The 72089-nt window shown below is 40.0% G+C and overlaps 2 protein-coding genes across 2 annotated transcripts in view; one reads left to right on the top strand and one right to left on the bottom strand.

Moving 5' to 3' along the window:
* Nucleotides 1-8024, top strand: part of ammecr1.S (Alport syndrome, mental retardation, midface hypoplasia and elliptocytosis chromosomal region gene 1 S homeolog) — a 45813-nt gene extending 37789 nt beyond the window's left edge. Inside the window, exon 6 of the mRNA XM_018232974.2 lies at nucleotides 3613-8024. Within this exon, the coding sequence (XP_018088463.1) occupies nucleotides 3613-3727 (115 nt within the window). The 3' untranslated portion in view covers nucleotides 3728-8024. The remainder of the gene's footprint in view (nucleotides 1-3612) is intronic.
* Nucleotides 8025-12475: 4451 nt separating this feature from the next.
* On the bottom strand, nucleotides 12476-49213 carry tmem164.S (transmembrane protein 164 S homeolog). Its single transcript, XM_018232973.2, has 6 exons — nucleotides 48007-49213; nucleotides 27297-27346; nucleotides 25302-25368; nucleotides 20487-20565; nucleotides 17871-17971; nucleotides 12476-15548 (listed from the first exon to the last, which is right to left on the bottom strand). Exons 1-6 carry the CDS (start codon nucleotides 48403-48405, stop codon nucleotides 15342-15344), a joined length of 903 nt encoding a protein of 300 aa, XP_018088462.1. The 5' UTR covers nucleotides 48406-49213; the 3' UTR covers nucleotides 12476-15341.
* Nucleotides 49214-72089: the final 22876 nt, after the last annotated feature.

Genomic DNA, 72089 nt, shown 5'->3' with positions numbered 1-72089 from the left:
CCAAATCCAGCAGCTTATAAAGCTCATACATCTGACCTACATTATTGCGCTTTTCATCAATATATAGAAGATATGTATTTGTTTTCTGAGCAAAGAATGTGCGACTGGGGAATGGTAGCTTGGTGCTCTCAATCTCAGTGAACACCCCCGCTCCAGGTGCAAAACTTTAACCAAATAGTCAGATAACTGAGAGAAAGCAATCAGAGCAGAGCTTGCTGCTAAGTGTTCTTTATTAGACACAACATGTTTCGGGCAAGTGCCCTTTATCAAGTGTACAAATAGTAAGTGTTAACAAGCATTTAAAGGGTAAAACAGGAAGTGAGGTCACGTATCAAGGTAAGTGGATCAATAAAAAGGTGCAAGCATTAGGGGTAATTAGTGAGTCCTTTATGCATGAAGTCCTTGATTAATTCAATCCACAGTGTAACATTTTCTGGAAACATTTCCAAATAGTCTCTTCAAATAAGTGTAGAAAAAAATATAATACTCAAGGAACTGCCCATTTCTGGGCCTACCACAGAACATCCTGATAAATTACTCAATTAGTATGGAAGGAAATGATATGCCCATTATTCTTACCATTAGCCGTACATATAATGTAAATATCTTGGGCTCAAGTAACAAAAACTTTTTATACACTGTACAAGTAAAACGCAACATTGTCACAGTGTCAAAGGAAGCATTTCACACTCCAGCGGTCATTCATGCCTTTAGGGTACATTGTATCTAACTTCTTGATCCAGTATGCTTCTCTCTGTAGTATTTTCTTTTTAGGGTTCCCACCTCTCTGTAAGGGGCTAATCACTTCTAATATAGCCCATCTTAACTGTGACTGATTATGGTTAGCATCCTTAAAATGTCTGGACACTGTAGTGTCCGTGGCTGTTCCTTTCTTATAGTTTCGTATGTTTCCTTTGTGTTCTTTAATTTCGAGTTTTCACAGTTCTTATAGTCTGGCCAATGTAGGCCAGTCCGCATGGACATTTTAATATGTAAATCACATTGCTTGTATCACAGGTGGCATAGTGTTTTAGTTTTACTTGTGTGCCATTAGCAGGGTGTCTCAAGGTATCTCCTTTAATAATGGAGGAGCAACAGTTACAATTTAAACAGGCAAATGTGCCCATCTTAGGTTGGCCTAGGAACCTCGTGGCCCCTTTCAGTCGTGGGGGATTGATCTCTGAAGGGCATAATTTATCTCTGAGGCTTCTCCCTTTCTTGTAGCTGAATATTGGAGGTTTTGCTAAGGGACCTCTGAGTGTTTTTTCTTGTTGTAACAGTGGCCAAAATTTGTGAACAATCCGTTCAATTTGTTTACTCTGTGCATTATACTGGCTTACAAATGGGAAAATGTCCTTTCTTTCTTTGGGTTTGTATTTGAGTAACTCATTCCTTGGAATTGTACCAACCTCTTTGACACAGTTTTCAATATTCCTAGGTTTGTACCCTCTTTTAAGGAATCTATGTTTGAGGGTATCAACTGCCTTTATGTAGTGATCGTCTACAGACGTAATCCTACGTGCCCTTATGAACTGGCCCTTTGGGATTGCTCTAATTATTTTAGGGGCATGAAAACTGGATGCTAGCAAAATATAGTTTTTTTCGGTATTTTTACGGTAAAGGCTGGTACTAATGTTGCCATTGGCAATTGTTATTGTAACATCAAGGAAGCTAATACAATGGCCCCCTGTCTCCGTGGTAAATTTAATGGTGGGATGGGCTTTGTTAGCTTGAGTTATCATTTCCATGAAAGCTACTTCTGGGCCATCCCATAGGACGAGAATATCATCCACAAATCTGTAAAAGCCAGTTATGTACTGCGTAAAAGGTGCAGTTGTATTAACTTCCTTCCCAAAGGGCCAGTTCATATTAAAGGAGATACCTTGAGACACCCTGCTAATGGCACACCAGTAAAACTAAAACACTATGCCACCTGTGATACAAGCAATGTGATTTACATATTAAAATGTCCATGCGGACTGGCCTACATTGGCCAGACTATAAGAACTGTGAAAACTCGAATTAAAGAACACAAAGGAAACATACGAAACTATAAGAAAGGAACAGCCACGGACAGTGTCCAGACATTTTAAGGATGCTAACCATAATCAGTCACAGTTAAGATGGGCTATATTAGAAGTGATTAGCCCCTTACAGAGAAGTGGGAACCCTAAAAAGAAAATACTACAGAGGGAAGCATACTGGATCAAGAAGTTAGATACAATGTACCCTAAAGGCATGAATGACCGCTGGAGTGTGAAATGCTTCCTTTGACACTGTGACAATGTTGCGTTTTACTTGTACAGTGTATAAAAAGTTTTTGTTACTTTTTCTTGTTACTGATGCCTGATTTGTTTCTTTTTAAGATAATTGATTTCTGAGCCCAAGATATTTACATTATATGTACGGCTAATGGTAAGAATAATGGGCATATCTTTTCCTTCCATACTAATTGAGTAATTTATCAGGATGTTCTGTGGTAGGCCCAGAAATGGGCAGTTCCTTGAGTATTATATTTTTTTCTACACTTATTTGAAGAGACTATTTGGAAATGTTTCCAGAAAATGTTACACTGTGGACTGAATTAATCAAGGACTTCATGCATAAAGGACTCACTAATTACCCCTAATGCTTGCACCTTTTTATTGATCCACTTACCTTGATACGTGACCTCACTTCCTGTTTTACCCTTTAAATGCTTGTTAACACTTACTATTTGTACACTTGATAAAGGGCACTTGCCCGAAACATGTTGTGTCTAATAAAGAACACTTAGCAGCAAGCTCTGCTCTGATTGCTTTCTCTCAGTTATCTGACTATTTGGTTAATGTATTTGTTTTCTGTTCGTCCTGATAAAACCAGAATAGAGAATTATTACCATGAGCAAAAGTTCGCTACCTCTGATTTTAATGGCTCAAACATGTTTCATCTGCCCAATGTAGTCCTAGTGCTTTGTCTGTTTTTGTGATGTAACCCAGAATATCAACTGTGCTCCTATCTCCTCTCTACTTTGTGAATCAAAGAGCAGCTGTTGTGAGGGCACCATTCGAGCAGGTTCACCATTCTTCCTACTGTTTTGGGAGCTGCTGTTATGACTATACACAGGTCTGTTACAGCTGCCTGCCCAACTTCTTCAGACCCTCAACAGCTTGCAGGTCCATGTATGGGGCCCTTGCAACAGCCTCCCCAACCCATCAAATATTAGACAAATATCTATGGGTGTGTTTGAAAATCCTGTAGGGCAAGAAACATATCATGCTTGATGTAGTTCTTTCCTGAATAGTCTCCGTAAACCCCATTATGATCAGATTTGGTCCAGCGTGTTAGTGGCCAAGATCAACTTGTTTGGTGACCACACCAAAACTGTGGCTCTGCAAGTGTATGACCAACCGACACTGGTCTACATCTGATTGTTAGAAAAAGACCACCATACTTTTGCAGTGAGACAACAGAGCAAGGCATGAGTTAATGGTTTGTTAGGAGTGCATTGTATAAGCGTTTGAATGATGTATTATACAGCCTTGCAAATAATAAAGAAAATGATCTTCCTCATATGTTTCAATATATAGACCATAGCAGTATCCTGTATTTCTCTCTTTTTTTTTTTTGCAGATACCGTAGTGAGAAGATTACTATGAGTTATGCCGAATACCTTTCCCACCGTCAGCACCATCATTTTCAAAATGGCATCGGGCACCCTCTCCCACCGTACAACCATTATTCCTGACACTGAGCCGCATGACCAGTCACTAGACCTTTCCGCAGAACTCTTCCCAGGGGACCCGGCTCCCTCTTGGTCTAGCTATCTCTATTACTGTACCATTTTATGATGATTGTTTCCGTTGTCCTGTTCCAGCTTTGCCTCTTGTGGTGACGCTATTCAGGGCAACGGTTGGGAAGACTCTTTAATAAGTACCCAGAACACATTTTTAGTAGAATTATATTGAGCTACTGAGGTTTTTTTTTTTTGCAGCAGCATTTATGCTTTTTCCGTTTGACATGATGCTAACGTTATTTTGTATGGCCTTTTCTATAGTTGTGGATGGAAGGAAAGCATGCTTGACTAATGGCGGCTCTGCGATTGACACATAATTGAGAAGTCTCAGTCTGAGCTGCTGAGTGTCTTGTGCCCGTGAGAAGGTTGAGAGTTGCAGGCAATAGCATCAGATACATTGTACTGTAACATTCTCTGACAGTCCTAGTGTCCATGCATGTCCTACATTTGTCTCATCACTATGTCCCTTGGCATTTCCACAGATTTACCTACTTCAGCCAACAGTTTTTATGTAGTCCTTAAATGACTGGATACCAGCTGCCAATCTTGTGGGCATGTAGTCCAGATTTCATGTGCACACGTAACCAAAACCAACTTATATATCCATTTACAGCTGAAGATGTTAAGTCCCCAAATGAAATGTTACATCTATATATAGGGTGAATATTTTAACCACTACCTCATGATTAACTTGCAGTGTTAGCATTTGTTTACATTAAATACTTGCTACCAATGTTCTTTAGGTAGAGTGATATCTGCCTGGACCTCTGGTTTCCACCATATTCCATGTGTTGTCCCTTAGCCCTCATGGTCCTGTAGTACATCATCACCAATGGAGCAAGTGGAGCTCCTGGCTGGAGCTTCACCTAAGTATCCTCTGCTTGCCTAAAAGTGGCGGAATGTTGGCTTCCGCTGCCACTTTACATTTTCCCCATCAGGCTTTCTTTGATTTCGATCTTTGTAAATGCCATTGGATTGATGATACCCACCAATAGGTCTAGGCAGTTCTACAAATGCTACTGAACTTCTGGGGGCAGCTTTGGACAGTTGTCTGTTTTGTATTTGTGAAGAACATCAATCTCTGTCAGAGCAAGGTAACTGAAGCCAAAGATACCATGGCTAGACGATTACCTTCCATTAATTGTGTTTCAGTCTGTGTGTCACTGTTCCTGTGAGCATGATCCATAAATGATTTGGTGGTGAATGTCAGATGAATCCCCAGGGTAAGCCTAGTATCAACCATGGAGCAGTTAGGTTTCCATTGTTCAGGTAAAGGTCACTTGGTTTCATCCTCAAGTGCCATTATCCTTTTCATAGCTTTACCGATCTCTCAGGCATGGAAAGGCCAACTTCTGTTTTTCATTACCCATGGTGCTATTTAGTAGGTGTTTCAATGCCAGAGCATTTCAGGCCCCTTTGGGGTTGGGCAGGGGGCTGTTGCAGCTTAGGAAGGACAGTCACACACATTTCATTGATGGAACACCACCTTTGCATTGTGGAGTTGCTTGTTATCCATCATTCAGGAATCTCAGTGCTAGAATGAAGTTCATTGCAGTCACATGCCGGCTTGCTGTTCAAGCCATTGCAGCCTTAAAGGGCTCTTGGCACTTGTTTAGTTGCTATTCTTAGAGCAGTAAAATGGGGTTTGTTTGGTTTGTTCTTCTGTGCGGATGCCTTAATGAAACCTTTCATTGCTAGAATGGCTTGCGGTGGGGCCTATATATCTGAGCAAGGTCTCATTCTGTGCTACCAGCTCCCAGATGCATGTCGGCAGCCGTCACCCAAGCCCAGTGAGTGGCAATCGATGGCTTCACACCAGTGTGTTGTATTGCAGCCATCCTACAAAGTGAGCACAAGCAAATTCACGCTTTCTGCTGCTGCTGCAAAAAAGACTTTTATCAACACCAACACAAGGTTTTCAGCTTGCCCAGTTGTACTTGCTCGTCCGTCAGAACGAGCCTTTTATTTCAAACTCTATATATTTAAAGGTGCTAATGATTCTTGCACAAGGTCATGTGACTGGTCATGCCAACTCTAGATCATATCAGATTTTTACTAATCCTCGATATATGCAGATGTTCTACAGATGTTTCTTACCAGTGTAATGCGATACTGAGAATTCAATGCCAATCCTGCAGGTTTTGATAGCACAAGGTCAGCAATACTTCCCAGCATGGCATAGGGGAGAAAACAAAATACACAAAGGATTGTCTGTGTGTCCTTTTGTATCCAGCTTTGTGCATAACATTATTTGTCTTCTAGCAGCTGTGACTTGACAAAATAATGTAGTCTAAAGGCTGTTATACACGCACAAGAGGCGGCTCAGTTACCCCAGCCCAAAACTTGGGGGATTCTGGGACACGTTCTATACTTATAATGTGTCGGCTTTTAAGGGATTAATGTCTGAATTCCTTCATTGATTTTATTTTGGCAATAAAAAGCATTTTCTTTTATTTCATTTGTCCTGCTGCTTGTTGCTTCTTGGCACAGGCTCAATATTAACCATTGACTCCCCTGAGCGCTTGGGATTAGCCCAGTATTCTGGCAGCTAAAAGGCTAAAGCGTGAATTTGGATTTTATTTTTTCTCTTTGCTTTATTTTTTTTAAAGTCCTTTGTTTTATCTCACATAAAAAGCATTAACTATTCTTTCCCTCCCTGTTTTATTTATTTATTTGATTTTTAACTGCAGAGCCGGGCAGAGCTTTTATCCCAATAAAGAACTAAGTCAACTTGCTGCGGATTCCCAGGCTGTTTCATTAGAACCTTGCTGCAGGGGGATCTGCGTGTGTCTTACACTGTATTCTTGTTCATTTTTCCTTTATACTGAATAGGGTTCAGACATTCAATCCTTTTCAGCTGCTATGCAGGCAGACACACAGTCACAACTTGCCTGGCAGTAGACTGATACAAAGGGGAGTTCTCCTTATTCTCTATATAGGCCATCATTAAAACCACTGGTCCATTGCTCCCTACTGACCAGGCGGCAGAATCCTCCTGAATAACGCTGCCTATAGTCAGGCACCTCTTGTGTGTATAACATCATTCTTAGCACCCGTCTTCAAATGTGCAGGTTTCTTTAAATGAAATAGAAGAACAATCTGTCCAGAGATAGATTCCATCTATTGTATATGTTCGACCAAACCAAAGAAACCTCTGGCCATACTCTTAATGCTGCTCCTTAAAGCCTTCTCGTCCTATCAAAGCTCCCTGCAGGATTTCAAAGTATTGAAAAAAAAAAAAAAAACTTTTTAAATTTTTGTACAGTTTCTAATGGATTTTTTTCTAGTGATGTTTAATTGAAGTTTATTCGGGGAGCCTGGAAACCGCATCCTCCCATAGAAATAAACTTGATGCTTACATTTTTCTTTTCATTCTCATGACTTTTTTTGAAAAGGAACCCCGCCGTGTGCCTCTGAGACTTCAAGGGGTTCCGTGTTACATTCATTCTCAAGACCAGCAATTATTCTTTCTATACAATTTTTTTTTTTCTTCTTCTTTTTCTTTTCTTTTTTTATTACTGTTCCAGACAGAGACTTAAATATTGAAGAAAATCGAGAAAAAAAACAAAAACAAATATTGTGCTGGACCCAGTAACTAAGCTGGTTGCTAAACGCACTGAGAAAACAAACTTTTGTATAAAACATTAAATGACTGTTTTTGTATATCAAAGTTGATTTTTTTTTTTTCGGAAAGGAAACAAACAAAAAAAGACTTGGGATCTAGTTTCTCAGTTAGTGTTTTTATATGTTACAGAAACTGCTTTGTATCACCAGCCTGACTGCAATGAAATGGTGATTTTGCCCCTCTTCGGACCTCCAGATACCTGAATTGCGGTGCCGAGCATTGCATTGTGGGTCTCTTCAGCAAAGAAGGGTGTTCTATTAAAGAAGGGGAGCAACAGCTGCCTGGCGTGGCTGCCCTTCCCTCATTTCTTTCTTATTAACTTGATGGATTACAATTATTACATTACAAATAGCATAACCTCTCCCCCCCTTCCTTTTCATTAATACTAGATCCTTCCTTCCACATATAGTTTCTATTAGTGTGAAGAAACTGTTAAAGAAAAAAAAAAAACGGGCATTTTATTATGATAGGTAAGGCGAAAAAAGGTTAAAAAATGGAGAAAAGGCAAAAAAAAATCTCTAGGAGGTTATTTGTTTGTGAGATATGGCTGTGGAAAGATATTGTAGTAGTTTTAACACTATTGTTACCTTTTAAATTACCCAATAAAATATATGGAAAATCGGAGTCTGTTTGGTGAATTTGCCTACTGGTCCATTCCACAGGGTGCAGCAGTTTGGGGCTTCCCCGTGTTATGGCGGTGACCACGTTGGCGCGAGTTTAAATTTTCTAGGCACAATAATATCTGTAAAATGATGCAGTTCTGAATAGTTATATGGCATGTGGCAGCCAGTGCTTTACCACCCCTCCCCATGGAAATGTGCTGCTTGTGACACACGCTCCCCTTCATGCCCCTCTCCTAGAAACCCCACTGCCACTTTATTATATGGAGTATAAATTCTTGACTATAGGTATGCACCAAATCCAGGATTCTGTTCTGAATTCAGTTTTTTTCCAACAGGATTGGCTGAAACCAAGAGCCTGGCCAAACCAAATCCTACAAAAACATTTTTTTTTGTCACACAAACAAGGATGTAAATTCTTTTAGTTGCGTGTAGTTATCTTTAACCCTTTCTGGCCCTAATTTGCATATGCAAATTAGGGTTCCGATTTTGTTCGGCCACATTTTTCACAAAGGATTCCGTGCATCCCTACTTGACCCCAAAGTGCAGATTCTGGTGCATATACCATTTATTGAGTGGCACAAGAGCCATTCCATATGGAGTACATAGAAGTAGTGATGTGCACGTCAGAGATAAACTCAACCTGCATCTGACCCCAACCTACAAAATGTTTCTGCTCTGTACGCTGCTTGTGCCTTGGATTCCAAGACTGGATGGGAACAGAACATAACAAATCTGGCCCACACCCAACTAGCACATTACAGCATAAGAGACCAATGAGAAATATGACCTACAATGTCGTTTATTATAATCTATACAGTTTAAGGGATGATGAGAATTAGAATTATATACTCTTTCAGTAGTATTTGCCATTGGGTTATTATAAATAGGAAATTGCCACTTTAAAAAAATATGGCCCACCCCCTGGGATCCCATGATTCATGGTGCACACAAACAAATCATACATGTTATTTTAGAGAGTTTTGTCTTTTGCTTCCACACTTCTTCATTTTACAGTTATTTGTAGTATTTCTGGTCAGGTGATCTCTGAGGAAGCACAGAGAATATCATATAATGGGGGCTCAATGGAAAATATGTAAAACGGCAAGATTTACTTAAATATATATGCCAGTTTGGGAAAATTCTTTAGTATGCCATTTAATTTGATATAAACTATGTTGCTTAAAGTGATAATGACATCAGAAATAACCTTTTTTTTATAAATAGCATAACATCTTTGAATGTAATTTATAATGTTGCTATAAAATAATTTTCCTGATGCTTTTACATTACCTTTCTTACCAACGTGTTCCTTTATGAGGGGGCTGCCATATTTGTACAGCAGTAGTCCGTTTGCATTAGAAACTATAAAGGTGGCCATACACGGGCAAATTAAAGCTGCCAATATCGGTCCTTTAAGATGGCCATAGACGCAAAGATCTGATCTTACGAATCGAGGATTTGTACGATTTTCGGACTGTGTGTGGAGAGTCCTTTAGTCCTGCAGAGATCGGTTGAGTGTTCAATCGGACAGGTTAGAAGATTTCTGTCGGCTGCGGATAATATCTCTGCATGTATTGGCGATCGGACGATTTTCAGTGGGAGACTGTCACCAGCTTTTGTTGGACATAACTTTCGTACGATTGCTGTCAGGGATAGCACATCGGCTGATCTGTTCTTTTGTACTTTATTTGATGGAAGGGTTAGTGGCAGGTCGGGAGATGGGGAAGTCCGATCGTACGTTGATTCGTACGATCAGATCTTTGCGTCTATGGCCATCTTTTGACCAATTCGGCAGCTTATCTGCCCGTATATGGGGGCTTCCAAAAGTCTTCCTGATCTATACCTGACCCCGATATCGATCGGGAAGGTTTAATTAATTATGCGATCGACCCGTTGGAGACCATTGCTCCAGGGCCGAACGTTCGGAATATAGCCCTGCGTTGCCCCGGGGAAAGATCTGCTCGTTTGGCGATGTCACCAAACGAGCAGATCTTAGTGTATGGCCAGTTTAACTTCAGGTTGACAAAACAGTCAGGTTTAGGAACTTTAAGTAATAATTACTTAGGGTAGAACTAGACGTGTTTTCCACGCGATTGTGCCTGATCTGAAACGCTGTGCCAAAACGCAGTCGTCAAGTCGTATGGGACGGAAAAACAAGGTAAGAAATCAAATGTCGGATGGTGGCGCAGCGTTGATCCGATGCAACATGACCTATAGGTAACTTTTAATGCAGATTAATATTTTGAAAATAATTTTTTAGTGTCAGTATCATTTTAAGTATTCATTTTGGGGGTAAAGTTTTCTTTTAGGCCAACTGAACAGAAAGATGTCCGGCAAGACCACGCGAGCAGTGCCTGTAGTGTAGTATGCTAAAACGGAAAGCCATTTGCTAAATAGCAGAATGAAACACTTGATAGGAACTAGTTGTTAAAATGGACTCCAATTTCATAATCAGCTGCATGGATTCCACACAATCACTACTGTGGTTTGATAATGTCTAGTATATTGGAGTCTATTTGTAATTAAAACAAGTACTGGAGTGATCAGTCTGCTTTTTATCTTAAAGTACAAACAGTAGGCATATAATCCACTGAGTAGCTCCTCAAATGTAGCCCCACGGTCTGCTATTTATATGAATAGGATTTGGCTACTTATAGTCCCAATGGAGGAGCTACTGCTTGGGCATTGTGTTGGCCTGCTGGCTTTGCTTCACGTTGTGTTCAGCCTCTGCTGGCTGGAGCACTGTCCTGAGAAATAAAGGCTTTGCTGAATGAGGATACAAGTTCAGGTACAGCGCTGGGATCTGTTATCCAGAATGCTCAGAGTCTGGGGGTTTTTCCAGATAAGGGATCGTTCTGTAATTTGGGTCTTCATACCTCAAGTCTACTGAAAAACATCATGTAAAAATAAAAACCAATACGCTAGTTTTGTTATGTTTTATTATTACAGAGATAAAGGAAATCATTTAAAAAAATCATTAGTTTAAAATAAATTCTATGGTTTCCCATGATTTGCAGCTTTGTGATTAACCATACCTGTACAGTGAACAACCTGCTGTGCAGTCCGTTATATTCTCTGTGACCCAGCCAGCTGCCATGCACACGCAGAGAGCGAGGATGTGGGTGAATGCGAGTGGCAGAATGCGGAGGAGTGTGAGACTATACACAAATGGCTCCCTGGAGCTTTCAGCCATAGGTTAGAAGCAAAAAAGACACACCATTCATTTTCACAACGAGAATTTATTTTCAAATCCTAACAAAAGGCTAGTCACATCAAAAGGTCCATTAAAACACTGTTACAAATACTTATTGCACATGATACATTACAATACTGTACACACCCCTTCCAACTTACAGCAAAATAATTCCTAATTGGATTTGCAGGGAGAACACGGCATGGTATCAATGGAAGAAATTGTAACTTGCAGGAAGGATAAAGGACCTGTTCCAATTAGTGTGTAAGTGATCTCATGACTATAGCAACAGCTTTGTACCTGTCAAGTACCCTGTACTATCAGCCCAAAGACAAGTGCAAGATCATTAAATGAATAGTTCAGTGTAAAAATAGACTATGCAATATAAAAAAATGTTTAATATAGTATATACATAACAGAGCAAACCCCAGCTTCCTACTTTCTACCTCTCTAACTCTGAGTTAGTCAGCGACTTTAAGGGGGGCCACATGGGACATAACTGTTCAGGAATTGATCCTTCGCATTCAGCTCCGATTCAAAAGCAAGAGTTATGGCCCATGTGCCCCCCTCTCAAGTTACTGCTTGGTCACCAGGGTAACCAGTCAGTGGAAACCAAGAGCGCTTAAAAAAAAAGCAGGTGTTCTGGCTGTTATGGTAGACATCCAGTCACTCCAGCCTTTATACATTACATTTTTGGCTAACTAAATATATTAGAAACATTTTTTATTTTGCACAGCCTTTTTATTTATATATCCAGTTTTTGTTTGTATACTGAACTGTTCCTTTAAGGAGGTGCAAAATTGGGAGACTCCCTTACAAATTATATGGCTGCTTGCAATGGCGCCAAGTTCTGCTTATGGTGTAAAATATTTATATTAAAATTTAAAATATTTTACTATGTAGTAAAGACGTCTGCACTTTACACAGGTTCCTGCTCCAGAGGAGATTGCAATAGGATTCTATAGCTGCAGGCACACTAAGCTCAGGCCTGTATTTTATACACTGATCAGCCCATGCAGATGGATCAGAGTGGAAAGCACAGCCCTAGCAATGCAAAGCAGCATCACCATCACAGTAGATAGGGGCTTCTTGTATTTCGTCCCCCTGAAAGTGCTCAATTGTGACTGGCCTGGATACTACAGTGACACATTAACCTGTACCAAATGAGCTTTGTAACTGCAGTGTAGCAACGGATATAAATGGCAAACATTCTACATATTAACCAAACTGTGTCAGAGACTGAGCTCTGTTGAATATTGGGTGGGGGGGGGGGGTTAATCCACATGAAATATTTGTATATTATAGACTGGAACATCGGCCACTCCTTGTCTTCTCTGTGCCTGGTAAAATATGGGCTGTGTTAAAGCTCCAGCCTGACATTCACTGGCTGTAGAAAATGCAATGATTCAACCTTCCTCATTATATGTAACCTAGAACTGTGCCTCTAAGTCTGTATATAAACTAATATTGGGTGCAATGTTGTATTTTCACGAAAGATGGAGAAGGTAAGCTATTTGTTTACACGCAGCTTGTGCTACTCTGGCCCAATCTGAGCACATTTAGCAGGTTTCAATCCAATCACAGGAGTAAAGGGATTTGTATGTTGAAAACTCTCCCAGGCCCTTAACAGCTAAAGGATCTTGGAATCCTCCTGCCACAATACCATTATGAATTCAATGGCACCAACATGTTGCACAGTGAGCTACAGACAACATCAATCCCATCAGCACATCTCCCAATCATTTGCACAGTTTCCCTTTAAACAAAATATCACCATAAAAAGTAACAGGGAGGTTGAGAAAACTAAGCAAAAGGCAGAATCGCCATTCACTATACAGAGAATTAAAAGTACCTATTGTTGATTGTAGTTTGAACACTTGTCAGGGCCAATTCATGTAGGTGGATTGGTTTACTGGTTTTCTTTTAGGGAAGCCACTCGGGTGGACATCATGGGAAACAGTTTCTAGCCAGTTGTAAACAAAATATAATGTTTCCCCTGACCTTAGTTTGGGGAGTGTGTAGTATCAGTGCTTTAAAGGAGTAGTTCACATGAAAATGAACTGTTCGTATGATGGACGTAGTGACATAAGAATAATTGACACCTAGATTTATATCACTGCGATCTGCCTTTCTGCAGCCTTGAGTTTTGCCAGTCACTGACAAGAGAAATCAAAGTACATGACTAGATTTTTGTATTGTAATTAATATGTTTATTTTCTTTATCACTATCCCCATTCAGCTTTTATTCGGTCATTCAAGCCACGGCCTTGTTGTGGGTATAAGGGGCTGCAGTAAAATTCCAAGATGAGTGCTTCAAAACATATATTTAAAGAAAACTTGTTTTGTGTAATTGGAAATATTTAACTATTACTCTACATCATAATAAAGATATTTTTAAAGAGAATTTCCCATTTAAGTTTGACGATGGTTAAAACATCAATCCTACTTCCCCCAACACTCAAATGAGCATTTCTAGCCCCATATCCACCTTATTATACTCATTGGGAAGCCGAATGGGCAGTTTGGGAGTGAATTGCAGGGGGCAGGGTATATGGTTAACACAGACTTTGGGGGGTGTATAAATAGAACAATTATCATACCATCCCTATAACAGTTCTGTCCTGTGAGGTTCATTCCATGGCAAGAGAGCCCTTCAACAAATCACGCATGCACACACTTTTGATGTTCAGACTGTTAAAGATAAGAATACTCAGCAACAAAAGTTAAATAAAAGCCAATTATTATTTGGGGATGTATAAACCACAATCTGGACCAATCAAAATAGTTGCTATACAACATGGCTTTGCTGTCTCATAATTTATCAGTTTCAAAGTTTAGTTTTCCTCAGCAACAGAAAACAAACAATATCATATATATATATATATATATATATATATCTATATATATATATATATATCTATATATATATATCTATATATATCTATATATATATATATATATATATATATATATACGCACAACTCGTATAGTAGTCACAGATGCTTGGGTGCTAAAGCCAAAGTAGAATAGTACAGGGTTGCTGATTGATTGTTTTTGCACTTTGAGAAAGGCTTGAGTGTTTGCCGAAACGTTAGTCAATTTTTGCTAATAAACACCTATATTTTCATCACTAAGACCTGAGTGCAAGCTTTTTTCCTGTTCTATATATATATGTATATATATATGTACAATGTCACCAAAATGTGCTAAATGCAGCAGGGACACATTTGGAGTGCTGTCTGATAGAGTGACAACAAAATCCCTGCAGAGCATAAGCGTATTATCATGAGAGTGCCTAGCCTATTTGGTCGCAAAAAGAAGTTATGTTGTGGCTTATGAATGCAAAAAAGTAAATAACTGGTCGAGGAACATGAATGCACGAGCTGCTTGTGGTGCTCAGTGAGGCCCTGCTTTGTCAGACGGTGCCACTTTGTGACCCAGATTGTGGCTGTCTCAGAGCAGCCCCTGTCTAACCAAGAGTCAGGGTTTGGTTTAAATATAGCCACTTATAGCAATTCCACTTTCAGTCCAGTGCAGTATGGGGAGTGTATATTTTTACATTAAATATCAATGTTAGAAATGTACATTAAGTGTATATATACACACAGTAGTGTACCTGTATATAAAATGTGTCTAACACATATGCCCTTTAAAGAATTAAAAACTTTGATCTTAATTCCGTCCCATGTATTTTCCGCCATAGCAAGAGAAAAGAATGCCTTATGAGCACTTAACTTTTTGGGTATTGTCCCTGGTCCATAAAGATCTAAATGACAAACACTGGTTTAGATCTGTGAGAAACCACTAATGAAAATCAGTATAGGTGTGGAAAACAGGATTGGTAAGAGAACTGGTGAGTTAGTGAGCCATTTCTTCTGCACATAACCCACGAGTTTGTTTTGCCTTAGACTAGCTGCCTTGTTTTCTGAGAGGTATCAGCAATTTGTTTCCAACCATTAGGCAAAACAGAGCACTTTTCAGTAAGGTCACTTATTTTATACCCACACAAGTCACAGTAACACTGGAACAAGAAATGTTAGGCCCTTTCTTTAAAGCCAGAGACAGTATATGGCAGCGATGAGTGACAAGTCTCAGTCCCTCGTATTGGCCTCCTGAAATGAATCTTCAGTCCACTTTCTTCCCAGGCAAATTAAAAAGATCCATAAAGAATTTCCATCTTGGCAGACCACAAGAAAACAAGAAGACAATGAGCTTCCCGTGGATCAGAGTCATGAGGGTTTGATGCCCCAATGCCCAGATTCGATACCATGGCCCATAAAAGGGATCAGATATGGCCGGGCACAGTATGTTGTTCAGATTTACTTCTGTGACCTGTGAAGATAAATGAAATTATGAGCCAGTGCAGTACATGGACTAGTATGGATTGTCAAGCAGGGACAGAGGGGAATCCTACATTCTCTTCATTAAATGTACATTAAACTTTGTATTTTAATTATCCTCTTCAGCCTTATGCAAATACAGAGGAAAATCTATGAAGTAACTGCAGGCCTGTTCATTAACCCTTTCGCTGCCAGCTGATTTGTCCGATTTGGGGGGGGAACAATACATCGGGTTTTTTCAGGACAACCTAAGCTCTCAAAATATGATAAATATTTTGGTGTAATTCCACTTCTGTAACAAGATCTACAACTGAAAAAAAATCATGTTTCCCCATAATATAAACACATATATCAGAAACATAATTTATTTGATGAATGTGAATACAGCATATTTGGAAAGTTCTAGTTCTCCTGAACACACCAATACCAAATATACATAGTGTTATGGAGATTTCTCACTTGTATAGGTAAAAAAAACTCCTAGCAGTACACTACCCATTTTCCAAACCACTGCTCCACAAAACGGCATACTTCTGATTTCAAGGCCAAACAGTAGGTTTACCCTAGAAAACTACACATTATTAGAAAGAACGGATTATGATAAATCCAAAATGGGTAAATATGTGTTTCTAATCCAAACTACCAAGTTTAAATTCTTTCCTAAAGTTCTAGTTTTTTATAAAAATTTGTTATCATTTTTGAAAATTTACCTCAAAACTTCCCCCGAATACAATTGGGTATTCATGTCTTTTTACTCCAAAGCACAAAGCCTCAAACCTTTCCTAAGTTTTGCAATTTTGGTGACATTTCCGAAAATCACCTAAAAACGTCCACCTTTCAGCATCTTATCTTCCACATACTATTATGTACCAAGATAAAGCAACCCAAATATGAACACCTGGGTCCGCTGAACAGTTATATGTCCAAAATGTATACGTTTACCTAAGTATGTGGCATATAGTGGCCCCAAAATGAAGACCCCCCCATATGATCTGTCAATTTAGGTACTGCAAAATCAACACATTTACAGCATTTTTTGAGGGGCAAAGATAAAAAAAAAAAAAAGTATGTTCAACCAAGAAAACCATATATTTTCGGAAAGTACATATTCTCCTGAATCCAAAATGGGTATGCATGTTGTTCTACTCTAAAGCACCAAGCCACAAACCTTTCCTAAATGTTGGTGACATTTAAGAAAATCATCTCAAAACATACTATTAGGTACCAAAATAAAACATCCCACACACCTGGGGTCTGCTGAACAGTTTTATACTCAATGTACATAGGTTTATCAAAGTATGTAGCATGTAACATCTACCTTGTGCATACTTATTTGATGACTTACATTTAACTAATTTTTAAACACTGCCAGTTTTATGTGGAATAAAAGCTACAAGAAATTATGGTTACCCCTGAAAACCATATATTTTTTGGAAAGTACATTCTAAAATGGGTGATTATGTATTTCTACTCCAAACTACCCAACTGGAAAGCTACGCTAAAGGACAGCAGTTTTTATATTTCTGAAAAGCACCTAAAAATATTTCAATTTGCTACATTTATTTCACCCAATTTCTTACATACAATAGTAAAACACCCTAAATTTGAAAGCCAAGGGTCTACTGAACAGTTTGAAGCCCACTATGCATAGGTATACCAAAGCAGCTGGCATGTGCAGACCCCAAATGAAAATAGTGTATATGAATTTTCTCAGATGCCAGTTCAGCTTCTTTGAACAAAGCCCCCTGCATATAATGTGCCGCAAGACCCATTAACAGTACAAAGACCAACCAAACACCAAATATTTTTGGAAAGTACACATTCTGACATATCCAAAACGGGTAATTCTATCTTTCTACTCCAAACTACCTTACTGCAAAGCTACGCTAAAAACATAAGAAACAACAATGGAAGCATAAAACTGCAATATAAATTACAAAAATGAAATACAATTAGGCAAATGAATGAAATAAAATAACTGATCCGACAACGTGGCTAGCAGTCAGAATGCTTGATCCAATATTCACACTGTGAAATCAACAGTTTTTAAGGGAATAACGAGACAAAATTATAAAATGAAGAACTAAAAAAAAATAGTATGTGTGTGTGTGTGTGTAGTAGTAGATAGGTGCTTGGCAGTTAAAAGGTTAAATGTAAAGATACTTCCAATGTCTCCATAGCAAACCAAACTTTTGGGATTAGATTTAGTTTAAGGAGATGTAATCCACTTAAACATTATGTAAATATGCACTAAGTGTTCCTTGTTAAGCCATTTTAGAGGAAAAGCTTTTCAAATGCTCTGCTAGATACTGACCAGGCCCAGGATCTGCAGGAAGCTGAAGTGGTAGAAAAACATGAGCCCAGTTGCCAGAATAGCCCACCAGAAATCACTCATAGGCTCCGGAGTGTACACCCCTAAAGAAAAGAGATGATTGTGTTACTTGCAATTTCCTGATACAACTTCATGTGAATACAGCAAATTAACTTTTTATTTTCTGTGCAGGAATTCTACCGTGAGCTCAACCTTTCACTGGTTTTGCAACAATCTCTGGAATGGGATCCCCTACAACCCAGAAAAAGGCAGAGCTCTGTAGTGAGCCATGTATTGACAACTTCATCATGTACAGCATGCCAGTAATAAGAATACTGATTCTGTGCGGACAGAATAAAAGCTGATTTAAACTTTCTGATTGTGTTCTCTAATGGCACTACCCTTAAATGAACATTAGATGGTGTTAGTGAATCACACGTCCCCTTTTACTACAAAGCACACACAAATCACAGAATTTTTTTTACACAGCAGCCCTGACAGTAATAACCTTATACCTGGCATTACAACATTTGAGAGTGGACTTTGTATTACACATTCATTAGGTTTTCTGCACTTAGCAGGCAACATTAGGTTGAAATAGCTAGAAAGTCTTCCATTTTTTACGGTGTACATTACCTAATTTTTTTGCTTTCCATGACAGTGCTTAGATGCACTAAATATGTAGCAATTAATGACATAGCATCATAAGGAGGTTTAATTGGGGGTACTGTTAAGGACAGGAAGGACCTCATTGTATTTACAAAATCCTCACACTGGTACCAGTATAAAATGTATGTTTTCAAATGCAAGGAGTCTGATTGGTAAAATGGGAGAGCTGGAGGTGCTGGCACTGTATTGATGAGCGAATTTTATTGCCAGGTTCTGGTGCGAAAAAGAAGCCCATAGACTCCAATGGGTGAAAAAAATAGTTGTGTGTCAAAAAAAAAATTGTTGCACGTCAATCTGGTGAATTTTTTGCCGTTTTGCGTATTTTCAATTAAGCGCAATGAGATTCAACTATCACTACTGGGTAGTTAATATTGGCAGCTATAATTTGTTTAGGAAGGACAGAGGCAATAGAAAAGGAGGAGGGGTATGTCTGTTTGTTATGCGGGATTTAAAAGCTTATATAAAGGAAGAGGTGATTATAGAAAATGAGGAGGGTGAAGCCTTATGTGTAGAGCTCTTCACTGAATGTAAAGAGTCCAGCAAATTAATTGTAGGAGTCGCAATAGACCCCCTAAAGTGAGGATGGAGGAGGCTATGCAAATAGAAAAAGGCTGCTAGTTTGGGGTAAGTAATGATAATGGGTGATTTTAATTACCCAGATATTGACTGGAGCAACAGTACTGCCAGGACAGTTAATGGAAATAAGTTTATAAACTTGTTGCATGACAGTTTTATGGCCCAAGTTGTTGAGGAGCCAACCAGAAAAACATATAGAACATATAGCACATTTAGCAGATGTGCAAGTAATTGAACCCCTGGGTAATTGTGGCCATAATTTTATATCATTTAGTGTCTGGTGCAAAAAAAAAACAAATATACACTGGGGCAACAAAACCATGAATTTCTGAAAAGCACCGTTTTAGCTCCTTAAAGGGGTGGTTCACCTTTAAGTTAACTTTTAGTATGTTCTAAGCAATTCTATAAAACTTTTTAACTGGTCTTCATTATTTATTTTGTATAGTTTTTTAAAGTATTTCCCTTTTTCTGCTGACTCCAGCTTTCAAATGGGGGTCATTGACCCCAACTAAAACCAAATGCTCTAAGTCTACAAAAGCTGTTAATGCTACTTTTCATCACTCGTTTTTCTATTCAGGCCCTTTCCTATTCATATGCCAGTCTCTATTTCAAATCAATGCATGGTTGCTTGGTTGATTTGGACCCTAGCCACCAGATTGCTGAAATTGCAAACTGGAGAGGTGCTAAGTAACTCAAAAACACAAATTAAAACCAATTGAAAATGGTGTCAGAATATCACTCTCTACATCATAGTAAAAGTTAACTCAAAGTCAAACAACCCCTTTAAGGGCTGCTCTTCAGAGCACATACCTCCCAACATTTTGGAAATAAAAAGAGGTATAAGAGCATAGATTGGGGCATTATGTTTTCTGCTAAAAACACAGAACATTGACGCAAGGTCACCCATTCCGATTAGAAGAAAGGAGGTTCTAAATATTCGGAAGGGGTTTTTTACAGTGAGAGCTGTGAAGATGTGGAATTCTCTCCCTGAATCAGTCGTACAGGTTGATACATTAAATAGCTTTAAGAAAGGGTTGGATGGCTTTTTCGCAAGTGAGGGAATACCGGGTTATGGAAAATAGCTCACAGCACAAGTTGATCCAGAGGGGGGGGGAAGGGAGAGAGAGAGACAGAGAGAGAGAGAGAGAGAGAGAGAGAGAGAGAGTTTGAATTTGATGGACGTGTCTTTTTTCAACTAAACTTACTACCATATGTACTATGTAATGCAAAATAAGGGAAAGTTGTGGAAAATACAGCTAGAGGTCTGAAGCTTGTTTACTGAAGAGCAGCACTAAAAAAGATAAAAAGGAAGGGAAAAATAAATCACACAAGGCACAAAGTAGCTGAAAATAAACCTGGAAAGAGAGACTGTACCTCCTTTTCGAAGCAGGTAGAAGGGCACCACATACAGCATGACATGTTGGACATAGTATACCTCAACCTCAAATGGAAGCTGTCAGGAGAGAAACAAGGCAGTTGTTAGAACCAGTATTTGGACATTACCAACCAAATATTCAGTAATCGTATTTTCCTGAATAATAATAGGTAGTTGTGAGGTAGTGATGTACGGGCTGACCCGATACCTGCGGGACCTGCAGGTTCAGCCCTGCCTCGCTCCCCCATTTGCGGGTCGCATTGCCGGGTCCGGGTGCGGATTGAGAGAAGTCGGCTCTGGGTTGGGAAAACTCGAACTAGTCCCTGGATCAACTTGTACAACAAGATATCCAACCCCTTCTTAAAGCTACCTAATGTATCAGCCAAAGTATTGCTAAAAAGGATACTACTTGACTTACATGTGGCTGAGTTGAAATGCTGTGCCTCAATCCTATTAACCTTTTACCTGTATCAACAAATGATCCTTGCAAGCCTGCCTGATCAACAACATGTGCATTAAGCAGGCCTGGAATGTCTAATATAGTTACATAGTTAATTTAGGTTGAAAAAAGACAAAGTCTATCAAGTTCAACCCCTTCAAATGAAAACCCAGCATCCATACACACACCCCTCCCTACTTTGACATAAGTTATATTTACCCATACCTAAACTAACTATAGAGTTTAGTATCACAATAGCCTTTGATATTATGTCTCTCCAAAAAATCATCCAAGCCATTCTTAAAGGCATTAACTGAATCAGCCGTCACATCATCACCCGGCAGTGCATTCCACAACCTCACTGTCCTGACTGTGAAGAACCCTCTACGTTGCTTCAAAAGAAAGTTCCTTTCTTCTAGCCTGAAGGGGTGGCCTCTGGTACGGTGATCCACTTTATGGGTAAAAAGGTCCCCTGCTATTTGTCTATAATGTCCTCTAATGTACTTGTAAAGTGTAATCATGTCCCCTCGCAAGTGCCTTTTTTCCAGAGAAAAGAACCCCAACCTTGACAGTCTACCCTCATAATTTAAGTCTTCCATCCCTCTAACCAATTTAGTTGCACTCTCTCCAGCTCATTTATATCCCTCTTAAGGACTGGAGTCCAAACTGCACTGCATACTCCAGATGAGGCCTCACCGGGGACCTATAAAGAGGCAAAATTATGTTTTCATCCCTTGAGTTAATGCCCTTTTTTATGCAAGACAGAGCTTTATTTGCTTTAGTAGCCACAGAATGACACTGCCCAGAATTCGACAACTTGTTATCTACAAAAACCCCTAGATCCTTCTCATTTAAGGAAACTCCCAACACACTGCCATTTAGTATATAACTTGCATTTATATTATTTTTGCCAAAGTGCATAACCTTGCATTTATCAACATTGAACCTCATTTTCAAGTTTGCTGCCCAGTTTTCCAACTTAGACAGATCACTCTGCAAAGTGGCAGCATCCTGCATGGAACCTATAGTTCTGCACAATTTAGTATCATCTGCAAAATAGAAACAGTCCTTTCAATGCCCACCTCCAGGTCATTAATAAACAAGTTGAAAAACAAGGGACCTAGTACAGAGCCCTGCGGTACTCCACTAACAACACTGGTCCAATTAGAAAATGTTCCATTTACCACCACTCTTTGTAGTCTAGCTTTTAGCAAGTTCTCTATCCAGGTACAAATACTATGTTCCAGGCCAACATTCCTTAATTTAACCAGTAACCTTTTGTGTGGCGCTGTATCAAATGCTTTAGCAAAGTCTAAGCAAATCATATCCACTGCCATCTCAGAATCGAGGTCCCTACTTAACTTCTCATAAAAAGAAATTAAGTTAGTCTGGCAAGATCTATTACGCATAAAACCATGCTGGCACAAACTCATAGTATTGTGATTTGCTATGAAGTCCAGTATCTTATCCTTTATTAACCCTTCAAAAAGCTTTCTAACTGGCCTATAGTTTTGAGGCTGAGAACGGGATCCCTTTTTGAATAGAGGCACCACATTAGCAATTCGGCACTATTCCAGACCTCAATGAATCCTGAAAAATTAATTAAAGAGGTTTGGCAATCACAGAACTAAGCTCACTAAGTACCCTGGGATGAATACCCCCTGGCCCCGGACCTTTGTTTATCTTAACATGTTCTAGTCTCTTTCAACTGGTTCCTCATTTGTATAGACAGATGAAAAATATGAGTTCAGAATCTGCGCTTTAATTTTGTTTTAAACAACCAGCTGACCACCCTCTGATAGTAAAGGTCCCACCCCTTCCTGCTTCATTTTTTTACTATTAACATATTTAAAAAATAATTTTGGATTTTTTTTTACTGCTTGCTGCAATATCCTTTTTAGGATTGCTTGCCTTATAGCTTCTTTGCATGATTTATTGGTCTCCTTGTACCTTATAAATGATTCGGCTGTGCCAGCTAACTGGAAAGCTTTAAAAGCACGTCTTTTCTTACCCACCTTAACACCAACGTTTATATTGAACCAAAAAGGTTTTGCTTTGCAACGACGTTCCTTGCTTACAAGTGGAATATACTGACAAGTATATTTATTAAGCAGCATTTTAAAGACTTCCCATTTTTGTTCTGTATTTAACCCTGTGAAAAGCATTTCCCACATGTTGCAGAGATGCCCTTACTGTCAAAGTTTGCACGTCTGAAATTTAGTGTTTTACTTACTCCCTTATAGAATTGCTTCTGCAACAGAATCTCAAAGGAGACCATGTTATGATCACTATTCCCTAAATGCTCACCCACACAAATATTAGAGATGAGTTCAGTATTATTAGTTATTACAAGGTCCAAAAGTGAGCTATTCCTAGTAGGTTCTTGAACGAGCTGGAATAAAAAGTTGTCATTCAGCATATTTACAAACCTACTAGCGTTTTCTGTCTTGGCAACCCCATTACCCCAGTCAATGTCTGGATAATTGAAGTCACCCATAGCAACAACTTGACCCAGCTGTGAAGCCGCTTGTATCTACAAGAGTAGCTGGGCTTCATACTCAACACTTATTATTGGTGTATGCTATAAACCACCTCGTATAATTCTTTTTGTAACCTTTTGCCCAGTCAAAATCTCTACCCAGAGAGATTCTACACCCTCACCAGTGCCAGCTATGGTTATTTCTTTAGCGTATGGCTTTAATTCAGGCTTTATATACAAACACACTCATCCACTATTTTTAATCCCTCTGTCCCTCCTAAAAAGGGTGTAACCATTTAAATTCACAGTCCAGTCACATGTTTCATCCCACCAGGTCTCAGTGATACCAATTATATCATAATTTTTAGAGCTGTTATGGCTGTGAGTATTGCAATGAATAAACTATGTGCAATCCTATGGAATGCATATTAGATATGTGAAATAGCTATACATTTACAGCAAGGCATCATATCTTCATATCTTGATCGGGAATATGCTGAAGTAGGCACAAGTAGAGTCATTAAACTTATCTGTGCATAAAACTGCCTCTTTTCGTAACTACGCAAGAGGAGACTACTCAGTCAAAATTATTGCATTTACCAACTAGAGAAATTAGTACTAGGATTAATTGCATTAATTGTGCAAATATGCAGTGGAAAGTGGAAAGTAAAATTAATATTTAAAGCTACAGGCAACTTAGAGGAGATGTTAATCAAAAACATTACCTAAAAACAGAATCTATTTTAGGGCAGTACAGGGGATTATTTTTCTAAATGAATTGTCCCATGTTTTCATCGTTATTAGATACATTTCTGCATGTACTATAGGGAGATCTTCTTCATACAATGCAGTTACAATAAAACACAAATGAATAGCACTGTATGGTCCCTGTCCTCTAAATGAAGAGGCATTCTTGTTACAAAATATGATGTGTGTTGGTAACACTAAAATGTCAATAAATATCTCCCAACCACCAAAGAAACCCTTGGTTTGTTTTCTTGTTGCATAGCATGTTCAAATTATTCCACTTCCAAAAACATACAATAGTTTGAATCGGGAGAGCGTTAGTGAGGGACTAATGCTAAGAGAATATAATAGAAGAGTTTTATGCTCCCTGCATAGAATTCCTTTTCATAACACAGGAAGTATTGCCCTTGTGGGGGCACTAGAAGGGGGTCTAATGCAAAATAGCTGTCCTTCAGACAAGCAGATTTTCTCCAGAAAAAAGACCAGGCCCACCCCTGGTACTCCACACCACTGGGGCAGTTAAACACCTAATACAGTGTATTAAGATATTGTTGGTGAGGAGAGAAAAATTCCATATGAAAGGTAATTTTCCTGTAAGAGGTTATTAAAAGACATTTTTGTGCAATTTGTAGAGCCCTCAAAAGGTTCATCATTTTGAGGAGTGAAAACTGCAGCAATTTACTGGTCCCGGTAGACTTTAATGCATGGTGATTATTTAGAGACAATAACTTTTGCACCTTGTTCCTTTATATATGCTTAGAGGCTGGGGAATTCTAAAATTATAATTCAAAAAACTCAAAAAAAACCAAACACAATAATCGGGGCATTTTATTTCACCTGGGCTATTGTGAGGGTTTTACCCCATCTCCTTGGCCATAGAGTAACCTGTGACCTGTTGCCCATAGAGTAAATGGATGAGCTGTTCTAACCTTCTTCATTTTTGAGACAGCATTGATAAGAATAATGTGCATCAAAGGCAATAATATGCATTTAATCCACACCTAATGATTCAATCTGAATCCTGTTTGTGTAGAGAAAAACCTGTGTCTTCTGGTGTTACTATCCTGTATCCTTTAATTAATTAAGTTGGTGACATTGCCTAATTAACAAGTGGATGAAGAAAACTGAAGCCAGAACACCACAACTTACCAATCTAGTGTTTAGCACAGGGAACACCAAAGCAAGAAGGGCCCCATTTAACATGTGCATCTGAAGCCTAAAATATACAAAAGAAAATTCATTAAACAGTATTCTCAAAATAGCTAAATATTTATTACTACATAAATATGAAAAGGTTAAGCTTTTCAATGATACTATACAATCGCTTACAATTCTAACCAAACAGGAATGAACTTGCCGTTCTTACTGAATGTTATCTCATACTGTAACTAAATGACTCAGCCACGAAAATATGTCAAACAGAGAAAGGAGTTTCTTTCATTTACATGGACTGAACATGGATTACACTTGATAGCAACACTGTCAGCATACCCAGCTGTTGTTTCCACTTGAGATACTTTATTACTATATTAATATAAATGTGTGAGAGAGTGTCAAGCTAAACCTTGCAAAATAAAATGCAGCAGTGTATGCTTTTTAAAGAAACATTTTAAGATTCACAGTTTAAGAGTCTGTTCTTCCTTCCTATTGGGCTAGTGGAGGTGCAATGCTTTGAGTGTGTTGTTGCTTCCCCTTATCAGAGTGTCACACCACCCCAATTGGCTTAATGTGAAGGAGGAACTTGCAATTGCAGCAGCTAAATTCAGCTTTAGTGCCAGAGGCTGATAACTGCATTAGTATGAAAGGGTTTCTTTAGGGAGGGTCAAAGACCCAACAGGCTAAGGCAATCGCATACATCCTTCTTGTCTATTGGGTCTTTGCTCTGAAGTCCAACATTACAGTACAAAAAGTGGCATTTTTAATTAGATATATGCACAAGATGTCCTTAATATATAGATAATAGTGGAGTGCAGATTATCTGTTGTCTTTGTCACACTCTTATTGCACCCCACGTACGGATTCAAATTTGTTCAGTGGTGAGCACAACTTTCCCGTATTTGGTATATTCCTGTTAAAACCTGAAACAGGTCAATATGACTTTAACAGTAGCTTTTGGCAATTTGACCACTACAGCGCTCTAAGAGTAGACTGTGTTGCTAAAAACATCTTCACCAGTTCCTAATGAAAGAGACATTATGGGAAACATTATGCCTACAGCAGACACTGGCAGTGATAAAGAAAGTCAAAGCCAATGCCTTCAGACAGCTAGCCGGTCACCACCAGTATCTTCTATAAGCAAAATGTTTCCCATTGTTTCATTGGGAAGCTGTGATGATTAAGGGCCTTTTGATGAATCCAACACATACGGTTACCAATCCATGCTTTAAAGGAATGGTTCAGTATAAAAATAAAAACTAGGCAAATAGATACTGTGCAAAGTAAAAAATGTTTCTAATCAGGGTCGGACTGGGCTGGTGGGACACAGGGAAAAAACCCTGGCCCAGACCCCCTCTGCCGAACCGATTTGCTCATGCCTGCTGCTGTTCACGCATGCGCACAGAGGCCCCCAGAGGTTTGGAACCGTAATGTCCAGTCCGACCTTGTTTTTCATATAGTTAGTTAGCAAAAAATGTATTCTCTAAAGGCAAACTTGCAAAAAAAAAGTGAACTTATATATTCACCATTATTTGTGAGGGGGCAAAGAAATCTTTGATTAATCCTTTACCTTCTCTGGATCTCTGGATGCAGGACATTAAAACCGCAAATAACCCCCCCCCCCCATATCTCAGGCCTTGGGTCTTGTCTCCCTTTTTACATTTTTTAATGCCTGAGAGAACAGGTGTTCTGTAATTTTGTTTATTTGCCATTCCAAAGGATTTTCAGCACATTGGGGCTGTGGACTGTCAGCTTGCTCATGGATGGGCCCTTGTTGAAGAGGAATCCCAGTGCCACCACAGGCATTGATAGGGCCACAATCCACCTGGCTCTCCCAGATCATTATTTTCCCTCACTCAATGTATTCTTCAGAAAGGTGACAGATTAGCTAAATGCATTAACACAGCAAATCAACGAGAAAAGAAAAAATGCTTCCAAATACTTGCTTACGGGTTTACCCTGCACCTTTTAGCCATAACATTGACTTACCTGAATATTATAGTGGCAAGCTTACAAGGTGGACAGGCCAGGAGAAAAATCTGAAAAAGGAAGAGAAGAAAAAAAAAGTGACTGAACTGCTATCACCTCTAGCCAGCTAAAACATGCATAATAATTTACTGTAAACAACAATTAAATACAAGCAACCTAATCCCATGGATTCTGGGCACAATTTACACAGAATACCTTTGGCAGGCACTATATGCAGACTGTATATAACAGTCCTTTACTGAACTCCTTAGTGACTTAATATCCTGCTGCATTCCCTTCTGTAATACATAAGGCTATTAGAAGTTACCAAGGAGCTGCATGAAGATATAAAAGCACAAGGCCAGTAGCCTTGGCACAAATCCCAGCATCTTCACTGTAACACAGAAATCCCTGCAATCAGTCCCCCTCTCCTACTTTCTCATAGGTTCCAAATAATCAACAATGCTGATGTGATGAAATAAACACATTATGGAACCTCAAAGCACATGACATGACATGTCATATTTCCAACTGTTTTTTTTTAGTTAATGCTATGTACACAAACCTAAAATGCTCTAAAGGTTTCAAGGGAAACTTTCCATGATGTAGGTTACACTTATGATGCAAGTTAACTCAGATATTTTTATACCTGTAGTTAAATATTTTAACATATAGTATAGAATACAAATCATAGTTCTGCTTTTTGTTTCCTCCTGAGAAAGGGAGGCAAGTTTTAAAGGAACTGCTCAGTATAAAAATAAAAACTGGGTAAATAGATTGGCTGTGCAAAATAAAAACGTTTTTCAATATAGTTAGTTAGCCAAAATGTAATATATAAGGCTGGAGTGACTAGATGTCTAATATAATAGCCAGAACATTACTTCCTGCTTTGCAGCTCTCTTGGTTTCCACTGATTGGTTACCAAGCAGTAACCAATCAGTGACTTGAGGGGAGACCACATGGGTCATAACTGTTTGCTTTTGAATCTGAGCTCCATACTAAGAATCAATTGCAAACTCGCTGAACAGTTATGTCTCAAGTGCCCCCCCTTAAAGTAGTTGACTGATTCAGAGTTAGAGCGCTGAATAGCAGGAAGTAGTGTTCTTGCTATTATGTTAGACATCCAGTCACTCCAGCCTTCATACATTACATTTTTGGCTAACTAACTATATTAGAAACATTTTTTATTTTGTATAGCCTATTTACCCAGTTTTTATTTTTACACTGAACTGTTCCTTGAAATGTTCCTTGAAATGTTCCTTGAAATGTTCCTTGAAATGTTCCTTGAAATATTATTCTGTGCTTGCCTTATTGCCTATACTTTTAGAAGGTATAGGGTGCTTAGTAGGATAATCCTTACACCTCTGGCGAGGACTGAAAAGAAGACAGCAGCTCAAAGCAGGTGTCCCAGGAGGTATAGCAGATCATGACTTAAGTTAACTTATAGAATGTCTAATTGTAAGCAACCTTTGAACTGTTCCTACTTTTTTTTTTTTTTTAATTATTTGCCTTCTTCTGACTCTTTCCAGTTTTCAAATGGGGGCACTGATCCGATCTAAAACACATGTAAGGCTACAAATGTATTGTTATTGCTACTTCTTATTACTCATCTTTCTGTTCATGCCATCTCCTAACAATATTTCAGTCTCTTATTCAAATTAATTCATGACTGCTGGGATAGTCTGGACCCTAGCATCCAGATGCTGAAACTGCAAACTGGAGAGCTGTTAAAGTGAAATAACTAGAAAACTACACATAATAAAAAATGAAAACCAATTGCAAATTGTCTCAAATATGCCTCTCTAAATCATACTGAAAGTTAACTTCTTTAAGAACGCCTTATTCATGAAGCTTTGAGGGCCCTTAAAGGATTCTGCTGTGGGGTTGCTGGTTATGTCTTGTTTTTCAGCTGCCATGATTTCACTTCTATTGTAGACATATCCAGTTAGTAGCAGACATTGTGAAGCACCTAATAAGTACACAAAGTTATCAAATGACAAGGATATGCACAGATTACATGTTCTTTTGACAAACAGAAGAAAAAACGTAGGTGCCTGCTTTTAGTGAAGAGAAAAGGGGAGTTAAAGGAAACTAAAATGGAAATCAGGTGAGGAACAGGATTAAAGAAGTTACAGCAAGATCCAAGAGGGCTGAAATGGAACTTTTTGGCGGAACTAAAAAGACCGGGAGACAGATATCTCGCCTAGATACTGCAGTAAACACTACTTCTCACAGCTAATAACCTATTGTAATTACAATAGGAACAACAATACAGATTGTGCCTAGGGGTACGCAGAGATGTAACATGGCTCTGTCATCAGGCAATCTGGCAATCTGTGGTTTCTGGCAAATGCAAGAGGGACTGCTATAAAGTGCCATAGAAAGTCAGTATTTAGTGGGCTGGTGGGGTCTGTTTGGGCCTCTGTGTAGGCTGATTGGGCCTCTTTGTACCTGAAATGCCAGGGCCTATTTTGACTCTCAGTCCAGCCCTGTCTGTCACCAAGGTTACTGCATACTTTCCTTTTACACAGAAATGTCAGATATGCATCATACACTAGCTTTGCCATAAATAGTGGGTTTACTGGATGTTCAGCTTTCAATGCCGTTTTTCCTTAAGCTTTAGACACCCTTTTATTGACTTCCCTCTCTAACAGGGTCCTGGTACTATTTCACTTTAACCTTTTACTACAACTAAAGGTTATTTGTTTGTTCGTTTAACTGTAAATATCTTTATATATGAAATGACATATTTAGAACTTTAGAAATTAAAATATTCAGTATTTTCTTGATCCTCTCCGAATATTTAGATTTTTTATTTTTATTTCGCTATTATAAAGAGATATGTCTAACATCAGATTTTCTTTATAGAAAGCACCATGCCTACCGAGTCTGCTAATAATAAATAATGGATAGTTTTGGATAGATTTCTGACTTGTAAGGATTAAAATCCCACATCAGTACTCTACAGAATTTTAGAAGCACCACTGCACTAATCAGAATACTTTAGAATGCAGGGCAGGGGTTACCTTTTTCTTCCGTCAAACTTCATATCTTTACAAAAATGAACATTTGAAAAACAAATCTGAAAATAGCCACAAAGCTTGCATTTTAGATCATTATCACACACATCTGTTACTGCAAGGACAATAGACTGGCCACATTTTTCATGTAGTGAGAGACCCTAACAGTATGTTGACCCCAGTAAGCCTACTGTGGTTGCAAGGGCTTCAGTTTCACTGTTTAGCTCAAGAAATAAAGGTTTTTCTTAATTAAAAACATAAGAAAAAAGTATGTTCACGAGACCTATTTATTGAACTCATACTGAATAAGGGAATATACTGCTCCTTTAAAATAAACAACATGCAATATTTGTTTTTTAACTGTAACTAAATATATACAGCCTAATCCTGGGCAGTTTTTCAATTCAAACATCTGAAATATTGTGTCCTGCATTGTATATAAGACAATGCTCTGGCAATTTATATTTCAGAGATTGTCACAACATTCTCTTGCGTTACAATCAACGTTAATTAATCTTTCAGATTTTCCTCTGCTCACAACATGATATATTCATAGCCAGCAAGGCATGCAAGAAACATTAAAAAGGCTACTCTGGTAATATGAATGGCAGTATATTGAGGATATTCTCCTTTTAGAAATACTTTACATAGACACATTGTTTTTAAAAAGCAATCACATTTTAGTCTTAAATACCAGTTTAAGAGAAAAGGCAGCACACTCACAGATGGAATGAAATGTATCAGTGCAAATAACCACCAAGTCATCTCACTGCAGAACACAGATCTGCAAACCTGTAAATTATTATTCAAGTTGCCATAACAACACTTCCAGTTTCATTCAGCGAGGAATGTTTTCCCAAGTTATGCCAACCACTCCCAATAAACAAGCACAAGCCTGACAAATTTTAGTAACCCCTTTATGGTTATTGCGTTACAGTGTACCTAGAGATATTTTCCTGTTAGGAAGGCATTAACAAAAGACAAGAAATGGCTAAAACATTGGTGTGTTAGGTGCCCCCAATGTCCAAAACCACGACTTATCCTTCACACACACTTTAATTTTTCTAATGCACATATGATGACCTTTGTGTAGAATTTCCTTTTCCCATCATATGATGACTCTTGTAGAGCTACCAGACTTTACTAGTGAAAGTTCTATCCCACCATCTTGAATCCATTAAAGTCATCCTCCTATTCATACACATAGCTAGGCAATGCAGCCTGAGCTCCCCGACTACCTGAGTGGCCATGCACAAACGAGGACGCCCGTGAGAGATATTGAGAGATTGTATTTTGTATGAAAAGTCCCTCAATTTTCACTTTATTCTCAGTGATGCCAATAGCTCACCTTTGTGTTTCCTGCATAGCAATTTCACTGGACCTCGGTACTACTTCTTGCAGTCGGCTATCTGATCCATTTACTACTTTTTTTTTTATTATCATGTGCATACTTTAGCATTTGTGTTAATGTTACAATCATATCAATATGTATCTCTACACACACAGTCACACACTCTCTCACAAAAGGCATGTAGGGAACATCATCACGGAACAGCACAAATGATTGGCTGCCAATGAAAAACAATGACTAGCAGGAATGTTAAGCAGGTGCTGGGAAAGTTCAGTTAATGCCATAATTAGTATTTTCCACTGCTAATATTTCCCTTCAGGCAATATACAGTGTGTTCTCTACCAATTATACCTACCCTAGCACAGCAAGCCTGCTAAACATATTGCACATGCATGCAAAGAATATGTTAGCAGGCAATTCCCACTAGATATAATTAACTCCTTAACCCTTTCCCTGCCAGCCGTTTTGTCCTAGATGCGAACATCTACTGCCAAGCAGTTTTTAGATATTTTGCACTCTTTCACTTTAAGGGCCTTTCCTAGGGTGGTCTTTTAGTTAACCCAGGAAAACAATATATTGTTTTTTTCATGACAACCTGAACTTTCACAATATGCAAGAATTTTGGTGTAATTCTACTTCTGTAAAAAAAAATATTGGATTCTAAGTGTCAAATAAAATGAAAAAAATCATGTTTCACGAAGAACAATCACATATATCAGAAACATCATTCATTTTATGTACGAGAACACAGCCGATTTAGAAAGGTCTATGTCTCCTGAACGCGACAATACCAAATATATATAGTTTTATGGAGATTTCTCACTTGTATAGCTCAAAATCTACAAGCAGTACACAACCAAATTTCCAAAGCAACGCTCCCCAAACGGCATACTTTTGATTTCAAGGCCAAACATTCCGCTAACAGTAGGTTTACCCTAGAAAACTACCCATTACTAGAAAGAACAGATTCTGGTGAATCAAAAATGGGTAGAAATATCTTTGTACTCCAAACCACCAAGTTGCAATTGTTTCCTAAAGTTATAATGTTTTATAGAAATTGGTGAATTTTTTGAAAAATGACCTCAAAGCTTCCACTCTACAGCAACATATCTCCCACACATCATTAGGTATCAATGTAAAACACCCCAAATATAAAATCCTGGGCCCACTGAACAGTTTGATGCCCAATATGAATAGATGTACCCAAGCACGTGGCATAGGGGGCCCCAAAAGGAAGACCCCCCGTTTGTCATTTCAGATACTGCTAAATCAACACATTTACATAGTTTTGGGGGGCGGCAAAGGTAGAAAAAAGTACGTTCACCCCAGAAAACCATATATTTTCGGAAAGTACACATTCCCCTGAATCCAAATTGGGTATGCATGTCTTTCTACACCAAAGTACCAAGCGGCAAACCATTCCTAAATTTGGTGATTTTGGCGACATTTCCAAAAATCACCTAAAAATTTCTACACTGCAGCATCGTATTACCCACATACTTTTAGGTATCAAGAGAAATCACCCCAAATATGAAAGCCTAGGGTCCTCTGAACAGTTTGATGCCCAATATGTATAGGTGTACCCAAGCAAGTGGCATATAGGGGCCTGAAAAGAAAGACCCCCATATGGTCTGTCATTTCAGATACTTCAAAATCAACACATTTACATCGTTTTGAGGGGGGCAAATGTAGAAAAAAGTAAGTTCACCCCAGAAAACCATATATTTTCGGAAAGTACACATTGCCACGAATCTAAATTGGGTATGCATGTCTTTGTACTCCAAAGTACCAAGCCGCAAATCATTCCTAAATTTGGTGATTTTGGTGACATTTCCAAAAATCACTTAAAAATGTCTACCCTGCAGCATCGTATTTCCCACATACTTTTAGGTATCAAGAGAAATCACCCCAAATATGAAAGCCTAGGGTCCTCTGAACAGTTTGATGCCCAATATATATAGGTGTACCCAAGCACGTGGCATATAGGGGCCCCAAAAGGAAGACCCCCATATGGTCTGTCATTTCAGGTACTGCAAAATCAACACATTTACATCGTTTTGGGGGGCGGCAAAGATAGAAAAAGTACGTTCACCCCAGAAAACCATATATTTTTGGAAAGTACACATTCCCCTGAATTCAAATTGGGTATGCATGTCTTTCTACGCCAAAGTACCAAGCCGCAAACTATTCCTAAATTTGGTGATTTTGGTGACATTTCCAAAAATCACCTCAAAATATCTACACTGCAGCATCGTATTACCCACCACTTTTAGGTATCAAGAAAAATCACCCCAAATATGAAAGCCTGGGGTCCTCTGAACAGTTTGATGCCCAATACGTATAGGTGTTCCCAAGCACGTGGCATATAGGGGCCCCAAAAGGAAGACCCCCATATGGTCTGTCATTTCAGGTACTGCAAAATCAACACATTTACATCGTTTTGGGGGGGGGGCAAAAGTAGAAAACAGTAAGTTCACCCCAGAAAACCATATATTTTCGGAAAGTACACATTCCCACGAATCCAAATTGGGTATGCATGTCTTTCTACGCCAAAGTACCAAGCCGCAAACCATTCCTAAATTTGGTGATTTTGGGGACATTTCCAAAAATGACTTCAAAATATCTACCCTGCAGCATCGTATTACCCACATACTTTTAGGTATCAAGACAAATCACCCCAAATATGAAAGCCTAGGGTCCTCTGAACAGTTTGATGCCCAATATGTATAGGTGTACCCAAGCACGTGGCATACAGGGGCCCCAAAAGGAAGACCCCCATATGTTCTGTCATTTCAGGTACTGCAAAATCAACACATTTACATTGTTTTTGGGGGGGCAAAGGTAGAAAAAACTAAGTTCACCCCAGAAAACCATATATTTTCGGAAAGTACACATTCCCACGAATCTAAATTGGGTATGCATGTCTTTGTACTACAAAGTACCAAGCCGCAAATCATTCCTAAATTTGGTGATTTTGGGGACATTTCCAAAAATGACTTCAAAATTTCTACCCTGCAGCATCGTATTACCCACATACTTTTAGGTATCAAGAGAAATCACCCCAAATATGAAAGCCTAGGGTCCTCTGAACAGTTTGATGCCCAATATGTATAGGTGTACCCAAGCACGTGGCATATAGGGGCCCCAAAAGGAAGACCCCCATATGGTCTGTCATTTCAGGTACTGCAAAATCAACACATATACATAGTTTTGGGGGGAGCAAAGGTAGAAAACAGTAAGTTCACCCCAGAAAACCATATATTTTCGGAAAGTACACATTCCCACGAATCTAAATTGGGTATGCATTTCTTTGTACTACAAAGTACCAAGCCGCAAATCATTCCTAAATTTGGTGATTTTGGGGACATTTCCAAAAATGACTTCAAAATTTCTACCCTGCAGCATCGTATTACCCACATACTTTTAGGTATCAAGAGAAATCACCCCAAATATGAAAGCCTAGGGTCCTCTGAACAGTTTGATTCCCAATATGTATAGGTGTACCCAAGCACGTGGCATATAGGGGCCCCAAAAGGAAGACCCCCATATGGTCTGTCATTTCAGGTACTGCAAAATCAACACATATACATAGTTTTGTGGGAAGGAAAGGTAGAAAAAAGTACATTCACCCCAGAAAACCATATATTTTCGGAAAGTACACATTCCCGCGAATCCAAATTGGGTATGCATGTCCTTGTACTCCAAAGTACCAAGCCGCAAGCCTTTCCTAAATTTGGCGATAAAAGCAACAGTTTTTACATTTTTGAAAATTGCCTAAAAATATTGCAATTGGCCGCATTTATCTCACCCAATTTCTTACATACAATTCTAAAACACCATAAATATTGATGCCAAGGGTCAACTGAACCGTTTGATGCCCAATATGCATTGATATACCAAGGCAGCTGGCATGTGCGGACCCCAAATGAAAATAGTGCATATGATTTTTCTCCGCTGCCGATTCGCCTTCTGTGAACATAGACCCTTGACTTCATATTGTGTGCCTCAAGACCCTCCTAACAGCAAAGACCCCCCCAAAACCATATATTTTTGGAAAGTACACATTCTGACGAATCCAAAAAAGATAAAGACGTCTTTCTACACCAAACTGCAAAGCTTTTCTAAACGCAGAGGTTTTTACAACATTTCTGAAAATCGCCTAAAATTGTTGCAGTTTGCCGCATTTATCGCACACAATGTTTTACGTATAAAGAAAAATCACCCTAAAAATGGACGTCAGAGGTCTACTAAATAGTTTGATGCCCAATATGCATAGATTTACCAAAGTATGTGGCGTGTACGGACCCCAAATGAAAAACATGCCTATGAATTTTCACGCTAGCCAACTAAGCTGCAGAAAAGAGAGCCCCAACTGTGCGTTATGTGCCATAAGACCCCAAAACTGTAAAAAGACCCCCAGAAACCCATATATTTTTGGAAAGCATATATTCTGGCGAATCAAACTAAGTAAAATAAATCTTTCTATACCAAAGCACCAAACAGCAAAACTATACTAAAGATACATAAGGAACAATAATGCATGGATAAAATTGCAATAAAACCACAAAAATAGCGTAAATCAATGAAATAACAAAATAATTGATCCGGCAGCGTAATTAGTGGCCGAAATCAATTATCCAATAGTCACGCTGTCAAAATAACATGCTTTTAGGCAAAACAAACAGTACAATGAATAAGTAAAAAAAAAAAAAAACACCTGTGAGTTTTTGTGTATACATATTTGTGCACTAATAAAAGTTGTCTGAGTGTGCAAATACATGTAATTAAGTGTAAATAAGTGTACAAAATCGACCAAGTGTGCTAAAATAAAAAAATAAAAAATACAGATTTTTACTAAAATGTTTATGTAAGTGTATAAATGTACTGTAGGTATGTGTAAGTGCAGATAAGTGTGTAAAAAAAAGTGCACTTACCGTTTTTGTAGCAGGAGGATCGCTGGAACCGAATGAGGACTCCTGGCAGCGTGTCTGCAGAGTTACTGCGCAGCAGGAAGTGAGTGGGCGGGTGGTGCGACGAGGAGGAGGTAAGCCAGCAGCAGCAGCGCTTACATTGCACTTCTGCTACTTTGAAGTCGGATCTGCGACAATCGCGTCGCAGATCCGACTTGACAGCCCCCCAGCCACGTTGCCCAGGGGGCTGTCTACCCTCCTGACTCTCTGCAGAGGCGGCAAAAGCCGCTGATGCAGAGAGAAGGGCTCAGCTGCAATAGAACGTACGAGGGACGTTCTTGGCAGCCTGAGCCCTGAACCGCCAGCACGTACGCCGTACGTGCTTGGCGGTTAAAGGGTTAATCTAACAAACATTTGCAGTGCACTGCCATTCCACTTTTACTCTTTAAGTGCCACCAAACAGGTGGTAACCACTAAATATACAAATACACATTTCCCTGCTGCTGAGAAAGCCTCAAGATAATTGGGAATTTACACTGAAACACAGCAGCAAAGGTGGCCATACACAGAGAAATCCGCTCTTTTGTTGATGTTGCAAAACAAGCGGAAAAACAAACAAATACACATGGGGCATGCAGGCAGACTGGGCAATCTTTAGGCAATCAATGCAATGTCAAGTATGTAATAGCTCTTGTAAATCACAGTATTTTGAAGACCGTAAAGGGATTCTGTCATGATTTTTATGGTGTAGTTTTATTTCTAAATTACACTGTTTACACTGCAAATAATTCACTCTACCATGTAACATTTCATTCCTAACCCAACAATTTTTTTAGTTGTAATATTGGTGTGTAGGCTGCTATTTTGCCTGGTCATGTGCTTTCAGAAAGAGCCAACACTTTAGGATGGAACTACTTTCTGGAAGGCAGTTGTTTCTACTACTCAATGTAACTGAAGGAGTTGCGGTGGGACATGGAGTGCTGAACTACCAGGGAGCTGTTATCTGGTTACCTTCAGTGACTGAAGTTTATCAGAGCACATGCCTGGGGGCACTTGGGAAACTGACAATATGTCTATAGCCCTATGTCAAATTTCAAAATTAAATAAAATATGTTTGTTCTTTTGAAAAATGGATGACAATGCAGAAGTCTGCTCGAGCAGCACCATTGACTGATGCATTTTGGCACTGGGTTATGTCTGGTAGGCCACTGACTCAAAACAGCAGGGGATCACTTTCTAACCAGTTCACATTCAACTCTGATTCTGGTGCAATCACTAAATTAAAAAAAAAAAAATAAAACAAAAATCTGTGCTGGGATAAAGTCATCCAAATTATCTAAATTGTCACAAATGAAAAAACTGCAGTTCATGGCTGGCTATAAACTGCAAACCATTTTTTTACTGATATTTTAACTTATGGGGCGCCAGTCAACCTAACATTCTAGGGCAGCTCAGTGATTCAGGAGCATTCTGAACTGTTACAATTTGCTACATTTAATTATTAGATTTAGTTGATACATTTCTTAGCAGTAGCTGTAGAATATTAGGAAGGGGGGCCCCAGAGTCCTAATTAAGCCTATGGAAAGCAAGGTTGTTCAACTCTTATGCCAAGGCCTCCAGTTGGGTTGTTTGTATAAACAAAAATGTAAAAGAGGGAGTGTAACCTATTATTTCATGAAGTAAAATATGCTTTTACATTTTTTGCTATCAAATTTCTGTGGTCAGTAACTAGCACACATTGAGGAGGTTAATGGTTTATTGTATTCAAGGCCTACTAATCTTCCATACAAGCTGCAGCCTGTTTGATAGTCAGCAGGACCCTACTATCCAGATAACAGTTTGAAATTCCAATCTAGAAAGCAGCTAATAATTCCAACCTAGAAAGCAGCAAATAATAAGTTAAGAAATGTGTGTGTGTGGGGGGGGGGGACAAAAAACAATTGCTTAGACTTTACAAATCTTAGAACACCAATATTACCATTCCAACAAAGTAAATTAAGGTGTTATGCTTTAAGTAAAGCAGAACGGACTGGTACAATAAGCAATGCAAGAGAGCAATGGCATGTAACAGCTGCTTTGTGACACAGGGCAGCTTAAGAACCTTGGAAAAGATCTAAGAGTGGGAAAGCATATAAACAGATATGCACAAAGTATGTTTTCAGTCCTGTAACAGACACACAGTAATAGTAGTTCAAAATAAAGTTATGCTAGGTTGTTGAAACAAAACATATTACATTTCTATGTCTTTTCAAAGTTTGCATGTGACTTGTAAGTAGGCAAGTGGAGTTTCCAAGAGTGCATATTTAGACTTCTTATTTAAAACCAGTGCCAATTATTTGATTAATACAATAATCTGTGTTAATACTGGCACAAAACAAGCATTCTAAAACTGGTATGGGACCTGTTATCCAGAATGCTTGGGACCTGGAGCATTCAAGAAAAGAGATCTTTCTGTTATTTGGATCTCTATACCTTAAGTCTACTAGAGAATCATGTAAACATTAAATAAAACCAATAGGCTGGTTTTGCTTCCAATTATATCTTAGTTGGGATCAAGTACAAGTTTTATTATTACAGAGAAAAAGGAAAATAATGTGGATTATTTGGATAAAATGGAGTCTATGTGAGTCAGTCTTTCCGTAATTCAGAGCTTTCTGGATAATGGATCCCATACCTGTATAAGCAGATATTTCTTGATTAGAACAGTGCAATGATGCCAGACTATACACTCCTGTGGTCTGGGGATTATAACAGAAGTTGGGGCCAGCCAATCTGAATGCCAATGGCAGCAATACAGCATCTTGACTGAATAGAAGAATAGAGGAAAAAACGGAGGAAAATGAATCATTGCAATAAAATAAAATCACAAATAACATGTAAAACATATGTAGTGATGTAGCCTGCATCACATGATTAACTGAAACTGGGAAAATAATGTACCACTGATTTAATGTATGATAATATTGTCTGTTCCATTACTTGTAAACAAGCTATCAGACATGGATTTGATCGGATATATAATCTGGGACTCTTTGGGGACTCACATTTTGGAGAAATTACATTTTGCACCTAAAATACGTTTTCATAGTGTGCTTAATTTAAGGCTGTGAAGAACTTCAGCTGCTAGAGAATAGGTGGGAAGAACACTGACAAATGTGCGCCAATGTACAAGAGCCTAATAAAAGGAGTACCTATTACTTGTAAAATTTACTTCTGGATTAGCAGGTTTACACAGTGCAAGGTTAAAAGTGGTATATGGACAAACTCAGTGTCATAATTAGAGTGTGCCGGGCCCCCTGCAAAAAGATCTTCAGAGGGGCCCAGAGCACTCTTATCTCCATCCTCCTGCCAACTTCCCGCCTAGCCCACTCCCCGCCCAGACCCCACCCACCCTGCCTAGACTCCTCCCACTCACCGCACAGACTCCGCCCACACACTCTGCTTCCCCTGCTGCAGGTAAGAGCAGCTGGGGAAGGGTTCTTGTTGGCTATAGAGGAAGCAGACCCCCGCAACCTTGGCCCTTTACCCGGGCCCCACTGTGACTTCAGGGTCTTCTTCTTCTATAGTTTAGCCACTGGACAAACTCTACACAACTTGGCTACCAAGACCCTCAGCTCTACATTTCTAGTTGGTTGTTAGCCAGTACTGCATATACTGTAGAATATTCAACATTGTGAATACAGTGGGTCCACCAACTAAATTATAATAAAATAATGTTAAGAGCAGCACTGCGATGCAATAGTAGCACTGGGGTCCTTGGCCCCCAGATCACTATATGTATGGAGCTGGCATGATCACCCTGTGCTTGTGTTGGTCGCTACTGTGTATTTTGGTTTTCTTTCTTCTCTAAAGCTGGCCATACACAGGTTGATAAAAGCTGCTGACAGACCAAGTCAGCAGCTTATTGGCCTGTGTGTGGGGCCCTCCGACGGGCTTCCCCAATTGATATCTGGCCGAAAGTCAGGCAGATGATGATCGGGCAGGGCTAAAAATCCTGTTGGATCGTGACCATCTGTTTGTTGATGCGTTCCCGCAATCCGACCACCTGTACTCCTACATTATGATCCGATCGTTGGGCCTTAGGGCTGATATAGCCCACCTCAATGTGAGCATATCCTAGGGGGGGGGGAAAGCCGCTCGTTTGGCAAAATCACCAAACGAGCGGATCTCTATGTGTATGGTCAGCTTAATGACCAAGCCTAACAAAAAAAAGTAAAAAAAAAACACTTAATTTTATTTATAACAAAGGGATTGTTCACCTTTCAAACACTAAGGGGCCCATTTTTTTAAAAAAAAGTTCGAATTTCGAATGATTTTTTTCGCTACTTCGACCACGAATGGAACGATTCAAACTAAAAATCGTTTGAATATTCGACCATTCGATAATCGAAGTACTGTCTCTTTAAAAAAAATCTTTGACCCCCTAGTTCGCCACTTAAAACCTACCGAGGTGCCAATCGTTCGGTTCGAAGGATTTTAATCCATCGATCGAACGATTTTTCTTCGACCTAAAAATTGTTACAAAGCCTATGGGGACCTTCCCCATAGGCTTTGTAACAATTTTTAGGTCGAAGAAAAATCGTTCGATCGATGGATTAAAATCCTTCGAACCGAACGATTTGAAGGATTTAATCGTTCGATCGAACTATTTGAGGTAAATCCTTCAACTTCGATATTCGAAGGATTTACATTCGACACTCAAATATCGAGGGTTAATTAACCCTCGATATTCGACCCTATGTAAATCTACCCCTAATAGTTCAGTGGATTCCATATTGTTCACCAGAAGTAAAGATTTATTTCAATTGTTCTCCACGTTTTATTTTTTACCTGTTTTTCGAAATTGATGTTTTAAAGTTTTCCTTTTCCTGTTCCTGCCTCTGGTGTGTCATTCTGGCAGCTCAGTATTCCAGGTGCAGATTCTGAACCGCTGCAATTCACAAATTTATTTGCCGCAGGTGAAATGTGGAAATTCGCCTCCAGGGGTGATTCTTGCTATTATGCCGCCTGAGGCGGCCGTCTTTCGCCGCCCCCACCCCTCCCCACGGCACTAACCTTTACAGCGCCGGAGAGGGCAGGGGCGGTCCGCGATGCATAGTGCAGAGAGCGCAATAGCGCTCTCTGCACTAGAAGAGCCGAATTTCCGGTTTGAAAACTGGAAATTCGGCTCTTAGTTACCAGGAGCGGCATTTTTGCCGCCCCTGGCAACCAGGGGGGCGCTGCCGCCTGAGGCGAGTGTCTCAACTCTCGCCTCAAATCTGTGACAGGCACATGTATTTGCCCATCACTAATTTTGACACTTACTACCTCCCCTGTAAACAAATACAAGAGATCCTCTGCACTCAGCCCTGATATGGCCAGTCCTACACTCAACTTTCATCTGATTCATTAAGAATTCTATTGCTTCATTATACATTTTACAAAGGGACTAAGTTTTACCTGCAACTTTCTCTCTGCTTTCAAAGTAAAACTCCCAAAATTGGTTGCATTTTTATTAGCCACCTGTGGGATCACCTGACTATAGTTGGAAGGGGTGGGAGCTACAACAGGGAGCTGGTCACTGCTCCTATATGAACTTTAACAAACAAGGGAATGTTGTGCTCACTAATTTTGAAAAACATTAAGCAGGGGTGCAATCAGGTTGTGACCATTCACATAGACAAATACCGTATATACTCGAGTATAAGCCGAGTTTTTCAGCACCCAAAATGTGCTGAAAAAGTCTACCTCGGCTTATACTCGAGTCAGTCACCCAAACCGCGTCAATTGCGCTGAAAAAATCCTCCTGCGCCCCACACAGCTGCCTCATTCCTGGCTGTATTGATTAGTTCAGCCGGCAGCCATTTTCCCTGCATTAAATGCTTCCGATAGCCCCTCCTACTCAACCTCTCCTGTAATTGGGCCGCAGCCAGGGCCGGATTAGCAGGAAAACCGGCTGGTTTTAGGGGCCCGGTACAGGGCCTGCCTAGCTGAAGGGGCCTGGGTGGCCAGGCTATCATGGAGGAAAAGATCACCTGTCCCCCCGCTGGCCTCGCGAGAATGATAAGCAGCCTCCCGCATCTGACGTCCAGCGCATTGTGTAGGAATTGCTGCCGACGCACTTGTGAGGTTCGTTGCACAGTTACGGTAATATACTGCGGGATGCCGGTCTCTCTCTCTCTTCCAATCCAAAAGAATTACAAATATTCTCTGACATATGCAAGCCATTTCAGCAACTATTTATACACTTAATGACCTGTTCAGGGCCAATATGTAATGCTACGATTGCATAGGGTTTTATTTTCACAAACAACTACCCTGCTTATTGTACAAATATACACAAAGGATTTTGTCATTTGTCGCCAAATCCTCCCCTAGGAAAATTTAACAGCACCCTAGGCTTATACTCGAGTCTTTCAGGTTTCCCAGTTTTTGTAGGTGAAAGTTACCTCGGCTTGTACTCGGGTCGGCTTATACTCTAGTACAGGGATCCCCAACCTTTTGAACCCGTGAGCAACATTCAGAAGTAAAAGGAGTTGGGGAGCAACACAAGCATGAAAAATGTTCTTGGGGTGCCAAATAAGTGCTGTGAATGGCCATTTGGTAGTCCCTATGTGGATTGTCATCCTACATTGAGGCTCTGTTTGGCAGTACATCTGGTTTTTATACAACTAAAACTTGCCTCCAAGCCTGAAATTCAAAAATAATCACCTGCTTTGAGGCCACTGGGAGCAACATCCAAGGGGTTGGAGAGCAACATGTTGCTCGCGAGCTACTGGTTGGGGATCACTGCTCTAGTATATACGGTACAAGAGATCCTCTGCACTCTGCCCATTATTAAGGACATTGAAACATTTTGTGCCTTAAGCTACTAAAAATGCCTTCCCCTTTAAACAAAACAGGGATTGTTTGTCCATGTATTGCAATATATTTAAGCTGGTCAACTACATCAAAGTCATCCCCGATATGGACAGTCCTACGCTCAACTTTCATCCAATTCATTAAGAATCAGATGCTAATAAAAGGGCAACCAATTTTGGGAGTTTTACTTTTAAAGCAGCGAGTAAGTTGCAGGTAAAACTTAGTCCCTTTGTAAAATGTAAAATAAAGCAATTGAATTCCCCACTTAATGTTTTTAAAAATTAGTGGTGAGCACAACATTCCCTTTTTTGTTACCTCTCCTGTAATTAACTTAGCCCAGGAGTGCCCATACTTTACTAATGCAGGTCTTCTTTCAGTGATGTTGTCCCATTATGATCTACATCCATAAAAGCATTGTTAGCATTCTGTTCCGTGGAAAATATTATATTGATTTATAAGAGAATTTATATTACTATATCTAACAAACAACTATTTCTTATGTAACCTTAACACAATAAATATATGAATGAAAAGCGGGAAACAGGAAGATAATATAGACATGCCGTTTTTTGACAGTGTTGAGATCTACTGATCACCAGGTAAAGGTCTACTGGTAGATCCCAAACTACCTTTTGGGCACCCCTGATTTAGTCTTACTAGAGACAATCATTTCTGCACACACAAAAAAACTCACTTTATCTGTGCACTGGTAATCTGATTATCTACCTTGCAAGAACCAAGAAATCTTGCATGAGTCCTATTCATTAAACTCATGTCATACAAGGGGGTATATCTTGCCCCTTTAACACATTCTGCTAGGTAAATGCCATACATGATAGGATTCCATGTGCAAAAATGAGGCATGCCCTACTTTTCATAATCTCATTATCGTTCCATCTATATGAGCACTGGAGGCCCATCAGCCACTTGACATATAGCAGGAAGGCTCACTACTATTAATATACAGTAATAACACAAGATAACACTGGATAAAATAGGTAAAAAGGCACCCAGTGGTTTGAGGCCTAAATTGTTTGGTCTAAACAAAACATGCTTTTTCCATGTGCTCCTGAAACAAAAGATTTCAGGAGCACATTATACATGTATATAAGAAGCGCACAGTCAATTCCTTTGATACAAAAGTGCATAAATAGTATAAGAAACAGAAGCAAGACATGTTGTTAAATCTTTTTGCTGCAGTGGTACAAAAATAACTGTTAATGGAGAGTCTATCTAGAACATTTCATCTATTATCTTTTACACAGCATCCTACCAGCTTTGCTAGAGCAACACATTCAACATAAACTTATTATTATAAGGAACTATTATTAGGTGTTTTTCTCCCCACCCAAATGTATTCCTTGATTGCACACTGTACAAATTGGGCATTTAAATAATCAGGTTAATATCACCTTTCAAAGCAACAGCTGCCAAATAATGCAATTCAAACAGATTGATATCAGGTCAATGTGCACAAGATTATTATTTCCTAAAGCAAGTCTGGCTGCAGCCTTCAGCACCTCTGACATGTTACATTATAGATTATTTTCTGATACATACATTTTTCCCCTGGTTATTTAGCTTTAGGTATTTCAGAACTGTTGGTAGTGTGATTAGATGGTGGACTTTATGGGTTAACCAATTTGATTCCAAAGTCTGACAGTGCTAGTGACAGAACTAGAATAGCACCAGTTTAAACAAAGATGGTAAAGTGTATGCCACAGTGTTGGGGAGCATTTAGCTGCATAAAGATAGCAGATTTCTAATCTGACATAAGCAAAGACTATTTTGACATAAGGGACTTCTTTTGGTACTGTGAAACAATGTGACTTTAAACCTCAGTCTAACGAGGCGAACATAAGCCAATTCCAACCCAGTTTAGGTTATGATCTGCTGGACATACGGGTGGCTGGATTTATTTAAATGATCGTATTGGCTGGCAAATGGTTCAATAATTAATAACTCCTTGAGACACAGATGTGAGGTGTAGCTGGAACTTCTGACTGCTTACACCGATTGGCAGCAACGATGATCAGACAATTTAGATAAAATGTCCATATTGGTCAACTATATTGCTTTTTAAGTGGCTTTGTTTCTTCCCCTGTGACAAATCATAAGGGATTAATTAGGCTTCAATGAGGCAGTGATTATTTGTCAAACTTGGGTCACCATACTGTTTATACTGGGCCCCCATGTATTAGAAGTTTTCTTTTGCAATAAATAAAAGTACCGTATATACTTGAGTATAAGCCGACCCGAGTATAAGTCGAGGTACCTAATTTTACCTACGAAAACTGGGAAAACTTATTGACTTGACACAACTACAGCCCTGTCTCCCAGCAGCGCACATTCTGCCAAAGCGACCCCCCCAGCGATCAACCGGACTTCTTTGCAAAGTTGATGGTGACAGAGAATTGCCAAACGGATTACTGTGTGCATTGTCCCACTGTCCCACTACCATGTGCAGAGGGTGCTGTGTGATATTGCCATCACTGTTAATCCTTGATATAACCAACAGAGGGCGCTGTGTGATATTGCAGTCACTGTTATTCTTTAATATAACCAACAGAGGGCGCTGTGTGATATTGCAGTCACTGTTAATCTTTCATATAACCAACAGAGGGGCGCACTGTTATTCTTTCATATAACCAACAGATGGCGCTGTATGATATTGCAGTCAGTGTTATTCTTTCATATAACCAACAGAGGGCGCACTGTTATTCTTTCATATAACCAACAGAGGGTGCTGTGTGATATTGCAGTCACTGTTATTCTTTCATATAACCAACAGATGGCGCTGTGTGATATTGCAGTCACTGTTATTCTTTCATATAACCAACAGAGGACGCACTGCTATTCTTTCATACAACCAACAGAGGGCGCTGTGTGATATTGCAGTCTCTACCCAAGCGAACTGTTGGTATAGGAATGATTAAAAGTGACTGCAATCTCAGCTACTGCCCGCTGACTCGAGTATAAGCCGAGGTAGAATGGCCATAGACAACCAACGAACGATCATATGTCACAATCTTCCGACCTTCCACAAACCATTCAGATTAAATAAAGTAGTAAAAGAACAAATCAGACGATGTTCTGACCATGACAGCAATTGTACAAAAATTATATCCAACAAATAGTAGCGACAGTCACCCAAAGATTTTATTGTTAGCCGACAGAAATCTTGTAACCTGTCTGATCGACTAAATGACCATCACCATGGTACGAAAAATCGGGAAAATCTACACACGGTCCGAAAATCGTACAAACCTTCGATTCGTACGACTTTATCTATGTCTATGGCCAGCTTTAATCGGGTTCCCAATCAACAAAAAAAAAAACAAAAGGGTGAAGATTTATGGTACCTGATTTTTTCCAAAAAGTGTCACTTTGATGTCCTGCAATGTTTCCTAATCTGGTATACTAAAGGCTTTTATGTCAAACATTTAAAATTAACAAATGGACAGATTACAAATTTCCAGGACATTTTAAAAAGGTCACAATATGGATAAACGAATAGCTAGCTGAACGTTGGGACAGCCTGGCCATGTTGTTACATGTATATTCACCTTTACTTTAGTAACTGAAAAGTACAGGATTATGGGTGTAGCAGTGCTGCATTGTGCTCTCTCTCTAGTGAAAGTAAGATTACCTAACATGTTTATGTTTCCCTGTCAACTCACAGACTATGTATGGTTTATTCACACTAAATATAACCTATCCCATGAATTTGCAATCAGGTGGGTGGGTAGGTAAAGAGTTGAACAACACCATAATTTGCTTTACTTTAAAGGGGTTCTCCATCCAAATCTGTTTTTTGCACAGTGAAAAAAAGATATAATTCTAAATTACTTTCCAATATAAAATAGAAATTATTTATCGAAAGAAGTTTGTATTTAATGTTCTCTAGTTCTGATGTGATATCATTCCTGTTCAAGTCTGTCAATCAGCTGGCTTCAGCTACATTTTTTTAAGAACCAGAGCAAAGGGTGGTGTAGAGAATATAAACAGAAACTGATTTCAATTCTCACTGTAAAACAGTACTAGCTGGAAAACCAAGTGTATTTTGGAAAGTGGCAAAGAATGACATTTTTAATTTCATCTGGCAGAAGTATTTGAGTGGGACTGCTTCAATTCAAGCATTCTAGCTAGGGATGCACCGAATCCAGGATTCGGCCTTTTAGAGCAGGATTCAGATTCGGCTTGAATCATTCTGCCCAGCCAAACCGAATCCTAATTTGCATATGCAAATTAGGGGCAGGGAGGGAAATCAAGTGACTTTTTGTCACAAAACAAGGAACTAAAAAATGTTTCCCCCTTCCCACCCATATGCAAATTAGTATTTAGTCGAATCCTTCGTGAAGGATTCGGGGATTCGGCCGAATCCATAATAGTGGATTTGGTGCATCCCTAATTCTAGCAGCCCTAGAAGCAATGAATGTTAATGAAGACTCAGTAGCAGCAGCCTTATGAATATGTATGTATACAGCAGTGGGATATGGGAGGCAGCGCTTTGCAGATATTATTCATGGCTCATCTACAATTAAGAGCCATGGATGCCCAGTCTGAGCTATGGTAATAGAGGGGTGGGGCAGAGGGGCCCCCATACTTGCCTGCAGCATAGTAACCACATGGCATGGATTGAGCAGATAGATGACAGTCTTGGTGGCGAACTTGAATCCCACTTCCACTCCAAAGGTCAGGCACATGGTCATCAAGAGCAGGTTTTTGCCTAGGCTCTCAGCAGTGGTGCCACAGGGCTCCGAATCTCCAGTTCTGCCTCTCCGGATCTTCCTTAGAGACACCACGATCTCCAACAGGGACACAATCAGTAGCACCAGGCTCTCCAGCAAGCGCTGCCCCAGGGGGAGAAAGGAGGCGCACTCCATGCCCCCATTACCTGCGATGTTGGGGTCCACTCCTCCATAGAGCCAGTCCGAGTAACGGGACATTCTGCCCTCCTCCCTCAGCACAGCCTCCAGCGCTCCGCTTCTGCCCTCTTGGCGGAACATCAAACGCACAACTCCTGTCTGCGCCACTTACATCCCAGAGCGTCAAAAATATGGCGAATAAACAAGTATCAAGGTGCAGAGCGTTTGCGCTACACGCGCAGTCTGTTGGAGTGTATGCAAGTAATGTAGAGTCACGGGGTGGCAGGGACTGGACGTGCAAGCTGCAAGTACGTTTCTCCGCACAAGTAGTGCCTCCTAACCACGGGGCACAAACTCACTCACCGGGTTGCACATGATATCACGTAGCAGTTACTAATGTGTGTGAGCAGCTCTGCTTCCTCTGTTTTGCGAAGTGCGGCAGTAAAACAGGGGCAGGGACTTGGCACCTCTTCAATAGGAAGTACCAGTGACGGGGGTCATACCAATACACCCGTGGGAGTTTTCTCAGGGTCAGGCCTCCTTTCCCACCCAGCAAATAAATATATGCGAGGACCAGCGGGTCTACTGCACATCACCCCACCACAGAGCCCGAACGCACAACTGTTCCTATTGGGCGAGACACTCCTCCAAGCCCCGCCCACCTCAATGTCATCGCGCCATCTGGAACTTCGGTTAGAGTGCGTCAGTCTATTCCAATTGATATCTGGGGGTGAGCGGAACGGGAATGAGGGTTCGGTGTCACAGCGGAGTGTACCTTTCTCGCTGCCTAATTTCGCTTATCAGACCTATTTTTCTGTTTGGTTATCTCTAGCTTATCGGCGTGCAGCCGACGCACACTTGTTGATGTGAGTGTGAAGCATAGACCGAGGAATAATGCAGCCCTGCTTGTTTGCTCACAAACATCTGTTGTACCATAAATGTGTTTTCTCTGGACGATGATAGATGCTACCATTATTATGTTTCACGCGCTGGCAAATGCTCGTGCACTTGTTTGACCTTTCACACATTTCTCTGCTTATCAAGGACCCAAACAGTTGCTAGAAAGATCCCAGGATGGATGGGTGGGAGCAATGTTGGTCTGGGACACAGGGGCCCTCCAAAAAACCTTAGACCACGGGCCCTCCAAAAAACTTTAAACCAGGGGTACTCCAAAAAACCTTAGACCACAGGCCTGCAAAAAAAAACCTTTGACGGGGCCTCCAAAAAACTTTAGACCAGGGGCCCTCCAAAAAGCCTTAGACTAGGGGCCCTCCAAAAAACCTTAGACCAGGACCTCGCCAAAAAACCTTAGACCAGGCGCCCTCCAAAAAAACCTTAGACCAGGGGCCCTCCAATAAACTTTAGACCTGGGGCCCTCCAAAAAGCCTTAGACCAGGGGCTCGCCTTAGACCAGGGGCCCTCCAAAAAACCTTAGACCACGCGCCTGCAAAAAAACCTTTGACCAGGGGCCTTCCAAAATTTTTTAGACCAGGGGCCGTCCAAAAAGCCTTAGACCAGGGGCCCTCCAAAAAACTTTAGACCAGGGGCCCTCCAAAAAGCCTTAGACCAGGGGCCCTCCAAAAAGCCTTAGACCAGGACCTCGCCAAAAAACCTTAGACCAGGGGCCGTCCAAAAAAACCTTAGACCAGGGGCCCTCCAATAAACTTTAGACATGGGGCCCTCCAAAAAGCCTTAGACCAGGGGCTCGCCTTAGACCAGGGGCCCTCCAAAAAACCTTAGACCACGGGCCTGCCAAAAAACCTTTGACCAGGGGCCTTCAAAAAAATTTTAGACCAGGGGCCGTCCAAAAAGCCTTAGACCAGGGGCCCTCCAAAAAACCTTAGACCAGAGGCTCGCCTTAGACCAGGGGCCCTCCGAAAAACCTTAGACCACAGGCCTGCAAAAAAAACCTTTGACCAGGGGCCCTCCAAAAAACTTTAGACCAGGGGCCCTCCAAAAAGCCTTAGACCAGGGGCCCTCCAAAAAACCTCAGACCAGAGGTCCTCCAAAAAAACTTAGACCAGGGGTCCGCCAAAAGATCTATGACGAGGGGCCCTCCAAAAAACCTTAGACCAGGGACCCGCCATAAGTGTATGACAAGTTTCCATACACTCTGGGGCCAATTCAAGAATTCTCACACATTTGGCTATGAAAACCACACAAGAGTTCCAAAAAATTTGAATACCTTTATTTCCTGCTAACAAAAAAACAAAAGTGTGCTAGGTTGTATGTGCTGAGTTTTTTTTTGAGAAAAACCCACTCGGGAAAAAACCCAGTGGGCAGGAGGCCAGGTTTTTTGAATGATGAAACCACACAAGAGTTTAGGAACTCTAGTCTGGTTTTAGTAGCCGAAGGCTCAAGAATTTTTAATTTAGGGCTGTCAAAGCTGTGACCCACACACTAAGGGACAAATGTAAAGGGTACTCACCCAGGGGGTCGGTGGGGACGCCCGCCTCTTGGTCCTGCTGCTCTGCCGGCTGCCTGATACTAGGGCACGTGCGGCGCGCACTTCCTGTTTTTATAGGCTTTGGCGCTGCCCGATGACATCAATTTTTGCGCAAAGTTCAAGTATTTAAACAGGCCTCTGACCTAAACCCATTGCCCATTATAGGATCATTCCTCGTGAGTTCCTGGTGCTCTGTTATCTGATTCCTGTTTTTGACCCCTGCCTGCCTGACTAATCTGACTTCTGGTATCCTGATCCCTGCCTGGTAATTCGACTATTCTACTCTCTATAATCCGACCTGTGCCTGTCTTGACTCCTCTTGATTGATTTCCCGGCTTTGACCCTTGCCTGTCCGACTTCGTTTGAATTCCGCCTGCACTGACCCGGCCTGATTTGACTCCGCTATCTGTTTACGCCTTGTACTGTGACCTTCTGCCCAAAAGAGCTTGCTTTCCAGAATCTCTCGCTTGGCACCTCTCTTAATAATACCTGGCGGCATCCAATTAGCCGAGGGCTCCTCCCGAGGTGAAAGGCGGCTGTTAAAGGCAGAAGCAAGAGCCGAGAACAGGGTGCTTAGCATTGATTCTGGATATAGGGTGCCGACCGTGACAACAGATTTATCAAAATGTAACTTTAGAGCTTAAATAAAAACGCACCCATGTTCTATTCATTCCTATGAGATTTTTGGAACCATACTTATCAAATGGTGAGTTCTAATTTTTAACCACTGATAAATACAATTCTAAAAATCCCTTAGGAATGAAAACAACATGGGTGCATTTTATTTATTAAAAGAGAAGGAAAGTCGTTTACCATTTGGGGGTTCCAAATGTTAGGTACCCCCTAGTGATTGTATTTACTTACCTTAAACTCCGGGCCAGTGCTCCTATCAGCAGAAAATTGCACCGGCCCGGGGTTATTCCAGCGAGCACCAAGGAGCAATTCTCTTCTGGCTTCTTCCTTCTCTTGGTGGCTGCGCATGCCAGTTAGAGTGAAATGCCAAACTTTAACTAAAAAGTCGGCTTTTTCATTCTACTGAGCATGTGTCTGCCCCAGGAAATTTGAAGAAAGAAGAAGCCAGAAGAGAAGTGCTCCGTGGTGCTCGTTGGAATAACCCTGGGCTGGTGCAGTTTTCCACTGATAGGAGCACCGACCCGGGGTTTCAGGTAAGTAAATACATTCACTTGGGGGTGCCTAACATTTGGCACCCCCAAGAGGTACTCAACTTTCTCCTTTCAGCCTTAAACTCACATTTTGATAAATCTGCCCCTAAGTGGTGGCTCCCATGTCTAAGCATGCTTTACTTTCCTACTGGACACAGTAATCTGATTAACTTACACAAATCAAATAATAAATGGCACAGTTTTATAGTTAATTTAGGTTGAAAAAAAGACAACTCTCCTTCAAGTTTAGGTCTTTATATGAAAGGGGGGAAAAATTGCTGAAGTACCCTGGACCCCAATCCCCCCCCCAGGTTATACTAAAGTCGAGAGCCACCATCAGAGGGGGGCACAAAGGTGACTTGTCCCAGGCCCTGGGGATTTCGGGTTCTAAGGGGGGGCCCAGCCGTGCTGCAGTAGAAACGGCGGAAAATAACGAAGAAGCCAGTTTAGAGAATAACGAAGAAAGTCACCTGCCGAGATTTAGATGTAAGTTCCACTGTTAATTTTTTTTTTACCCCGGCCACCAATGTTTTTTTAACTTGGAGGGGAAACTGGTCACCAATGTCTTTTTTGAATGTGTAGGGGCCCTGGCCACCAATGTTTTTTAATTTGTGGGGGCCCTGGCCACCAATATTTTTTAACATTGGGGGGCCCCTGGCCATCAATGTTTTTTTTAAAAAACTTGTACAGGGGGGCCCTGACAATGTTTTTTTTTAACTTGTACAGAGGGCAGTGGCCATCAATATTTTTTTAACTTGTACCAGGAGGCCCTGCCCATCAGTGGGGACGGCAGGGCCCAGGGGCCTCAGAAAATGTTTGTCGTATGGGGTGATTTCTGATGGCAGCCCTTCTAAAGCCTATAGTAAACAGAAACAATCCACTGATTCACAATGCAAAAATGAAAAATTATTTCAGCTGATTCGTGGGTTGCGATATGCAAGGGCGTAATTGAGGTCAGGGCCATGGTCATCAATGCAAAGAACATTTTTTTCATATGGGCCCCATTCTATTTGTTGGCAGAGCCTTCTGCCCAGATGTGACTGGTGGGCTAAGAATTTGGGCTCTATGGAGGAAGGGCCCTGCTAACTTAGTGACATGGGACACCAAAATTATCTAATTGCACTCATCTTTAGTAGTGCCTTGCCCCAATTTCCCAGTTTCTCTAGCTGACTCATTCAATCCATAAGGGTAACTGTATGTAGCTCAAAAAGTAATTTCTACTCTAACTATTAAGTAATGGGGGGATTGGGGCTCTCATGTGTAGCTCACCCATCTGCTCATGCACTGTTGTGGACAGGCAGTAGATATGTCTTTGTATATAAGACAATAAGCTGCTGACTCACGAGTGGCACAGTTGGTAGGCAAGAGTACATCCAGCCTTAGTAAGAAAGCAGGTCAGGGAAAGAATGACGTTTAAGAGGCTTGGATCCAAATGAATAATTATCTGGTAGACAACAGACAGAAGAGGAAGCTGGATCAATAGTTGATTTCATTAGTTTGGGAATTATTGCTGCATGGCCATTGCTTGAGGGAATATTGCCAGAAGATAATTCAGTTTTCAGTGTGGCGTGAGGTGAGTGTTAAAGAAAGTGGAAACAACATGTGAAGAGGATGGAATCCAAAGGCCCCATAATAAGAAAGAAAGACAACATGAAAGCAAATAGATCATCCTGAGTAAAAATGCTAACAGATGTAAATGGTTAAAAGAATGGGTTATTTCTGGCCTCCACTATGGGGGTAAAATAATTTACAAAGGAACAATGAAAAAAAAAACACAACCCAGCCTATCAAAATCACTGCCCGAGGTGAATGATGCATGTAGCAATATACCCAAGCATACAGAATTGTGTATAACCAGTGACCACCATTACTGGAGGTTACTAGGAGTTAGATACATAGGGGCAAATTCACTAAGAATCGAAGTTGCGCCAGGCGCAACTTCGCCGCTCTTCGCCGCACTTCGCCAGGCGAATTTTCGCCAGCGCTCCGCAAATTCACTAAAATGCGAAGTTGCGCACAGGGGTAGCGTAAGTTTGCGAAGTTGCGCTAGCGTTGTTTCGCTATATAAAGCGAAGTTGCGCTAGCGAAGGCTAATTTGCATACGGCGCGAAATTCAAATTTCAATGGAGGAACACGTATCTGCACTACAAATGCCTACAAACAGGGGCACTCCACCAATGAGGCGAGTTGAGACACTCGCCTCAGGCGGCAGCGCCCCCCTGGTTACCAGGGGCGGCAAAAATGCCGCTACTGGTAACTAAGAGCCGAATTTCCGGTTTTCAACCCGGAAATTCGGCTCTTCTAGTGCAGAGAGCGCAATCGCGCTCTCTGCACTAGCGTCGTGCAGCGCCCCGACCCCCTCCTGCGCAGAAAATGTGAGCGCCGTGAGGAGGGGTCGGGGCGGCAACGGAAGGCCGCCTCAGGCGGCATAAAGGCGCGGATTGGCGCTGCCTACAAAACCTTCAAATCTGCAAATAAAAATTTTATTTTGCCCTACACATGTGCCCACTGTCTAGGTAAGTTGCCATGAGTCAGGAAAAGTAGGGGGGAGGAAGGGGAGCCCCAAAAATTTTTCGATCTTTTTCAGCCTATCAGCCATCATGTAGAAAACACACCAGCGTTTTTTGGGACTTAGAAAAAATTTTGACTTTTTTTGAAACAATCCCTATCTACTCTATTGCGCTTCGCCAGGTCTGAGGTGGCAAAGGAAGTCTAGCGTAAAAGGTAGCAATCGCTACACTGCGCAAGTTAGTGAATTTGCGTAGTTTCGTCGCTAGCGAAAATTCGCCTGGCGTAAGGTTGCAAAGTAACACTAGCGAAACTACGCCAGCGTTCGTTAGTGAATTTGCGCAGTAGCGAAAATGGCCAACGCTAGCGAAAAAACGCTAGCGTTCGGCGCTTCGCGCTTTAGTGAATTTGCCCCATAGTACTCACCAAATATAGGTTTTAGTATATTCAATTTGATTTGTTTGGGTAGTGGTCAAAGGGCATGAATATTTAAGATTTTGAAAAGGGAAGTTAGTGAAGCTATAAACCATACAGTAGCATTCATCTAAACAAAACTAAATTGGTTGTTGACCTTCCAAAAAATTTTTTCTGTTCATATTGTTCACCAGAAATAAAGACTTTTTTCAGCTGCTTTCCATTTTTTATTTATTACAGTTTTTACGAAATTGAAGTTTGAAGTTTAAAGGGATTCTGTTCTGATTTTTATTGTGTCGTTTTTATTTCTAAATTACATTCTTTACACTGCAAATAATTTACTCTACCATGTAAAATTTCATAAGGGCCGGAACAAGGGGTAGGCAGAGTAGGCACGCAAAGCTGGTGGGGCGCCAGGCACGCACATTCTCTGCTTCTCCTACCCCATAGTCCAGTCCCAGCTCTGCCCGACATGAGCGATCTCTCGCTCTAGCGCGTATCTTTGTTTTGCGCATGTGCACTTGTGTTTATCGAGCATGCACACTTGTGTTTTTTTGCACATGCGCACTCGTGTTTTTTCACGCATGTGCACTCTCATATTGGGCGCTTTGCCTGGCCAAGCTGCCTAGGGTGCCTGGCCGGGTTGGCCCAGCACTGCATTTCATTCCTAAAGGTTGCTTGAAAAAAATTATCCCATAAAACAACATATTATAAATAAGTGCAGAAGTGGTGGGGTAAGGGGGGTAGCAGGTGGGGGAGAGTGGGGGATACGGTAGAGGAGAGAGGGTTTACACATCGTTCCCAGGTTGGCGGCTCTCCAAGTACTGGGCCCATGGATACCACTCCAGCTCCCCCTCGTAGCTCCTGTCCAGGAGTTTATCTCTAATGGATTCCATTGCCCTGATCCAATTCACCTTGGTCTCCAATGTTTGCCGGCCTGGTATTTGAGGTTGTTTCCAGTTTGCCATTGATAGTGATCGTGCTGCTGTTAGGATGTGTGTGGCTAGATTATGACATTGTTTGGAACAAATGGCTCTGATTTTTATACCTAAGTGAAATGTGTGTGGGGTCGTCTGAATGGAATTTGCTACAAATTTGATATATTTCTCAGCAGCATCTGTAGAATATTAGCAACTATTGTATCAATTATAACAGATGCCTTTTAACTCAGGGATTCTGCTCAGCAGGGCCGAAGATAAGAAATGTATTATTTATTAACATAGAACAATTTACAGAGTAGGCAACCCCCCCTCCCAGAGCTGCTTTAGACATAAGACATAAGACATAAGAAGGTGAAATTAAACTTTACACTTCAAATTAGAAAAATAGCAACAAATAGAAATTAGAAAGTTATTGAAAAAAAAGTCTTCATTTCTGAAACATATATCTCAAAACAACTGACAAAAAGTGTTGGAAGGTGAACAATCTCTTTAATACCGATCTGATCTCTACCTTGCAGCTTAATAGATCTTTCTTTGTGGTCATCAACTATGTTGTATTGTTCCACCTTTCAAGCACATGTACTTCTGTTTTCTAGATCCAACCATACTTGTGAGCTTCAGGTTGTGAAGATCACAGCCACGGCACAGATTTCAGCAAAGAGATGGAGACTGACACCAACTTCCACGGTTTAAATGCAGCTTTGTTGGCTTTTATTTGGCACAATCTTCAGTCCACTGGATTCACAAAGGGGATAACATTCACTTAACATAAGCTTTAACAGTCCCAATTCACACCATCACTGGTGTACACTCATGTTTTCCTTTAGTCCTCACTGGCTTTTAGTGGACACAAATCCCAGAATCCTCTCTGGGCACACTTGAGACACTTATCTCCTGGGAGGGGTTTCTCTTTTTCTCTCCAGTTCTTTGGAGCTCTCTCCAACACAGGGAATCAATCTCTCTCTTCCCAGCTGCACACAAGCCCCTTCCTTCACTCATGGAGGTCCTCATGTGGCCCCTCACCCTCCTCCAGGAGGTATCCGGGGGTAAGAGCTCTGAGGTGTTGCTGCACACCTCCTTTTAACTACACTTAATTAGCTAATCACTTAGCTACCTACCTAGTTTAGGCAGCTACAAACCCTTACATGGTCAAGGAATGGAAGCCCGTCCTGCTCTCTTCCATTCACTCCAGGGGCCCAATATCCAGCTTTTCCTAAACCAGAATAGAATTAAACAGCATTACTTTCTGCAGCCACATAGGTTTTTCCCTGGAGTTTACATTTCACCAGCCTAATGCTGGTGCAATACACACTAAATCAATGTCTTTTCATAGACACCTCTTACAATGTGTATATGCACCTTCCCACTGTTCCATTCATTCAGAACAACAGTCAGAATAATCAGAACTTCCAGAAGTAAAGGTATGCTGCAATTTATTCCACATTTGCTAATAAACCATACACTTGGCAACAAAGCATTTGTCAGATGAAATTTTCTCACATGGTAGATCATTTGTGATCCAACAAGATCACTTAATGATCTGTTGAAAAGGCCACTGATCTGGCATACATGGCCAGAAATTCAGCAGCACCATTTCATAATGTGGAAAAGTTCCATGTGTAATCAAGAAGGCCAGGTAAAACACTCAGAGCAACGGACAATGTATATTCTGTTGACTGTAAAAGGCACATTTATCAAGGGTCGAATTTCAAATTCATATGAGTTTTTAAAACTCACATAAACTCACATAAATTCGATATTGGACCAAAATGTATTAATAAAATCAAATTTTTTCAACTTGGACGAATTGAAACGACCCGATAACTAAAATCGAATTAGATTTGAATCATAAAAACTCAATTTGAACTAAAAAATGTGATTCAGGATGTCAGGAAGGCTGCAAACATCACTACATTGGTCCCTGGACCTCTCCCATTGACTTATACAATAATTTGTCAGGTTTTAGGTGGCAAATCGTCAAATTTGAGTTCTTAAAGGACCAGAGTATGAAAAATCTTGAAATTCAAATTAAAAACTTGAATCGAGTTTGGATAATTCACAATTCAAATTTGAGAGTTTTGACAAAAAAAATTAGAAAATTCAAATTTGAATTTTTCACTTCAACCCTTAATAAATCTGCCTCTAAATGTCCTGTTGCCTGTGGAATAATAATGTACTTGAATCCATTGTCCATTCATCCTACTTGTTTGGTTTGTGAACAGTGTATCTTTTTTTTCCAGAAGAATGTATCTTTTCTTCCTACAACTTGGTAAATGTTTGTTTATGCTGGAAGATGGAGGAGACGTGCTACCACTGCACAGTCAGGGTGAATGATTGCCAGGATTTCTAATTAGGTACAAGGCACGGCTAAGCCTTTTTTTTTTTTAGAAACGACGTGCTCAGATTTTGCCATTAGTTGCTAACTACTATTTTCAAATTTCAAATTTCAACCAGGAGAAAAGACCTGACCTTCAAACAGAGGAAGAAAAATATGCAGTTCAGTTTTGGACCTATAGCTAATTCTAGAGCCACAGTAGAACACACTGTTTCATATCAAACATAAGATTTACTTGCTTAAAGACATAAAGGTAGTCATTAGAAATGATATCAACACATGAACAAACTACCCAGGACATACCAGTAAATTTAGGTAACCCTATTATTAAAACTATTTCATAACTTTAGCCACATGAAAAAAATCATGACTGTGGAGTCCTGCTCTAAGATTTGTAATATCCTTGGTTACCCAAAGATTTGTAATATCTTGAAGAAATAAAAGATGACAGCATAAAAAGAGAAATTCGCTTTTCAAGAATAAATCAGTTAGCCCTAAATTAGTGAAAAAAAACACAATTTTCTACCCAGGATCTTTCTTTTCTGCCAAGAATCTATATCTAGGTCTGAATATGTGACTAAAACGTTGATTTAGCACAATAAAAAGGATTTTTTATTTTTAAAACAAGTCCTGTGAGTGTTGAGTTATTGCTGTCTATGTGTGTGTATGTGAATGACAGGCATCATGCATAGGTGTCGGCCCTTTCTCCACTAGCTATATATATTTAAATACAATAACACCTGTTGGTTCCTCCAACTGCAGAGAAACACCAGAAACCTGTGCTGCCTTTCATTAATTTTAACGGCAACAGCCTGACCTGTACAGGATGTTTGGGGTTTCTTAATACTAAAATGTGTATTTCCAGGCTGAAAAAAGCCTGTACCATTGCTGAATAATAATAATAGCACCAGGAAATTTTTAAATGGTGTATTTATGTCATGCCATGGTTGCTCTTGGTAATACTTGTGTTTCTGTAACACCTCATGACCTGCTTACTGCACTATGCAGAAAATGGACTCAGTTGCTATGGCAACCTTCACATGACAAAGACTAGGATAATTCAAAATCAGTAAGCTCTTTCCAGGTTAATTATATACAGCAGATATAGCAGATTTAGATTTGAATCAGAGCCTGGCGTGCCCAGTTCACAGAAAACCATACTGTTGTTCTACTTTTCGAATCTCCATGGCAACCCACTACCATTAATTCTGTACACTTGGAAAGTTCTGATATTAGTATTCTATAAAATATTCTCCCACAACCTCACAGCCCTTGTTTAGAATATTATATTACAATTATTATGACATGGGGCGTTTCTGCCATTAAGCAAGGTTAGCACCTTGCCTCAGACGGCAGCTCCCCAGCAGTTGCCAGGGGCGTCAAAAAAGCCGTTCCTGGTAACTTTTAGAGCCGAATTCCCGGTTAATAACCAATGCATGGCCAAAATGGGTGAAACTCCACTCATTCTGGAACTATGTGACCTCAGCTTCAGCTCTGCTGTGTGTGTGCACACAGGCTGATCCTATTCAAATCAATGGAGCAGAGAGCAGGTCTTCTTCTCTCAGCCTGCAAAAAATACCCAGGCTGACAGCAGCTGAGCCTTCAGCCTGTGTGCCCACAGCCACGTATGCCAAGTAAATACAGTCAGAATCAGGGCCACCATTAGGGGGCACTGGGGGACAATCGTCCTGGTTCCTTTTAAGTGTTAAGGGGGCCCGGGCTGTGCTGCACTTCCTGGATTAACCAGGTCCCCCTTAATTTGGCAAAGCTGGTGAAGGAGGAGCTGAAGCAATGAAGTAGAAGCCGAAGCTACCGAAGTAGGAGCCAAAGCTGATGAAGTAGCTGAGGGAGCCAAAGTTGACAAAGTTGACAAAAGAAGCTGAAGAATGTAAGAAAACTTGAAAAGTATATTCCACTGAAAAACAATGGGTTTTTTTGGCCACTAATATTTAAAAAAAAACTTTTATGGGGAACCCTATCCACCAATGTTTTTTTTGTAACTTTGGGTGGAGGGCTGGCCACCAATTTTCTTTTTTTTACTTGTGACTTAGGGCACTGGTGCCCAGAAAATGTTGTTCAGGTCTCCACAAATTCTGATGGATAACGGAATCCTAAACTTGTGTGTGTGCGCTTTATAAACTAGCAATAAATTATATCAAAGATATATGTCCCAAGGCTTTTCATTAGTTAAAACATTTATTTTGTTGCATTAAAATTACGATACATACTGACCCCACATGGCCCACCTATGTATCATAATTTTAATGCAACTAAATAAATATTTTGTTTTGTTTTAACTAATGAAAAGCCTTGGGACATATATCTTTGATATAATTTATTGCTAGTTTATAAAGCGCACACACACATTGCCTATGGAACTGGGGCAAGTCCCTTTGGCTTGATGGAGGATATACAGAAATCAGATATGGATTCCCGACTAAATATGGATATATGCTTTATAAACTACCTGTACCATAGGCCATGGCTTTCCTGCAAATAAGTGGATTCCCACTATTAGTTATTCTCAATTGAATATGCCCTGTTGGACTCCATGGTATGTGTATGTATGTATTATTTAGCTAGATTTTGTTCTTTTTAATAACACTCTCATAAAACAAAAGGAAAAAAAGAGTTGGGCAATACATTAAGTTAGAAATAATACATTTTATTTATTGATATTCAGAAGTACATTGGTCTTATTGTACCTTTTCCTATTACCGGTACTACGTTTCCATAATGGATATTGTATTCTGTGCTTACCTGATAAAGTACACAACATTTATATTATTTCATACCTATGAAGAATTAAAATCCCAGTAAAACAATGAAAAAAAAAAAAAGAATGATACACTTCCCACTGACGTCTATAGAATCTTGTATTTTAGGTTACTGAACATTACGGGGCAAATTTACTTATGGTCGAATATCGAGGGTTAATTAACCCTCGATATTCGACTGCCGAATTGAAATCCTTCGACTTCGAATATCGAAGTCGAAGGATTTAGCACATTTCCTACGATCGTACAATCGAAGGAAAAATCATTCGATCGAATGATTAAATCCTTCGAATCAATTTTTCATCGAGCTTAAAAAGATAGCAAAGCCTATGGGGACCTTCCCCATAGGCTAACATTGACTTCAGTAGCTTTTAGGTGGCGAACTAGGGGATCGAGTTTTTTTTTAAAGAGACAGTACTTCGACTATCGAATGGTCGAACGATTTTTAGTTTGAATCGTTCGATTCGAAGTCGAAGGTCGAAGTAGCCAAAAAAAACATTCGAAATTCGAAGTTTTTTTTCCTCTATTCCTTCACTCGAGCTAAGGAAATGGGCGCCTACAAGTTTGAGTTTTAAAATTTAAAAAAAAGTACATGTTCAGCTAAATGCTAGGTACTTTGTCATATACATTACAATTATTCATTGATCAAAATCACAATATATTCTAATATTTTTATATATACATGCTCCTGGGAAGACTTATCATCTTAACAGGATAACATTTAAACAGAACAGCAGATTGCAAAGCTCTACTACTGTCTGCAACTTGTCTAAATACAAGATAATCCAACCTCAAGAGATAAAGGTGTCATCATTCGGGGTTATCTGTGTAGCACTGGTAGGCTGAAAGAGTAACAAAGCAGGCTCTTGTTCTGAACAGATCTAGCATTTGACCACATACCAAAAAGTAATTTTTACCCAGTTTTATGTCCAACATGGATAAAGATGTCTTTCTACACCAAGCTAGCACACGGAGATTTTTATGACATTTTGGGATATTGCATAAAAATGCTGTTATTTGCCGCATTTATCCCACACAATGTTTTATGAACAACGGCGAATTGGTAAAATTAATAATTAAAAAAAAACTCATGCTGGTATTAGCCCCTCAACGTTCATCTTATAATGCCGCTAGATATACCACTACGCTGTCAGGGTCGACTGGAGGGCCCGGGGCCCACTGGGGCTTCTGTCCAAGAGCCCCCTCCATCCTCCTTTGCTGAGCCGGCATGCTACGCTGAGTGTGTGAGCATGCACGCACAATGGTTTTGCCCTTTGTTGGGCAGTCGCAGCAGGAAGAAGGTGCGGATCTGTTTTTGCCGTTTGTCGGGCAGTCGCGGCAGGAAGAAGGTGTGGATCTGGGACGGTGGGGCCCTCAAGAGCCAGGGGCCCACTGGGTTTTTTCCTGGTGTCCGCCTGCCCAGTTCGACACTGTACACTTTTGAAGCACAGCTAAAGGGAAACACCTTGCTTGCTTCACATTTTCTTCCCCCATCTAGCATACTTTCAATGCCCTTCTAGCAACTGCCCTGGTGGGCTCCTCATCTTGCCACTGTCCTTTCACTGCCCTTCCAAACCACCCAGTATATGGTGGTTGTCGATCTAGACACTGGCTCTTAGACCATACAGTTTCCAGTATGGCCCATTAAGATCAGCTGCTTTCTCATCTTGGAAGTAGCAATTACAGCAGTAGCAATAATGCCTCTCTATAAAAAAATGAAAATATTTCCAACTCATATCCCCTTGTCTGGGCAGTGGCGTAACTATTGAATAAGGGCCAGCACCCCCGCAGGACCCCCCGGCAGATCACGGCCCGATGTAGCCTGCTGCAGTCACAAAGAAAATCAGCGGGAGGGGGGGGCGGGCCCCGTCCCCACCTAGTTACGTTACTGTGTCTGGGGGAGTGAAGCTAGGAATGGAATTAGCAAGCAATAACATAGGTGCACTCAGGGGCGTAACTATGGAGAAAGCATACAGTCACTGCTGGGAACTAGGAGTATAGGGAGCTTGGTGGGCACTGACTGATTAGCAATTCAGCAGTTATTATTGAAACATTTCATATTCCTAAAGTTTAAGGGGTCCTATAATGATTTGTTTTGGGGCTTAGTAACATGTCATTTTGCCAATGGGTATGCTCCATAATAAAAATTTAGCCACTATGATTACTATGTCTAGTACCTTGCTGTCTGCAGTTCTAGGTTCACTTGCCTAAAACTAATGCCACATGGGGCAAAAAATCGTGAAAATCTGATTTTTTCCCGCAAAGCCAATTTTCAGGAAAATGTAATTAAAAATAAGCGTAAAAAAACCCAAGCAGAATTGAGTTTGCAGCAGAAAATGTTGAGATAAAATCAGACTTTGATAAATAACCCTCTAAGGGCAGAGACACACGGACAGATTCAGGATTCTGGTGAAAGAGATAACGTTTTAGAGTGCCACAATTCTCTCTGATGGGACAAAACCTATTAGGATCCAATGTGCAATGAGCCTAAGGGTAATGGCAGTTTGGAAGTTTCCTCATGAGGCAACTTTAGGCTATAAAGTGCCATGTATGTTTTCCCATCGGTGATTTACATTATTGCAAATGGCAAAGCATTTCAGGGAGTTTTATTACCTGCTGTAGTGCAAATTCCAATGTGGGTGATAAATCTCCCCATGTGCAATTATACTAAAAGGGATATTAGACATTTTCTATCATTCTTTTTTTATTAATTAAACTTTATTTAAAGCAGAACTTTCCCCAAAAAAATTTTTTGAGGATGAAAGAAGATAAGTCATTCTAAGTAACTTTCCAAGATAAATTTGTTAAATATTTAGGGGGTTATTAACTAAAACTAGACTTTTTTCCCATAATTTGAATAAAACAAAGTTGACCTTACTCCCATTCACGAATTTGGCTAATTTACTAATAATCCAGGTCGATTTAATTGGATTGAAAAACTCGATAAAAAATTGGCGAATTTGGCACCCGAAAAACAAATTATTCGAGATTTCAAGATAAAACCAGCATCAAACACCTGAAAAGACCCGAAAATCGTGAGGGCAAAAGCCATCTTCACATGGTTAATCGGACCTCTACCATTGACTTTTTGTGATGAAAGTCACATGATTTTAAGGATTCAGATTTGACCTTGCATGAGGATTTGGATGAATCCGAATCATGGTAGAAAAGGCTGAATCTTGGATTTGGTGCATTTCTAGGTTTTAATGTTATTTATAAATGTATTAGCTATCAAAATCTGTGTTTGTTAATCCATTTCTGTTTTTTGGTCCTTAAAAAGTCAGTCCCCTTTTCGCTCATTACACATTAATCAGTGTTGGACTGGGGGGGCCAAGGGCCCACCGGGGCTTCTGTCTCTGGGCCCCCCCTGAGGACCCTGAGGTAACACTCTTCTCTCCCCCTCCTTTCTGTGTGCGCACTTGTGCATGTGCTTCAGCGCACAAACTGTCTGGATGTGGCAAAAAACTACATGCGATATTGGGCATGCGTGCCCGCTGACGCGCATGTGCACTTGGTTGTCGGAAGGTTTTCAACCCGGAAATTCGGCTCTTCTAGTGCAGAGAGCGCAATTGCAATTGCACTCTCTGCATTGCAAACGCCGACTCAGGTGCCTTTAACTCAAGAAACGCCTCTGGCTCCATGGTTCCCTTTGCCACCTGCGTCACTAAATATAGCAAAGACTTGCACCTAAAGTATTGGGCGCAGATGTCACTTGCATGGTAAGCACCACAAATGTTGCCAGTGAACATCAGAAATTACACCAGCAGACTTTGAAAAGTGCACGTGCATTTGCTTCCATTTTGGCAAATCCGTTGCATTTTCAGTAGGCACAGTGCAATGGCATCAATATAGTCACCCATTTACTTCTGCAATGATGATGAAATTCTGGGGGTAAATGGGGCATTGTCAGAAAAAACATGGTGATTGCACGTAATATTGCAATTTACGTTTATGTACAGTAAGTGTATGCACCCTAATATATAAATAGGTTGGTGGTGCAGTCGGATAGGAGAGATTGGATGAATTGCTGGACCTTACCAGTCTCTACAAAAGACATACTATGAGGAAAAGAAGAGTAAAATAAATATAGAAGCAACAGATATGGAAAACAAATGAAAATGAGTCATGTTAAAAGCGTGTGGCAGCCTGCCCTCTGCTGGACTTTTGAAGAACAAGAGATTCTAAGCACATTCAGGATTGTTAGTAGATAAATATAAAAAAAATCAAGATTGTGCTTGTAAAAGCCTCTGGTCTATGGCTGCACTGAATATATTATATACACTGGGCCCTAAATTCACCACGAGACGAGCAATACTGAGTGTTAACAATACTGTGGTGCTCTATATTACAAAACATTAGGGGGCACATTTACTAAGCTCGAGTGAAGGATTCGAAGTAAAAAAAACGTAGAATTTCGAAGTATTTTTTTGTGTACTTCGGCTATCGAATAGACTAATACGACCTTCGACTACGACCTTCCCCATCAGTTTTCTAAGCTTTTTTGATCGTTCGATTCGAAGGATTTCATTGTTCAATCGAACGATTTTTTCTTTGATCGTTCGATCGTAGGATTTGCGGTAATTCCTTCGAATTCGATATTTGAATTCGTATGGATTTTACTTCGAGGGTCGAATTAGAGGGTTTATTAACCCTCGATATTCGACCCTTAGTAAATGTGCCCCTAAGCATTTCCATTTAATTTGTAACAATGTACGATAAGCAAAGATTCAATTGTAACTATTTAAGATAAACAAGTCTTTGGGGGGAACTGAGACTAGCAACCTAAAGGGCAATCACTTTCATTAGCAAAACTGTAATAACATATAAAACATGGTCCCAAAACACGAAAAATATGTTCAAACTTTCATAGCCTGCCCAATTGTGTAAAATTGACATGGTAATTAGGGGGTGTATTCACAAAATGGTCATGGTCAAAGAATTTTCACCCCACTGAGCGCAGCTGATCATTTTGCCCCTCTTTAAATTTTTTCAAATGTTGGGAGTTATGCAGTTGCAGATTGCCTTAATACCATTCTATATATCATAATTTAAGGTGAAATAAATCTTAATAGTAGGAATACACCAAAGCCACTATTTTGGATTCGGCCGAGCCCCCGAATCGTTTGCAAAAGATTCGGCCTAATACCGAACCAAATCCTAATTTGCATATGCAAATTAGGGATGGAAAAAGGAAAACATTTTTTACTTCCTTGTTTTGTGACAGAAAGTCACACGATTTTCCTCCACACCCCTAATTTGCATATGCAATTTAGGATTCTGATTCGGTTCGGCTGGGCAGAAGGATTCGGTCGAATCCAAATCCTGCTGAAATCCTGGATTAAAAAGCATTAAAAAGTTCAGAATCCACTTGCGTGCAGGCACTTGCAGCAAAGAGGAGGTCATGTTGAAAATTGCTGCTTTTGCATTGTATATGCCTGCATGTAAGCGGATGCTGCACTCTTCAGTACAGATTAATGGAGCTGGAAAGGGGAGCGGAGGGTTGAGAGCAGCAGAACTAACGCTTCATGTGCCCTAAATTAAAGAGAATAAAGTGGGCCACTTCAAAATGCCAAGGGCTGATGGAAAGCAGTACATACTGTAGATGTGTGCTCCACCCACTGTGTGCTCATAGAGATCACAAGAAAGCCAGATTTAATGTGTAGATTTGCTGGGAACTCTGGACTTCAAGAACACAGGAGGACAATAGAGTCATAGACTTAATCCACCAACTGCCCAACCCTAATTCTCAGTTTATGTTGACAGCAGTGCGAAACGGATTGGTACCAGTTAAATAGACTTCCAAACAAGGAGTTTCACTGGTAGAAGGTAAGAAATATTACTTAGAATGCAAAACTGTCCTGGAAGATGTAACTATAACCTGCACATATATAAACAGCATAATAGATTAAACAGGGATGTAACCCACTGTGGCTAATACATGCCTAAAGCTATCCTGGTGACACTAGTGAATACTGAAGTCAACACTGGTCAGTGGCCATTTGGATACTGCAATTAGTGATACACCAAATTTATAAATGTTTTATAAAATACTTTTCACTTAGTCATTTGATGTAACTAACATCTCTAGGGTTTGTTTACAATTTATTTCAAAAAGCACTATTTGGATATATTTTACATATTGTATTAAGGAAGATATTGTGTGAATTGGTTTAACATTCAGCCACTAGGTAGCGCCAGACTGTAGGCATAAAGATAGTGTTTAGGAATTTTTACCTACCCTACCATTATATCCATAAAATATTTATGATATCATGGAGAGGCTACAGATTACACATGCAACTCCAAATCCCTCAGTACTTCAAACCGGATACATTACACTTCATCGTATAAATTGTCTGCTGATAATGTTACGTGTCTGACAGGAACCTTACACTGGATCAGGCCAGAGCCAAAGTTTAGTTGACTGTGGAACCTGATATAAACTTGAACTTGAAACTTGAACCCCCCTTTGGTGATATCACCTGCATGTCAATCCAGCAACATGTCCTGTACCCCAGCATTGCAGTCTCTTTGCAAAGTCTACTGAACTGCTGTCAATAAACGGGGCAGTGATTACTGCACTCTTCTTAGAGGAAAAAAACATGGCGGTCGAGTGGAAGCTGCTTTAAACGCTCTGTCTAAAGCTCAGAGAAACAAAAATGCAGGACGTATTACTGGAAAACTCAGATGTCAGCATACAGCTCATAAACTGTAACAAGCAGTTTAGGGCATTTTCATCTACAGTCTGTACACGGTGGCAAACTAGCAATTTGTTGCAAGTTATAGCACACAAGTGCCCACCCAAGGAATAGCTTATGCCTGATCAATGACAGGTGAAACATGGATTCCAGTGCAACGATAGCACTGGGGCTTCACCTTATTCCCAAGTCATATTTAATAGGTGCAGTATTTAGCCAGTATTTAGCCATCAATAGGACATTGGATATTGTTTTCTCCTGCTGGAATCAGCCAATTAGTGCAGGTGAATGTTGTCAGCGACTGATAGCATGAGTGTGTTGTGGTTGGTTGAGAAACCTTTGTACTGGTATTCTGAAACAATTGCTATTTCTTTCAAGTCTGTTATTCAATCCACTGCCTAGCTGCTAGGATAAATGTGTCCCCAGCTTCTAGACAACAGGCATCACACTCACTTGAACATATTATAGTGTGATCAACACACTGTTGATGAAGGAACACTGAGATGCTGATGTTGATTGATGTCTTGGGATAGGCACCCTAAACACCACTCCCAGCATTACTCAATCAGTTCATCTTATATAGGGATGTCTGATACAGTGGCGCAACTAGAGTACACCAGGCCCCCCTGCAAAAATAATCTTCAGAGGGGCCCGGCACACTGCAAGCCCCAACTGAACACCTGCCCGGCCTCCCACATCCCACCCTGTGCCTGCCCACACCTGACCCTCCCTATCCACACCCCTCCCCAACCCACACAGCCAAAGGTAAGAAAACCACTGGGGGCAGTATACACGTAAATTTAAAGGTTACACACCCTGTGGTAAGAACCCCCCTGCAACCACTGGGTCTGCTTTCTCTATAGTTCTGCCCCTTGACTGAAATGCAAAATATTGACTTGTGACAGGTATTTTTGTTTTTAATTATTTTTACACTGCTGCAATTTAACATATTCAAACTAATTTAAATATATCTATGAGTGTAAATGCCATAATTGCCCAACAGAAATCCAATTAGGAAGCTTTGAAAATCTGTGCACCCACTGATCAACCAGAGAATGGGAACATACAGTAGGCTGTTATGAGTTCTGAGCACCTAATGATCAAATAGTGTTGGCTGCCTGGGTTGCCAGTTATCATGGTGTCAGACTGTCCAGTCATTAGATCTTTACACTTTTTGTGTCAGTGCCCCCTCAGCTGGTTACATATCCAGTATTGACCTTAATTAACTTTATCAGCCATTAAAAAGGTTAATTATATCTGAGCTACGAAGAATATGCATTGCAACTTCAGGTAAATGTCTCATGACAATAAATCAATGAAAGTGGCTATTCAATTGGATAGCACCCAGTGACCTATTTGTTAAAGACATGCATGACAAAAGTCTTATATCTTCTGTGAGTAACACCATAATGTCAGTACACTTACACAATCCTGCCTCTCCCGCCTGAGATTGTCCAACATCTTGCAACTTTGCTGGCATAGACAAATAGACGTGAGTAACCTGATCAGTTCTAAGCCCTTTTTCACACAAACCAGATTCTAAGTCAGGCCTCCAACTACAGTAGATGCTGGGTTGCAATGATTAGACTACCATTCTATGGAACTTAAATTGTACCAGGGGTACAAAGAATTAACTCACCACAGAAAGAAATCGCAGTGCGAAGAGGCCATCACACAGGCACTTATATGCAGGGATTCACAAGCAGAATATAGTTTTAGTCTAAACAATTTGAATAATGAAAGTTAATTATATTGTTTGTTAAACTGTTGTACATTTACACTTTTATTTTTTATCTCTAATATCTCTAATATTTTTTCTTAGTTGGTATCATGAAGTATTTTTTTTTTAAAAATTCAGAAAAGTTCTTTGATATTGACTTTGTGTTCTTGAGAGATAAAAGCTTATTGATGTTCCATTGCACATTTGTGAATTAGTTATAGAGGTGCCTACTGCACTGCATTCACTTAAAGGGATACTGTCAAGGGAAGAAAAAGTTTTTTTTAAAACACATTAGTTAATAGTGTTGCTCCAGCAGGCGTTGTTTCTCAAAAGAGCAAACAGATTTTTTATATTTAACTTTAAAATCTGACATGGGGCTTGACATATTGCCAGTTTCCCAAGTGCCTCCAGTCATGTGATTTACCCTCTGATAAACTTCAGTCACTCATTACTGCTGTACTGCAAGTTGGAGTGATATCCCCTCCTCCCCCAGCAGCCTAACAGAACAATTGGAAGGTAACCAGATAGCAGTTCCCTAACACAAGATAACAGCTGCCTGGTAGATCTTTGAACAACACTCAATAGTAAAATCCATGTCCCACTTCGACACATTCAGTTACATTGAGTAGGAGAAACAACAGCCAGCCAGAAAGCAGTTCCATCCTAAAGTGCTGAAAGTGCTCTTTCTGAAAGCACATGAACAGGTAAAATGACCTGAGATGGCTTCCTACACACCAATATTACAACTAAATAAAAATAAACTTGCTGATCAGAAATAAAATGTTTTATTTTATAGTGAATTATTTGCAGTGTAAACAGTGTAATTTAATAATAAAAACTACATCGTAAAAATCATGACAGAATCCCTTTCAATTGCTTCACAACAAATAAATCCCATGTTATACTTTTACCATTAGGCATTACATAATTAGGCTTTGGGGTGAAAAAGATAAAGATATTACACATTTAATGACTAAGAATTTTTATTGTGACTGTGTATGTGGCTGGGTGTGACTGGCGCCTTACGGCATTTGTAAGCAAATATGGCTTAGTGCAAACTAACTCACTAAGCACCTCTTGCATTTGTTGCCGCAGGGCCTATTTCTTGGAATACATGCTTAGTATTCACTCATTTTTTTCTGAAAAAGCAGAGGGAGGGAAAACAGTGCTGGTGACAAAGTGAGCTATTGAGAAACTGCAAGGGGGAAAAGGGGAAAAAATGTGCTTTAACTTAAGGGGTTATTTACTAAACTCTGAATGCCGAAACCCTGAAAAAATTGTGTTTTTTTAGTATAAAATTCGAATTTATAGTGAAAAAAAAAATCAAAATTTTTTGGAATTTATTATACCCCGAGGATGGGAAAAGTCAGAATCCGAAAATCCGGCATCTCAAACCTGCCGAAGTTGCATATGTCAATGGGAGAAGTCCCAAAATTTTTTTGATCTGCACTGGGTTTCGTGCAATAATCCAAAGTTTTCGGGGTTTCCTGGCCAAAAATCAAAAAAAAAGGAGTTTTCGCGTGGAAATTCCGAAAAATTCTTATTTTTCAATATTTTTTTGGTTTTTTTCCTCGCAAACAAAATTTTTGGGAAAGTCTATTAATAAATAAGGTGAAAAAACCGTGCTCATTTGGTCTGTTTTTTTCCAGAAAATATTGAGATAAATTCGGACATTGATAAATAAACCCCAAAGTGTTTGCTCCAATCTGAAATTCAATTAAAACATTTTCAGTGGCACCATAACAATTCTTTTTACAGTTTACCTGGTTCCTGGTGTTTTTCCTGTCCTATAAACCTCCTCCTGAAACTCAGGCTATGAATGAATACACCTAGGAGATCTTACAGTAACTAAAAGCATTATTATGAAGTCCCCTAAAAGAATTTAATATTTCTTTATGCAAAAAATATTACATTATCACAGTACAAACAAAATTACCTTTGCAGAACCCATATGCCAACACTTGGTCTAACCAACACTCTGGAGTTGACCAGTTGCTATAAATAATAAAAGTCATTACAGTGAACAGTTTGGCCTTCATAAATGCAATTACAAATATAAAAAAATTGGTGTCAGTAAGTTTACTTACCAAATCAAAGCCACTCATTGTAAGTGAGTGCTACACTTTACATTGGCACACCAAATATGTAGTGCATTTAAATCTTTAGTCACCCAGCAAACAGTGTGACTGGGCAGCAACACTATGGGGCAGATTTATTAAGTGTCGAATTGAAAATTTGAATTCAAATTTTTTGAATTTTTTTATGCTCAAAACTCTAAAATCTGAATTGTGAATTATCCAAATTCGATTCAAGTTTTAATTCAAATTTCGAGATTTATCATACTCTGGCCCTTTAAGAATTCAAATTTGACTATTCGCCACCTCAAACCAGCCGAGTTCATGTATAAGTCAAAGGGAGAGGTCCAGGGACCAATTTGGACATGTTAGTTGCCTTCTTGACATTGAAGTTTTTTTCTGAGAAAAAACTGTAATCGCATTTAGTCTAATTCGATTCAAATTCAATTTTTTAAGTCGGTAAAATTTGTGCAAGTTTTAGATATTCAATTTTTTTAAAAATAACACCCCTATTGAATTTCGAGTATATCTCAATTGGAAATTCTACCTTTAATAAATGTGCCTCTAGGTTGCACTTACCCTTAACTCTAAGGAACACCTAACAGGTGTTTCTTATTTTCTGGGACTTAAAAGCTCTTAGCTTTTCTCAGTAACAGAGTGAAACCATCATGTTTCTTACAGATCATAAGAACCTCAAGTACATTTCTCAAGCTAAAAAACGGACTCCTTATCAGGCTTGCCAGATACT

The sequence above is a fragment of the Xenopus laevis genome, chromosome 8S (genome assembly GCF_017654675.1).
Source record: "Xenopus laevis strain J_2021 chromosome 8S, Xenopus_laevis_v10.1, whole genome shotgun sequence".
NCBI lineage: Eukaryota > Metazoa > Chordata > Amphibia > Anura > Pipidae > Xenopus > Xenopus laevis.
This window is presented reverse-complemented; position numbering and strand designations above follow the sequence as displayed.

What these genes read in the sequence shown, in the direction of transcription:
- tmem164.S (XM_018232973.2), bottom strand. Translation starts at nt 48,405, where the DNA reads ATGTTCCGCCAAGAGGGCAGAAGCGGAGCGCTGGAGGCTGTGCTGAGG. An exon ending in CTGTGCTAAACACTAGATTG is followed by an intron (nt 20,566 to 25,301) that starts GTAAGTTGTGGT and finishes CTCTCCTGACAG; the next exon opens with CTTCCATTTGAGGTTGAGGT. An exon ending in TCCTGCAGATCCTGGGCCTG is followed by an intron (nt 15,549 to 17,870) that starts GTCAGTATCTAG and finishes TTATCTTCACAG; the next exon opens with GTCACAGAAGTAAATCTGAA.